The following is a 60948-nucleotide window of genomic DNA, read 5'->3' as shown; positions in this document are numbered from 1 at the left end:
TTAACACGATTCAAGCGTAGCATACACCTTTTAAGAACATAAGTAAAACATGATTACGTATACATATATATTCAGCACATACAAATCTTTTACGTATGCACATTAAAATTTAAAATTAAACCTACCATATCTTATATTAAATAAACACATACATATGTATATATGCAAAATATATTCACTAATTACCCAGAAAAGTTTTGTTTATTGGTGATCATAAAGCTACACAAGAGAGTCTCCCAGGTTTTAGCACCGTAAGCCCACAGACTTCTTCTTCTTCAGCCACAAAAAGAAACAGACACAAATACATTATGTGTAATTCAGGAAATATTTTATCAAAAAAAAATTTGCATGTATACACCACTAATTACATGAATAAATTTATGTATACACCACTAATTACATGAATAAGTTTATGTATACACCACTAATTACATGAATAAGTTTATGTATACACCATTAATTACATGAATAAGTTTATGTATACACCACTAATTACATGAATAAGTTTATGTATACACCACTAATTACATGAATAAATTTATGTATACACCACTAATTACATGAATAAATTTATGTATACACCACTAATTACATGAATAAGTTTATGTATACACCACTAATTACATGAATAAGTTTATGTATACACCACTAATTACATGAATAAATGTATGTATACACCACTAATTACATGAATAAATTTGTGTATACACCACTAATTACATGAATAAGTTTATGTATACACCACTAATTACATGAATAAATTTGTGTATACACCACTAATTACATGGATAAATTTGTGTATACACCACTAATTACATGAATAAGTTTATGTATATATCACTAATTACATGAATAAGTTTATGTATACACCACTAATTACATGAATAAATGTATGTACACACCACTAATTACATGAATAAATTTATGTATACACCACTAATTACATGAATAAGTTTATGTATACACCACTAATTACATGAATAAGTTTATGTATACACCACTAATTACATGAATAAATTTATGTATACACCACTAATTACATGAATAAATTTGTGTATACACCACTAATTACATGAATAAGTTTATGTATACATCACTAATTACATGAATAAGTTTATGTATACATTACTAATTACATGAATAAGTTTATGTATACATCACTAATTACATGAATAAGTTTATGTACACACCACTAATTACATGAATAAATTTAAAAAATATGAACAAATAACTCACTACCATATATATACACAATAATTCACCACAATGTATATAAAAATTAGGTAGAAAAGTTTTAACTAATTATCTAAGGAAGCTCCAATAATAGGCCCTCCATCACAGCTTTGGAATTGTAATGTGCTATGATGGACATCATCCGTCTGGTTACCTACTTTTAGCAATGGTACTTAAAAAATGTGATCTACTTTGGAGTGAAGTGTTCATTAATCTTTGTTGGAGAGTTGGAGGTAGTTCAAAATTTTCAGTCCGCAGTTCTTGAGTTAGCCAATGATGACACCTGAACATTGAGAGATGAAACTTTTAACAATGCTGTTCCCAAATGTTACAGTAACGTGTTGGAATGGTGGACTGTTGAACTTCCTTCTTGCTTGACAACCATTATTTTAAATGTAGCACTGGGAAGGATTGCATGGGATGACGAATACGTTGGCCTATTTGGTTGTGTGTGAATAAACAATGTTGTGATTGTCCTTTATAAAGGCACCCTCCAACAGAACACTTGAAAAATTCATCCTAGCATTTCGATTTTACCTTGATATTCACTTTCAGAGAAGTTGAATCTGGAGCAAGATATACTTGCTAGAAAGCTGGCAAGTTGGCATCAAAGTTTTGGCTGAACCCTCACTCCTTAGTTCAACCTGCAGTGCTGTGATGGTGGTGGATGGCAATTTCTGGCACTACACAGCCTTCAAGACTAGTTCATTCGCAGCCATGAGTAGGACTTGCAAGTCAAACACATCATTCAGCAATGTATCCTCTCCATTTGTAGTGACCAGGTAAAGATGAGATCAGTTCCTGGCACGGTTAGTAGTGTCAAAATCTCTGTTATATTTGAAAAAAAATCACCAAAAACAGTTTTCCTTGTAGATACCTCCCATTTTTTGGCAGTGTAATGAGTAATATTTGCAAATTCTAGAAATGTTAAGAATTTTGTTTTAACTAGCAAATGTTGACATCGAAAATGTAGGGTCAATGTTTGAATCAAAGCTAATGGTCTGGTTACAGAAATCCTTTGCCATAAATTTCTTATTAGTATAAAAAATTATTAGTATGCTGAAGTACAACATTTACAGCCTTGCATGTACTCACTTATATCTGGCCTATAGAATAAAGTTTCTACTACCTGTGAGAAAGTCAGGGAGCGTCCGCGGGTCTCACACTTAAATATTCATTCACACACTGATATGAAAATAATAGGCATCTTTCGCCTTCAAAATAATGTTTCACTGGCTACATTTAACTTAACTATTTCCACATCTCGTGTATCTCAATTTCTACACGTTGTCACATATGTTAATAGCTGTCAATAGGCCACATAAGGTTTGTGCACCATTACCAACTTGGTCTGTTCTCATATACCGATAATCATGATGTGATAACATGCTGTCATTCTTGAATAGCGAAACTCATCAGTCTTTCATTGGTATTATGAAATAACTAATTACTGAGAGCATTTAGCTGAATTTAGACTTTTTAGTTAATATTATCATTTACGAAATAAATATGTGTCTTATTACTACCTTTTATATCAATACACACTCACAACAACTTTGGTTGAATACATTTATGCACAATAAATTTACTTTTACTGTCCAAGACGACTGGCAATCACATACCTTCATGACTCTGTTTAGCCAGGGGCGTAGATCCTGGGGTGATGGGGTATATCCCCCTCATTTTAGGAAAGTGGTATGGGACATACAATCATTCCCCCCTACAATTTGGTCTGTTGAATTGTTTTATTGCATCACAGGCCTACAAATTGTGTGTTTCTTCTTGAGATTCTCGTGTTCTTACCAATCGAATTACATAATTAGGCCTAGATGTAGGCTTTTTCAGTTGCCGAAATGTACGTCTTTCATATAGGCGTCCTTCGAAGTATCAGTCAGTAGGCCTAAGTATACTATACATGCAAGGCTTGCAAGCACTATCACAGAAACCACCTACGTCTTGTACGTAGTGTAAGATTAAGTAAAATTTTCATCACAACAGATTGAACAGAGCATGAAATTCGAAAATATCACTCCCAAGCATAAACTCCTATGATCTAGATCTGGCAGGAAATTTGTAGCTTGTAGCTGCATCAATCTTATGTGTATATTGTGCGGTTTTCCTACGCCATTTGTTCTTATGCATGTCTAGCCGGTTTTATTGTCGAACGCCTTACTCTCCTTAGCTTCCGAAGCAGCTGACCACAGTGAACGTTTAGTGTACAGTTAACGACAGATTCGGGCCGCTCGGATTCAGACGCGCCCTACATCACCCCCTTCCGCTCCCTTTAGTCTGAGCCTCGATTTTACAACAGGGCTCATAAGACCTGTGTTTGTGGCCCTCATTAATCCATGAAATTTCAGATTATCACCGCCCTCTAACAAAGTTCTGGTGCTTTATGGTAAAAGAACAATATATTCTCTTATCATAGATAGTAAAAATATCGTATTTTCTTGAATAATTAGAACCCAAAAGGAGCAATTTCAACGGCCTGAAGTCTCTACTCGAATTGTATTGCTAGTTTCTGTTTAGGTGTTTTTATTTAATAAACGTGCTTATAGACATTATATCACAACGTGTTTGCCTTTTGATGAGCTTTAACAGGAATATAGTATATTTGTGATTGTTTAAGTATTTTTCGAGAAACTTGCAATTACTTGTGTTGTAACTAGCACACATTATTGTCCCAACGATGCCCAGGCAGTCTGTTGGCTCGGTAGTCACTGTGGGGTTCGCGCGTTCGACTTAAATACATTGTACAGTTCAGTCCTACTTCCATTTTGTTCTATCATCGTTCGTTGTACGTTAGAGTTTTTCAATAAAGACTGTATTTTAGCCTGTTGAGTCCCCTGGGAAACAGAGTCCAATTATGACAAGCAAGCGTCTGAAACTTTCCGATATAAGACAGGTCTGCAAGCCAGTTACTAGTACTACAGGTGACAATGCAGATGCAGATAATCCAACAACCTCAAGCAAATGAATAGAAACTTGCCATACAGAGGAAATACCACGTTCATTAGAGAACGAGTCTGAAAATGCTTGTGCAACTCTTGCACATCATGAACCACCAGATAGTTGTGAAACAAGTTTGTGCAGTAATGAAAAATCTGACACTCCACAGATACAGAGTGGAAAGCCATATCATCCAGATGCATAACGCGACAGAAAGCAAAATCTCAAAATATCAACTTCCAGAGCAAGTGGTTTGATGAGTTCCCATGGCTGCACTTTGACAATCAGACTCAAAAAGTCATATGCTTTCATTGTGCCAAGGCGGAAAATAGAGGCCTTTTTACAGGGAAATTAGAGAGGCCAGTGGAGTATACCTTCATATCCACAGGATTTTGCAACTAGAAAAAGGCAAAACAGAAATTCAACGAACACCAATCCTCTTCTCAGCACAGATTCCCTATATCTCCAGAAGGTTCACTGATGTAACTCCAGCGACTGTCCAGCTACAAGAGGGAAAAAAGAAGCAGCAGGAAGAATGCAAAAGAAGTCTAGCCAAAATATTCAGAAGTTTACGTTTTTTACTGCGTCAAGGTTTAGCATTACGTGGACATACTGATACGGAGGGGAACTTCCTGCAGTTATTGAAGCTCCTGGAAGAGGAAGATCCTGAGTTGACGGTCTACTTGTCAAAAAAAACCCCATTCACATCACCCCAGGCTCAGAATGAAATAATGGAGATGTTCAGCCATCAAATACTGAGGAACATAGCACACGAAGTGCAGCAAAGTAAAATCTTTGCATCAATGGTTGATGGCACTCAAGATGTTACAGGTGTCGAACAGGAAGCAATATGTGTACGATACATAAATGAGAACCTTGACGTCCATGAGACATTTCTTGGTTTGTACAGTGTTTCCAATACAACTGGTAAAACAATATCCTCGACTATACTTGATTTACTGACTAGACTCAATTTACCACTGTCAGGATTAAGAGCACAAACTTATGATGGAGCCGCTAACATGAATGGTGCGTACAGTGGATGCCAGGCAAAAGTAAAAAAGAAGCAACCGTCAGCTTTGTTTTTTCACTGCAGAGCACACAAGGCTAATTTAATAATGCAACATGCAGTTGAAGCTTGTGAATGTGTTCGAGATTCTATCCAGTGGGTACATGAACTTGATGTCTTGCTTCAGAGGTCAGGCAAATACAAGACAATCTTTGAAAATATTGTATCGTCAGACAGCCACAATGATCCCGTTAAATACATCCGCCCACTGTGTCCAACACGCTGGTTGTGCCGCCTATCTGCAATTACATATGCTAATGATCACTACAGTGACATTGTTGATTCTTTGTCTGAATTAGCACGTGAAAAATCAGATGTAGCAGTGAAAGCACGAGGTCTGCTGAACAGATTTGACAAAGGAAAGACAGTTTTGGAATTGTTGATGGCTCAGCATCCATTAGCTGCATTAGAGGAATTAAACCGTGCATTCCAAGCAAAATCAGCGACAGTATCTGGCATGATTGAAGCATCTGCAATGACTGTTGAGCAACTGTGGGTATTGCGAACAGAGGAAAATTACAACAAGATATTTGATGAAGCTGAGAAAAAGGTAACTTCCCTAGATCTGGTGCCTATTGAACTACCACGCATTTGCAAACCCCCCAGAAGGATCACAGGTGATGGCTCAGCACACTATTCTACAACAGCTAGAGATTACTACAAAAGCCAATATTTTGAATTTGTGGACACAGTCATAGAACACCTGACCACTAGATTCAATGCAGACAATAATGACCTGAGGCAATATCTGGCACTTGAGAACATGATCACATCTGGCAAGATTGACAACTCGGTTATAAACTTCTATCCAGAAATCTCTGCACAACGGCTCGAGTTTCAGTTGCCCATGTTCAAAGGAACAACAAAAGCAGTATCTCTGAAAGGTGCAAAGAATGGTTAATGTAAAATGCATGAAACAAACAAGCAGATGTTTAGTGAAGTGTTTCTTCTCATGAAAATTTTGCTTGTATGTCTAGTATTCAGCTGCGAATGTGAACGCAGCTTTTCTGCATTAAGACGGTTGAAGACGTGATTAAGGTCAACTATGTCTCAGTGCCGCCTCAACCATGTGGCAGTTTGTAACACTCACAAAGATGAGGTCGAATATAAAATTATAGAAAATATAGAAGAGCTTATGAAAGAATTCATAAACAGATCATCACAAAGGGGTCTACTTTCGGCAACATGCAGACTAGAGGACTAAATGAATCTTACTTCAATAAAAAGTATGAATAATTATGTGCTGCATTGTATTGATGTGTAATTTTTTAAGAGTTCGCAAAGACATTTTAATTATTTTTATCAAACAACATGAAGAGTTTTTCAGTAGATATAAACGTATCAAAGGTAATTACTAATTTTATTAATATTTGAAAACGTAATTCATGCAATGAAATTTATTAGTAACCTTGTCAAGTATAACAGCCATCTTTTATACTGTGCAGTGTGCAGGAATAAATTCATGTGGCAGTTAATTTGTGACACATTTGTCTTTATTTTATTAACATTTTGAAAACAGTTCACAACACCTCACTTATACAAACTTACATGGAAACCTTGAAGAATCGTGGCAACAAGATTACTCTGTGACTGCATGTTTACAGCTTTCAGGTTCACGTAATCAGAGATTACCAATTTGCAAATTGAACAGTCCACGTAAGTAGTTGCAAAAATTATCCCCCCATCGGGTGTAAAAAATTTACGCCCTTGCGTATAACCTTATATGAGTCAATTGTTTTAGATGGCATTACGTAAAAGTAAATACAATCAAGTCCAATGAAATAAGATCCATCCCATGAAGATTCAGAAACACCAAACTACTTTTTATTGTGTCAAAGAAAGCTACTCATTCAATGTACAAAGACGAGACATACAAGTGTGATGGTAATAATATAACAATAGTTTTACAGTATATGCTAAATAATTGCTGCTGCTCCATTTAGGGCAAGCATTTTTTCTGAATTGTTTCACTGTTGAAATTAATTCTCTAGTTATGAAAGCAAAGGCTGCAACAAATTTTCAGCTGAGTTTATGAAGTCCTAGCAAACTCTTGGCATTCTATGCATTACGTCAACCAGTAACAGCCATCCTAAACTATAATAATTGAGTGATAATCACAAGATAATATCTATACTTCCTGTCAGACAAAGCTACCTAATATCTCAAAAAGCAAGAGTTTGTAAGTCCTTTCCGTCATTTGTTTCTGAACCAACCAACTTTCCTAGATGTTTTGATAAAGTACTGATCACAAACTGTAGTTCATACATTATGTTAGAAATACCATTTGATAATTTAGAGAATTAGAATTGCAAAACTTTTTCAATCATTGGTTTCTTAATCAAATGATTGTCCTAACTGTTTGTCTGGCAGAATAAACTAGTCATTATAATCAGAATGTTGTCATCAGTAACTTTTTCTAACAACTAAAACTGTCTAACATCTCTTAAAGTGTTTACATATCTGACTCATTGTGCACTGACAGATAACTATTTTCAGCATCTTTCTCCTCAGTAGCTGAAATGAGATGATCCAAAACAACAACCTAATCTTATCCTGACAGATCAGTCTCAAACTCAAATTTTTCGTAAAACTAAGGCACAAGATGTTTATCTTGTGAGGTTGTAGTTTATCAATGAGCTCTATGCATTTTTGTGTGTCACACAGATGATAGGTTTTGCATGTTATTATACAAATTATCAGAGTTCTATTTGTCGATCTGTTGATCACGATTCTAGCTGCTGCTATGCCACTGAAAGGTACGAAAGTCATGGAGAAGCTTCAGCGCTGGAAAATGTATTCCTAAAGTGTTTTGTTGTAGTACTTTTTCTGCTTTATGGTAAGTTTTCCAAGTGGCTGATGCACAAACTGAGCTTTGTCGGATAATGTGGGGTGGTCCAGAAGCTAATGGTTCCCCTATCTTAACTAGTAGTGAACATTTACTGCCATTAATGCATGTACAATTATTGTGGAAGTTTTACTGTCTTAACAAGTGGATGTTCTTCCATCATCTAGTATGAGCATTAAAAGTCTAAACCCATGGAAATGGAATATTCATAAGTCAGGAAAAATATCACCAACATGAAGAGTCTGGCACCGGGGAGGTGTGATTTAGGAGAAATCCTTTCTTGGATATATGACTTGTGAAAATTCCATTTCAATGGGTTTAGACTTTTAGTGCTCATACTAGATGATGGAAGAACATCCACTTGTTAACACAGTAAAAATTCCACAATAATTGTACATGCATTGATGGCAGTAAATGTTCTTAAATAATATTATTAATTATACTGATCTTCCTTAGAGTAACTGGGGATAATTTGTAACAAACATGTAATTCAGCAAATATTATTCTGTAGTTAGTAACCAAATGATTATAACGACTTGTATTACTTTTTCTTTTTTTCACACCACGAAGACGGTATGGATTGCCTAAAGCACACTTTTAAGACAAGCCAGAGACCTAATACAATATCTCACAGTCCTAGTTTAACTCTTTAGTAATTACTCTCATTTCATTACCTTTCTTCTGCATGGGTATAGCTCATATTTCTTGGCTTATATTTATCGTTATTTTTCTGAGGTATATCTTTAAGTTCTATGACATGGCATCAGTCCGAGAAAAAATTAATTCGGATAACTTACGACTCCTTTATAAGGACGTTAAACTAAATACACATTACTAAAATCCTGCATTATAAAGTTTGAAAAACATTCCTTGATATATTTAACGTAATCTTTTATCTACTCAGAATAAAAGAAGAGTAAATTATGGCAATTTTTCAAAATTAACTTTCGCCAAAAAATACATTTTATGAAAAATCGCCACAATAGAATTTAAAATAAAATTACAATGCAATATTCTCGTTATTAATAAATACAATAATAATGCTTTATTTAATACTTAATTTAAATATGTTTTATTTAGTTTGTATTACTTTCAAGAGAAACTTATTTCTACTAATTTATTATTATTATTTAGCGTTAGCTAGTCTGAAACGAAACTCAGAAAAGCATCAGTTAATACTGATAGGCTTAAGTATAGTGTTAAGGGAGGTTTAGAATTGTTATACGCTTGACGTTTTGATTTCGTTAAATCACAATGGTAAGACTAACCTTAAGTTTCAAGAAACAGAATATCATCCTCTTAAAATATCTATGATTGAATTCATTATTTGTAACTTTATAATTCATCAGTTTGTATCAGTGATTTGGTAATGATGTGATGGTTTGTGTAAGTGTGCACTGAAGCAGGGTAGAGGCGTAAAAATTAAAATTGAAAGTTAGTTTTATAAATTAATAATAGTGCTGCAAATTGTAATACACAAATTTATGTTCATACCCTTATACAGTATTGAACTCAATTCAAGATATTTCTTATTCTTGAAAATACAATGTTATGTTACCAATGCCATGAAATTATAGTTATACAATTAATAACAATTAAAAAAAAGTTACATGATTTACATTTTTTTTTAAGTTCTCGCATTTAGTTTTACTGGTAGGAGTTGTTACAAGTTCAGTTATCAAATGGTACCTCCTAATTACTAGTATTAGTACAAGCTAGATAAAAAATAAGTGTTGTATTTAATAATGGTAATACTGATGAAATGTTGGCAGAAGTAATAATAAACAGTGAATACTGAGCCTTTTGTAATGTACATTCTATAAGACTAAAATCTTTTCTAAGCAGAATTAGGGAAAAATTATGATAAACTATGTAATTGTACAAGCATAACTTAGTGTGGTAACAATCAGGACTTTGTTGGTATGTGTTGTTATTGCTAAAATTATTCAGTAATATGCTGTGGCCTTAAAAAAAAAAATGTTTCTTGATCCAGAGGAATTATCAGTCTGACTTAAAGCATAAAACTTGAATTATAAATAAAATGATTGAAAGATTGAGAAGTGCAAAAAAACTAAATATCACTGGTGTCTATAATTTGTTAGAGAAATGGTATAGATACAAGTTTACTGTATTACTTCATTACATGGACCAATGAGCATATTGTTCACATTTTCAAATAATAAAAACAAAACATTTTGCTGTCAGAATTACAAAAGAAAAAAAAACTAATATTTATAATCACAGGTTTAGTGTTTACTTTTTTTACTTGAGAACTTCAATTGAGAATTTTTTTCAGATTTTATCTTTAGATATGTGTGTTCAGTTTGCTATTTTTCTTTTTCATAGGGAAATGAAACATCACTTCCTATGGAGATGTGTTCCACATGTAAGTAATCTGAGAAAATTGTCATATTCTTTAAACCTTTGTTATAGGTCTTCTTGTTTTTATTGTTCTGGTTGGATGAAAACTTTATCAATGGCATTTAAAATAAATTTATTTTTTAAGATATGTAGTTTAGATTTTTTTTAGATTACATTCATTGTTGCATGGAAGAATAACATTAATTTCCAGGTTATTGTTTTTTTTTGTTTCCTAAATATTTTTAAGCTAATTTTTTTATTGTTAATTTACAGAAATATGTGCACTAATTTGTTTAGTTGCTTTAAGATACATTTGAAATTGTGGTAAGAAAAACAAAGGCTTACCATTAGGGGTTAGCTGTATGATACATTTTGACATGACAATCTTAGAAATATTTACCATTTACTCATATAGCAAGTTTTACACTTTTTCATCACTCTTAACATAGTAGCAGCCAAACACCTAAAATATTGATCATTAACATTTTGTTCGCACATTGATTAATACTTGGGGAAGGAGGATGCACTTTCTCTTTTCACACACTGATTACTTTAGAAAAATTAAATCTTGCCATATTTGAATCAGTGTATTAGCTCCCAAGCATCTATATATTAATTTATTAAGCTTTGCACATGTATTTCTTAGAAACCTCAAGATGTGCATTTTTCACTTGTGTTTCTTTTGCATACAATTTTTTCTAGTTAGGTTGCAGTACTGGATTTATACTACCATGTTATATGCCTAGCAATCCAGTCCATATAAGAGTCAGCTGATCTGCTTACACTGTTCGTAAGAAAGGTAAGGAGCAGCTCCACTCCAGTTCACACTGTCTTCACCTGCATAGTAAATGTCATAGATGTGTATACACAAAACCATAAATATGTATATTACCCTTTATCTCCAACGGTTGTTATTGCTTGAGCATGGGTAACATACAAATATTTTTTAACTTGTACATTTTGGTAATTTAACCTTTCTATAGGTGAAGATTTTTGTCGTTGTGGCCAAGTTGTATGAGCACTAGCTGTCAGAGGAGTTATATCTATCATAACATTTAAGCCATTTATTCTTGAAAATGAATTTTCAAGAGATTTGCAACCTTGTTTAAAATTCGTTAGTGCACTAAATCCTGTCTCACTTACACTTTAGTTGTTTTACATGTGCAGAAATAAACCTAGCAAATGTTATCACCTGCTAGATTTAATGAGAAAATTTAATTGAAAGTTGCTGTGTGTTTGAGTTTGTGGTTACTTCAGGAACACAAATGATATGAAAAGTCAGGATACATTTCCAAGCGTTATAATAGACGTATGTGTTCACGATATGTAATCCAACATGTTATACAGTGTAAATTATCAAAACATCACACATATCAATTAGACACAGTGATATACTGTATAGCTAATGAAGATGGACAAAATACAGTCCTCTACTACTAGTAGGGGGTCTTATTCAAGCTGAGTAAAAATACATTTGAAATAGTCTTAAAATATGAAAGCATATGCAACAATAATAGTAATTTAACACAAGAGTTGTTGGACAATGCATAACTAACTGACTTAAACCTTAGTAGAGGTAAGAGTATGTTTAATATTGCTTCTGTTTGAATTTTATTGGTTTATGATTTCTTAGTCGATGCTGATGAAATCAAAAGACTTGGAAAGAGGTTTCGTAAACTAGACTTGGACAATTCTGGCTCTCTCAGTGTAGATGAGTTTATGTCATTGCCCGAACTTCAACAGAACCCACTAGTGCAAAGAGTTATTGACATATTTGACACTGACCGGAATGGGGAAGTTGACTTTAAAGGTAAGTTATTTAAAATTACTTAATAATTAAGGAAAGGAATGGAGATTAGACTTATATTTATAAATAAAAATATATTTATTATTCTGCTTTTATTTATTATCAGATATTTATTGTTATTGACCATGTTAATGAAAAAGTATATTTTAGTTTACAGAAAAGAAGATATGAATATCATGTTTTTATAAGAACATTCCTAAGAAAGAAGATAGTTAAAAATGCATACAGCTATTCAATATATAATTAAATGTTAATGTAGTGATTGGAGATAGCTGAACAAGAGAGACATGTATTTCAAGATGTCAGGTATGGGTATTAAAACTTTTATTAAAATAAAGACCAACATTTTTACCTTATGTCATCTTCAGGTTAACAAATGTATTTCTAACAAAGAATAGTCCTGATATCAAAATTAAGAAATATAATATTTTTTTCAAGTTTTTTTGGATCTATCTTCTGTACATTAATACTGATTTTGGCATCAGTAGCTACAGCATAATTGAATTTTTACAATTCTTTTATCTTTAGGTAATAATAAAATTAGATCTTGGTTTATATATTGATTTAATTACATTTGAGTAAGGTTATAAAGTATAGGTTAAGGTCATGAATCCTGCATGCTATTCTGTATGTATAAGAACTGATTGGGGTATGAATTTTGCATGTTATTCTTTACCTATAACAACAGATTAGGGGTCATGAATCCTGCATGCTATTCTGTATGTATAAGAACTGATTGGGGTATGAATTTTGCATGTTATTCTTTACCTATAACAACAGATTAGGGGTCATGAATCCTGCATGCTATTCTGTATGTATAAGAACTGATTGGGATATGAATTTTGCATGTTATTCTTTACCTATAACAACAGATTAGGGGTCATGAATCCTGCATGCTATTCTGTATGTATAAGAACTGATTGGGGTATGAATTTTGCATGTTATTCTTTACATATAACAACAGATTAGGGGTCATGAATCCTGCATGCTATTCTGTGTAATTGCTGCATGTTCAGTTTTGTTTTCCTCCTAAGGTATTTAATTAAACTTAATTTGATTTATTCAACTTGATCATGTTTGTTTTTATGAGTTCATTTAAATTGTCTTATCTCTGAATTTGTGTGTGATGTATACTTTCTGTGTTATGAATCTGAAGTTAACATTACCATTCAAGAGGTTACAGGCTAAGGCCTGTTGTGCTGGTGACCCAAGATTTATTTGCCTTTATGCATCAGGAGGTCAAATGTAACATGAATTATCCTTTATTTCAGCCTACACCATTAACACTTCTGAGCCTTTACTGATTAACAAGGAATTTGTCTGTTTTTTGCTGTTTCTAGAAGTTGCCAATCATTATTAATCTTGTGGTGCTTCTTAGGCCTAATTCAATCTTAACAGATTTATGTTTCAGGTTTGTGATATTTTTTTCTAGGTGGCTTATATATTATGTACCTAATTTTTACTGATTACATGACCAAACTTCCTTTAGTTGTAGCTCCTTCCCCTGATATTTGGTTCCATTCTGATCTTTTAGCCTCACAGTTAAGTGAGGGGATTATTGTGTTGTGCCCCTTAGGACTTCATCTTATTTTGCTGGTTAGGTTGTCTACTACTTTTTCAATTGGTATCTCTTAAGTTTCTTGTTACTGGAACCATAAGTCTCTTAGTTTTATATATGTTTTTTTTTCTTCTTGGAACATTAGAGGTCATGATGCTGTATCAGCTTAAGTCTGTTTATCTTTGATTTATCCTAGAGTTTTAAGTAGGACCCTGTTTTGGTGATTTTGTCTTTGATAAAATCTGGGAAATTACTAGGCCTCGAGTGTCATTGACCCTTCAATATTCCACCCTTTAAAATATTGTAACCATTTGTCTCTATTAGAGCATTATATGCCTTAATTTCTCTCACCCTAAAAATTCACCATCTCTAGTTTTCATTTCCCTTTTCCTTGACGTTCTGTAGCCAACTAGCTTAGTTCAGAAGTGGTTCTGTAATTTCTCTTGCATCTGGCAATCATAATTGTGTCCCATCCTTTTTTGGATTTTTGGTTCTGCCTGTTTATTGTCTTCAATATAACTAGGGATTGGCAACCAGTTATTGATTGCTCTAATTTCATTCTCTTTATATCAGTATCTAAGTTCACTTTGGCATCATCCTTTCCCTGAAATAGGTGTTTTCTCTTGGGATATTGACATGATTTATAGATGTTTCTTGCACATTCTCATGTGTGTATATTACCTCTTTCTTATCCGAATTTTCTGTTTTGTCCTCTTGGGTTTGTAAATCAGTTTCAGGCCTTTCCTTTCAGACTTGCTTTGGAACATTACATGTTTGGATGAATTGTCCACATTTTAGCATGCTATCTCCATGCTCAGAGACTGTGATTTCATTATGTGGCTGACTGTCTTCTTTTGGTTCCTTCTTAACTGGAATGAACCACTCATGTTCAGCAGCTATTTTCTGCAGTGGCTCAGATGGACTGTTTTGTCAAAATGCTTAAGTCCTAGCTTCGACCCATTCACCATCTGGTCCAATTGGGAATCTTTCTTTCAAACCTAATATTTTTTAAGCACTGCTTTTTTCTTCACAACTTTATTTAATGAAATTTTAGTTAACCACAACACAGCTGTTTCCTACTCACAAGGTTCATTTGATTTTATGGATTTGGTTTTCCATAATGTTACTCTTCCCCTTAGGTATGCACATTTACAATCCCTTCAGAAGGCATTACACAAACTATAGAACCTTGATAGGAATCCTCTCTCCACCCCCACTTATTTTTTTCCTTTCCTAGGTGATGATCTGCATCGGTCGCTGGACAACACTCGTATGTTGGTATGTCACTTCTTTCCTTGCATCCAGATCTACATCTTTTCCTAGGCCCTTCTGTTTCTGCATGGCGGTATGGATCAATCACAACAATGCTTTGGGCCAGTAGTCTGCAGGCTACAACACTTTGCATATCACTGTTTTTGAACTTCTGTCTCTGTGTTGGATGTTATTTCCATCTTATCCCCTGTCATTGTCTGGGGATGGCTCCTTTGGACAATTAACCAAATCCTTCTTAGCTTGATAATTTGGTTTCACATGTTGAATCACTTCCTTGTTACCTAGCTCCATTCATTAATTTTACCTAGTAGTGTAACAGAGTAAGTGGTAGGTCTTCCATATTTGGTTTACTGTCAGGGAGGTTTCAGCTGTCTGGCTCTACCATGTCTAGTGGGGTGGACATTTTTATCTGGTTCTTCCACTATGGGTCTTTGGTCTCCTCACTTTTTAGATAACAGGCAGTCTTTATATCATTCATATTTTCTTTCTGTATATGTCACTCTCACTGGTGTCATATGCTTCCCAGTTAGGTGGATCATTTATGTGGTTAATTATTCCTTTACTTTATTTCCAGTTAAACCACTTCCTTGTTTTCAGTGTTACATCCTTTACATACTAAATACAATTCTTTAGAAACAGTCAGAGGGTGATGATTATCTGCTGATGTAGATGCAGTATTGCCTTTAGCAGAGTTGAGCTGTCACTTGCTGGTTGACATGGCCTCCTGATTGCATTTATACAACTGGAGTTGAAGTGTCACATTAATAGATGACATGGTCTCCTTGTAACATTTACAAAACTTTCTGGTTATTTAAAATAGTAATGCATAACATACATAATTTTTGATGGGTATTTACCTTCCTCCCAACTTTTCTGGTGCACATACCTTTAGCCATACTTTGAAGTTGAGGTTCAGTATAGGAGTGTGGAGGGAGTCACGTGCATCACAAGCATATCATGTTACTATTGGTTAAGAGATGACACATGATGATTTATGTGAGAAGCATGTTGGAATATAGTAATTCTAGCAAGGGGGGAGCACATGGCTTGTGGAATGTCTGAAGAAAATGTTTGCATATAGAGAAAAAAGCACTGAATAAGAATAGCTAATTTTGTGAGAAATAAGTGCCTATCAGAAAAATAGTTTCAGTATAGGACACTTATAACATTGGGTCATCGGTCATGTCAGCTATTTGGTATGAACTGGTATATTTGGTATAAAGGTAATATTTCAGTTGCTGCCCCTTGGTGTCTCAGCAGTGTCTGAAAGCTTAGAGCCCTAAAAATTTGGTGGTGGGAAAAGCACAGCTTCATGTGTTGCATTATGCTTAACAAAAACGTTCCAGTGAGTTGGATAGTTGGAATAACCTAAAATGGTTATAATCAAAAACTGTAATTTTGGTTGCTTGATTAGTTATTTGAGCCTTGAAACTAATAGATTAAACTGAACATTAATGAAAAAAAATAAACATAATAGAAATATTTCAGTTACTTGTTAGCTGAAGTAATTTGAAAACAGTAATAATTGGAAACGATAATTTTTATTAATGTATTATTTCTGTCAAATTGTGAAACAGTAATAACTGGAAACAATTTTTATTAGTGTATTATTATCATGAAATTGTAAAACAGTAGTAACTGGAAACAATAATTATTAGTGTATTATTTTCATGAAATTGTAATTTCAATTATTGGATGTTTAGAATAATTGGAAACCCTAATTTTGCTAAATAGGTTATTTTATGACATTAACTAATATAATTGTAACTTTAGTCAGTGGATTGTTTCATGTGACACAAATAAGTAATCAGGACTTGTAGGTTATTGCTTATAATGATAAAGAAATTAATCATCCACCTGTAACCAGCATAGTAAATCATAATACTAGTAAGAACTGTAAAAGTATTTTATGAAACTTGACAATAACACAAAGTGGATTAATGTGTTGTTATTTTTTAAGGTAATTTATGTGTACCAACAATCTTGAAAAAAATTTCTTTTCAGTGTCATATTAATTTGTCATTTTAAAATTGGTTTTATTATTTAACAGTCTGGGTAGAATCAAATTCATTTCTGGCTCTTTGTAAGCCATAATTCTCATTAATGATATTTGTTCAAAATATTTTCAAAAACCAATTTCTTCAAGAATGCATTAGCTGGAACTTATTTATTAACCTCTGATAATTCTATTTATTCATATTAATAATTTGATATCTACCATTTAAGAAATAAATGTTTAATTATGGGAATGTTATTTCTGCTATTTTAATTTGATATAATAACCTTGTACCCTGAAATGCAAGCAAAAGTTTTAGTAGTCATTGAATATATTGTGAAAATCTCCGTTCTTTTTATTTCTATGATCAACAAATATTAATTTTTCCAGCTGAGAAAAAAATTTAATGCATTTTCACGTACTTAATGAAAAGAAAAATAAAAGTGCAAGTTTTTTTTAGAACTAAATATCAGATCACAATGTCCATTTATGTCAGATATCAGCATCATCCAACATTGAATAGTACTATGTGCTTGGCATTAAATGATTTGCGTCACAGTGCTTTTCTTGTTAGATTTCCAGATGTTAAAGCCTGAAACAAATACTCTGTACATTATAAAGATGCAATCTTTGCTGAGAAGTTTTTAATGTTTGTGGTAACAGAGTATTTAACTTTGTTGAATTCACAATGTTTTTAAATTCATGTTATAGTTCTGAATTAATAACTGATGAATTACTAATTTGTATTTGTTTCCATTTGGTTGGGCAATGAAATTTTTAATTCAAATGATGAAGAACAGTCTTTATGACAAATAGTGAGAGAGCCCAGTGAGCTGTTGTACAGTGTAGGTTGGGATATAAATTTGATTTATATGTTTTCACTTAACTGTTTTGTAGAATTTAGTTTACACATATTTAAAAAAAATATATGTAATAGTTATAAAATTATTGGGTTAATTACCTGTTTCACCAGTAATTCTTCATGTTATATATTTAGTTCTTTATTTTATAAATTTGTTTGTGAAATATTTGATGTTTATATATTTTTGAGTTATTCTTTGTGATAAAAATACACTTTAAAGTTGCATTTTCATTATTTTGAAAATCATCAAAATTATTTTAAGATGTGGAACTTAAATTGTCTTTTTAATTATTTTTTATTGAACTGTTTTTCAGAGTTCATTCAAGGTGTGTCTCAGTTTAGTGTTAAAGGAGATAAGGAATCAAAACTAAGATGTAAGTATCAATCTTGTTGGTGCTATTTTGTAATTTAACCATTATTTTTAAACTATTATTAATTAATCTGTTAGCCTTCCTAATAGCATAGCTTATTTTGCGAGACTGTAGTTTTAGTTTTTACTATTTGTTATGTAAAAATATTGGAAATACACACACACACACAGTATATATATATATATATATATGTATGTATGTATGTATATTTTTAACATCATAAGAAGTTTTTTAATATCAGTGAAATTGTTAGATAAATCTCGTATGCAAACAAATAGCCTGGAGCTATAGCTTTATCATGAGTGTTAACACCTGGTAAGTAATAAGTTAAACCTGAACACACAATGTACAATTACTTTTCTTGTTTCCTTAATATATTTAGAGCTGTTTTACTTGAGAGTTTTGCTCAGCAGAATAAACTGTCTGTTAAACAAAATTTGACAATATTGTTAACAGAACTTCATATTTTGAATGTTTTGATTGTTAATAAACCTGTACTGTGCATACAGAGATTTTAATAGATTATTAGAATAAAACTAGTCTACAAACCCCCAAAAAATATGCTTCTACAACATTTATAAGATTTAAAACTAATTAAATTACACAATAAATTGTGTTGATTGTAATCAGAGTCAAAACTAATATCCTGACTGGAATGCTCAAACTACACAGTGATATCTATGCTTTGGTAAGTCGGGTAATTCATAAAATAATGAATAAACTTTTACATCACTTAACACCAAAAGTGATAATTGTAGAAAAATTAAAAATTCATTTAAGTTTAATCATTAAAGAGTATATAATTTTATAAGTGTATAATTATTGATATTTTCTATTGTTTGCTAATCTAGTACTTTGTGTTATTCAGTTTTCTTGGCTGTGTACATTGTTATTACTCAAGATAAAGAACAAACAAATGTGTATTTAATGTTGAGCTATGAGTGGATGTATTAAACAGTTTATTGTGCCTTGTATCTACTTTATAATTCTTGATTCTCACTTCATCATGCACATCTCTCAGTAGTGTAAGGTAAAGGTATTCTAAGTGTTGCATAAAAGAGTTATAATATTTTGTTTGATAACTAGTTAAAAAGATTCAGTGATAATTTTGATGCTGCTAGTGGTCTCTTGAAATAAAATCATTGCTGGAAACAATATTGTCCTGTGAGCTGATACATAATGAAAGTACAGTGATTCTGCTGGTATGTTTGTAAAGGTCACTGAGTAATTTTTCTACAGTTATAGAAATAGATGCCTATTGTATTGGGTGGTCTAGGTATGGCATTTCATCACACTAAATCATAGAATTTAATTTTAGAAATGCATGGTTATAGTGTAAAGAAACCGTTTGAATTAGAATACAAATATAGTTTTTGTTTTAAATGCTTGTTTAAAGATTTTTCACATGTTTTGCTACAGTTTTTTCCCTTTGGCTTGTTAGAAACCACAACTAGATATGGCAGACTGTTTTGGAGCTGTTTCTAAAGCATTGTCACTGAAACAAAGTATTCTGACATTTTTAAAGTAAAACATTGTAAATATTGAAAAAATGTAATGAATGTGTTTGAAAATTAACCAGTTTTTTTGTCTTTTGTATTTATTAAGATATTTCATTTTACCCTTAGTTGCCTTCAGGATTTATGACATGAACAATGATGGTTATATTTCCAATGGAGAACTTTTTCAAGTGTTAAAGATGATGGTAGGGAATAACTTGAAAGAAACACAACTTCAACAGATTGTTGACAAAACTATTCTCTTTGCTGATAAAGATAATGATGGAATGATCTCCTTTGAAGAGTTTTGTGCTGTAAGTAGAAATTACAAATATAAATGATATAAATATAACATGCATCAGAGAACAAATAAACAGTACAGTATTTCTATACTTTCACTTATTTGTTAAGCTAATCCTTCTTATTAATTCACTATAATTTATATTTAAAAAATCTGAACATATGTGCTTTTTATTATGATGGGATTAGACACCAATGTATGGGTATTAACACTTTTACTAATAAAGCAGAGAACAATGCATTGACCTTCTTAGGTCATCTTCAACCCCTTTGCTATTTCAACTCTAAATCAGTTCAGTTGCAAAAGATTGGTGTGAAAAGTCACAACATTAGTGTAATAATTTCTGTGCAATCAAAGTGGTTTAACTTGACTACTTAATAAATACATTTCTTCAAGCCACAATTTACATAGTGATATAACAGACCAACATGAAGGCCAAGGAGCTTTCCAAACAAGTCAAGGATAAAATTATAGAGGCACAGATAAGGAGAAAGTTAAAAAGAAAATTGCAGTGTATCTGACTATCTCTTTGATTATGGTGAAATCCATCATTAATAGAGAAATGTGCTTCATACCACCCAGTCACTAACCCATATCATATCACTTTTCCAAACTAAGCAACCAGGCAAGCAGAAAGCTAGTTAGGGATGCATTTGTGAAGTTAGCAGTGACTTTGAAAGATTTGCAATGTTCGATGACTGAGATAAGAGTCAGTGTTCATATATCTACAGTATCTCAGTTCTTACACAAAGCTGACCTGTGTGGGCAAGTGGAAAGAAATTAGCCACTACTAAAAAAGAATCATCTCAAGTCTTGTATGGAGTTTGTGACAAATTGTGTATCTGTATCTCAGAACAGCTTGTATGGGTATTAACACTTTTACTGATAAGGAGAGAACAACATTTCAACCTTCCAAGGTCATCTTCTTAACCTGAAGATGACCTTGGAAGGTTGAAACGTTGTTCTCTCCTTATCAGTAAAAGTGTTAATACCCATAACAGCCATTCTGAGATACGTTTTTATTTCAAGTGAGTTTCTCGTCATCAGGAAATAATGTAACTGATGCTGCAGATGTGGCAGAAGATTATGTGGTCAAACAAAAAACAACTGAGTTTTTTGGTCTAAATTCAGAATGTTATGTCTGGTGCAAATCTAACACAGCATGTAACCTAGTCAACACCATCCTAAGTATGGTGGTGGCATAATCATGTTATGGGGGATGATTCTCATCAACAGGGACTGAGAAGCTTGTCAGGACTGATGGAAACATGGATGGTGCAATGTACAAGCAAGTCTTATAGGAAAGCCTGCTTGAGTTAGCCAAGAATCTAAAACCATCTTGAAAATTCACACTTCATCGTGGATTATGACCCAAAACACAAGGTGTAAGTCACACTGGAGTGGTTTCTAAAGAAGAACGTGAATGTTATGGAATGGTCCAGGCAAACTCCTGACTTAAATCCAATAAAAAAATTCATGGTGAGTCTTTGAAGGTTGCAGCTCATTAAAGGTCTCCAATGAACTTGTCAGAATTGGGGCAATTGTTTCAGGAAGAATGGGCAAAAATTACACCATCCCGTTGTGTAAAGCTGGTATAGACCTGTTGAAAAAGACTCGCAACATAAACTGTTGCCAAACGTGCTTCCACCAAGTACTGATTAGGGGGCTGAACATTTATGCAATCAGCAGATTTCATTTTATATATTTTCAGGTTTTGATAACAATTAATTTTTTTCACATATAAGCGTTAGGTTTAATTATTAGAGTTTTGAATAAAAACTAGTTCATTAAAAAAATTACTACTAATATGGTCCTTACCTCCTCACACAGTATTAAGTGTTCTCATTATATTTGCAAACTTTATACATCTACAAGCTTTGTGCACTCTCCTTATTAGAATTAGTACATTCCAATGTGTGTCTGTTGCAAATCATCATGTGTCATCTGTTAACCAATAGTAGGATAGTGTGCTTACATGATGAATGTGACTTCCTCTACACTTTTCTACTGATCTTTCACTTTTCATTTGTCAACTTTTGATTATAGATGTTTTCTACTGTGTTTTGCGGCTTCACATGATACATTTTTTATTTTTGTTTGAGGTGATTATATATTTGGTTATACATTACCATATTTCTTTCAGTTTATTGTCATCACTTTTCTGCACAAATCTGAAATAAACATTATCATTCCAGTAGTCGCACCAATGACAAATCTTTTGTGTCATACATCAGTTGAGGGAGACTTAGTAATGAATCTTTCTGATTTTGTCTGTCAGGAGATTGAATGACACTTGGCTTATTCTCTGAAGTCACAACATGGTAACAATTTTGATCGTTTTTTATCTCCTTGTGAGTATGCTATTTCTTCCCAGTTCCAGCCTGAAGATTCCAGTCGGCCTTGTTCATTCTTCGTGGATTTTATATCTTAGGTTTTTGATGTTTTGTCTCTCTCTCTCTGATTTCTATTCTCTTTGTTGCATGAGCATTCTTCTCAACATTTTTATGTTTTTCCCTCTCTTGATATATGGGTCTATGTTAATCACTTCCAAGCTTACTGTTGGGCTGAACTTGTGTTTGTAGGTCACCTATTGTTGCATATCTTGTTGTCTTTTGTGGAGGGCAATGGCTTCTGAATCTTATGTTAACCTCAAACATGCCCACCTTTATGTTGCCATTTCTACCCTTTTCTTGTAACTGTCTTCCATGCATCTCTCTCCTCTTGTAGGCTTTCCACAGAAATCTTGAGGTGGAGGAATGTGGAAGGAGTTTTGTTTTGTGTGAGCATACTATGCTACTGTTAGTTAATAGATGATGTATGATGCTTTGCATGAAAGGCATGTTGGAATGTACTAATTCCAACAAGGAGAGCGTGCAAAGCTTGTGGTATGCATAAAGAAAAGGTTTGCATATAGAAAGCAGCACTAAATGAGAATAGCTAATCTTGTGAGAAGTGGTAGGTTGCTATTGGAAATACATTTCTAGCATAGAAAAATTATTATTTGTATTTCATCAGAATGTGATATTATTGGTAAGGACAAATACTTTTGCAAGGCACTATTACTATGAGTTGTGGGAAGAACCTTGAAAGAAGTTTTAAGTTGATAATAACATTATTCTTCTGTGTCATCTCACACATGGAAAAACTTAGGGTAAAAAAATAACTAAAATTGGCATTTTTCAATGTTCATTCAAAGCATGGTTATGTTGCTCATGCTTCATCAACATTTTGAAGTGAGAGAGGAAAATCATTTTTGTCACATTTTGAAGAAATAATGTCAGAGTGTCGTATCGCATTGTACAATAGAAGTACCCATACATTCAGCTTTAATTTGACCCACTTGTAATACCCAGAATATTAACACTTTAGAACTTAACTATGTTTGTCTCAGTTTTTAATTGTGTTTTTCGATGGGGTCATAATCTTTGATTGTTCTCTAATATTCCAAGATTGTTGAGTAATCAGTTTTCCAGGATTTGGTCAGGCAGAAATGGAATTTGTATTTCAAGAAATTATTTATTTTAGATGTTTATTTTTTTCACTTGCTTTTTTTTTTCCTAATTTGGATAAATAATATTTTATTTTTTAAAATGTGAAAATAAAAGATGACATGATGCAACAAGAAATAAAAATCAAGCTCTGCATAAATTTTATTTCTCCCAAGACACAAGAGAGATTAGGAATAACAAATGATAAACAATGATGAACTTAACAAAGTATTATTACAGAAAATATAAAAGAAAGGCAAATAATTTGTAGAGTGAGAAAGTGTTTTGTGTGTGTGAGAAGATCAGCCTTACTCAGAGCATTATCAATTGTTATCTTGCTACATACAGTGTTTAAATGTATTGCTATGGATGTCTTGCATTGTTCCTCACAATATGGGTAAGTTATTTGGTTACCATTTAACATTCTCAGTTTTTATATAAGTCCATAAAGTCTCATTTTGGGATTTTATACTAATCCATTGTTGTGTGTGATCTATCAGCCTGTTTAGTGTCAAGATATTTTCTTCACCACATGCTATATGCAATGGAGTTATGTTCTTTCTTGGTTGTTTTACATTGGGGATGAGAGAGCATTGTTTGGGGTGACAATACACCAACTAAAATAGATTTATTTAAAAACCTAGGTACATAGTAACAAGTAGCTACATAAGTCAACCATCTTGAGGAAATGTACAAGTAAAGCAAAGAATAAATGACACTCTCTCTTCTCTCCAATTCTACATCAAAAGATGTACACTTTATTAACACTTATTAAGATAAAGATATGAAGGCTTGTAATAAATGAAAAACAGTGACATCAGCTACATAAAAGGGTACACTTTCAGTAATTTCTATTACATCCATAGCGTTTAACATACTATCAGCATTATTTAACAACTTTTACATGATATTTCCACCTGACATATAAGTTATATGAGAGTAGCAATTAAAACATGTGGAGTTAGTGTAGTGCAAGTCTTGCATGTATAGATAAACTGCCATCTTCTGTCTGTATGTCTTGTTGGGAACTAAGCTGAAAGAACTGGAAGATCTGGAATCTTCTGCAGCTGGGAACAACCCTGGCATTGGGGACAACCACACTTTAGGTCCAATGACATTAAGTTTTATATGATTTGGCATCATAATCCATTCAAACTTACAGGGATAGAATTTTAGGCGAATGGTCCAGCAGTTAGAGTGGACTCATCTTCCTTTAGTGATTAATGCCCTGTGACCAGGTACTTGATGTCAAATAATGTAAAAGGTTAACTGTATATAACATTTCTCATCCATTTTTGTCTGTCTTGAATAAACATCTTCCATCTGAATGGTATCAAATTATATTTCATGTGCCTTAACAAAATTGTTCAAACTTGCATATCCATCTGGTTAGAATCACTTTAAGTGAGAATCCTCTCCATTATCACTGGTAAGCAGTCAGTGTCAGTTGTTCTTAACAGGTGTATTTGATGTTCATCTTACATTGACATTTCATAACATGTTCTAAGTCCATAGTTTAGCTTGGTAAATGCATGTGTTTTTGTAAAATGGCAGTTTAACTCATGCTAAAAGCAAGTTGAATTCTCATATATTTTACAATGTAGCCATAAGCTCAAAGACTGTAGTTAGCCTGTGAGAAAGTATAGTTGAACTGCTTGGTTATTCTAGGACATTTCAGGTAAATGAATCTCTAACCATTGAATTGTGTTTCTGTGGGAATGACATGATGGGTCATAATCTGTCAGCAGTCAGGATGTCAGCGTTGTGTAAATCACTTGACATCACTGACTGATATAAAGATCCAAACTAAAACTCATCCTTTATCATTTGTCACTGTAGATGTTGTACCTTGACAATAATACTGTTCTATTTGTTACTCTACAGACTATCATTGATTAATGCCAAACAGCTCAAACGTAGATTAGTCTGCAGTATGTAGAGCATACAGTTCCAGCTGTACTTATTCATCTATTTATGGTCTAATATCCATCTCAATGTTTTGATTTGTTTGTCTATTCTCATCAACAGTATTTCAAGGAGCTATATGCTCATTAAGATAACTTTGTGTTACTGTGTGTTTTACTGTTCTCAGTACAATATTCCTTCTTGCATATACAGCAAGGTTGTTGCAAGATTTGTACTTGACCATTGTAGATCTCATAAGGATTGTATCCTGAGATACCAAGCATCGTCTGCAGAGTTTTATTTTTTTTACCTCAACTAGAGTTATTAATAGGACTGCCAGCTGCTATTCATCCAGCATTGAATGAAATTTTGGTTTTTTCAGCTTTAAATAAAAAACTTATTGCAATTTTGTAGTCTGTACTTTCTTATTTCATGCTTTTATTTATTTTACAGAACTAAGCCTGATGTGTTTTTTTTTCTTGTCAGAGTCCTTAAAGGAATTTTTCCTTTGAGTCTTAATATTTTTGTTACATTTTCTTTAAATGATACCCCTTATGTAACATATTTTTTTCCTTAACCCTATATTTTTAATTAATTGATGTACAATATTCGATAACATTAAAAATCTCTTACATTTTGTGTCAGATAAAATTCTGCTGTCAATAATTTCAGTTATTACTAGTGGATCTTTTAAAAATCCTTTAACAATAAAAAACGACTGTTTGCTTTCAGTAAAGAGACAAGGGGATGAAAATCTTAAGAGATTGCTAATTTTTTAATTTAATGGCAGACTGACTGACTCAAATATTCTGAAAATCTAGACTAATTGTTTAACTGATCCCTTAGAATTAATTATTGTTTGTTTGTAAGGTTAATTAAAAATTTATGGTATTAAAAATCAAACCTTTATGTTGAGTATGAAATTTTTGTATGGACACGTAGCAAGAATGTCGTTCATTCTTTTTAGTCTGCATGAAAATAACTATGCATTTGTGCTTAGTTACTACTATAATGTTAACATATAGGTAGGACTTACCAAGATTTCTTTTCTTAAGGTAATATTTTCTTTATACTTTTTTCAGGTTGTTGGGAATACAGACATTCACAAGAAGATGGTTGTTGATGTTTAAAAATGTTGCATTTCTTTCATCTTATTATTGAAATATCTGTAGGCTTAGGAAATTTCTTGTTACTGTGATTTTTCAAATGTCCATACTTAGGATTAAGGAAGATCTGTGTGTTGAAAAATCTTATTTTGGGGATGAATATGTTCATCCATTTAATGTTAATGTATGTTAAAAAGTAACAGTATATCTTCTCTTATTTTTCTTATGTTGTGAAAGGATTTTGTTCATTTATATAGAAATATATGTACACTTAAATTATAAGTGCAGTGAAATATTCTATTCTATAGTTGGACACAACAACCAGAAATTACTCAACATGTATGCATACAACTATGCAACACCAGTTTTTTAGTATGAAGAATATGAATCTTAAAAGCAATCTAGTATCATTGAGGAACACTGATACTCAGTTACAAACCTGTTGTTTAGCACATTGTTTATTTCAGTCAATGCATCAAGAGTGTTAATACTTAAGACTATAAACAGAAGTTTCTAGACTTTGATGTAAGAGTTGTATAGTAGATGACTTGCAGACTAATTAATTTTAACATGCACACATGTTCAAATATGAGTAAAGTTTTAGATTTTTGTTTGGGGAATTGAGGAAAACAGGTTTATGTTTTCTACTAAATTTAACAGAAATGATTTCTGGATAGATTGTAGGTGAACTTTATTCTATTGAACTAAATATTGATTATGTTATTTGCACATAGTTTGTGTACTACTTTGTACATCTTACATTGTCTTCAGTTTTGTTAATTATAAATACAATATATTTGCTCATTTTGAGAGAACTGTAAACTAGAATGAACATCTTTTCAAGTATTTATTTTACAGTTAGCCAAGGTGAAGTGTGTATGTGTTACATGTTCTTCACGTTGCATATATTTGATGTAATCTAATGTCTTTTATTAAAATGCATACTGTAACTTAGAACCAATGTACATATAACTATGACATAAAGACCTTACTGAATCTCTTTTTTTCTTACTACCTTTGTTAATCTCAGTCAATATACAAGTTGGTAAACTTTTGTTATGCATGCTATTTTTATTTATAATGTTGTTATTTTTGGTTTTTATTTTTGTTTGTGCATTTAAAAGTTGATAAAACTCAACACTAAACTTGTAATTTTTTTTTAAATTTCCAGTCACATTAATTCCTCCTTTGAAAAACTTGCAATGTTGAAAATTATTAACTTTAAAGTAACATTATGTTATTTCCATTAAAGAGATGGCATATTTTATCAAGCAGTAGTGAACATTTACTTTAAACATGTATAGAAGGATAAAGATGTAGGTGGTACAATTAGTTGTGCAGTGTTGCCTTCATTTGTAGAATATCAGGCTATGTGTTGAAATATATGTATAATGTATTATATCATAGAAGTTTTGTGATCATAATGGTTGCTGGCTGCAGCTTGTTGTTGAGAATTGGTACATATGTTGTTTATAAAGATAGTTATCTATGTTTTATGCAATAAGATTAACATCAGAATGTTTTAACTTGTGGATTTCAGGTTGTAAGTAGTTTCATTGTGTAAAGCTTAATACAGATTTATTAAATATGCTTACAAGTTTTTGTTACAATTTAGCAATTAGAAGATTAGTGCAAAGACTACAGTATTCAATATGAAACATTCCAGTATGTCCCAACCACAATTATCACATTTGATATTTTTTCCAAATGTGGATTTTTAGTAATGTTTATATGGTTATCTAAACATCCAGTTATAAATAACAAGTCATATCAGTTTAGCCAGTGTACTGTTATTACTAATGAAAGTTATCAAATCCAATTTAGTTTTTCGAGGCACATTTTTTTTATTGAATTTTGTTTTAGATAGTAGAGTGTTTGAGAAAATATCCTGTAATGATAAATATTCCAGTGAGCTTGGCAAGTTTGGTTTATAAAGAGGAAATGTACACAGTTTTTATGTTGGGAGTAGCATATGATACAGGAGAATTTTCTCAAGTTAACAGTTGAAAAACATTAATTAGTGTAAGTGACCAAATCTTCTAATTTACAATTACAAAATGTATATTTTATTTTGCTTGTGTTTGTGTAAATATATTAGTATGATTTATGAAGTGTTACTACTCATTATAAAACACTAAAGTTAACTCAATCTCATATTCAGTATTGTTAAGCAGACAAAATATTTCTAATATCTGTGTGTAGTATAGCGTTTGTTTCATTTTCTTAAATTATCTGTACTTGTTAAATATTTCTGTGTTAATTATCATATATCGTAAAACTTGTTAAACTCAAATGTAATTGTACTTACTGAGTTTGGTCAAAATTGCTTTTCTTAAACATAAATGTTCAAAATATAATGTTATTTTTCATCCAAATAGAACAGCTGTAAGTTTCTTAACTGAGAAAAGAACAGGCTATTGTGTAGCTATCTAAGAAGTTGTGAAGAATTGGTGTTTAAATTTGTTTATTCTTCTTTGGGAAAACAAAATCATGAAGGGTTATTGGTTCATCCTAATACACAATATTTAAAAACATTTGATAAGTTATAAAGATGGAATCAAGTTAAACTAGTGGTACTGAAGTAAGGACTTTAGCTATTTTGTTTCAGGCTTCTCCAAGCAGGTTTTCAGTCAGGCAAGACAAAGATTTGTCTTGCAAACAACAACAAACATAGTTTAAGACCTTTGCTTCCCACCAAGTAAGATAGATCTTAAAGAGAAATGTGTAACCTTAATGATACAACTGGTGCTAGAGTGCTATCTTTTTGGATTTTTTTTAACTTTCTTGTAAGTGCAATATATAGTATTTTACTGTAAGCTTTGTTTTTAAACATTTTGTTCATATTTACCATTTTGATATCTTGCTTGGACTCTTACATAGGGGTTCAAAACCATCTAAAAGAGTCTTATAGAAGTGTTGTAGTGTACTCCAGTTTCTTGGTTGAAAATTTCTCTGAAACTTTAAAGGACTAAACATTTGATTTAAAACAATATATGCTAGTGTTAAAATAACTCTGATGTATTTTGATGTTGCTAAATTCAAGTTTTAAACTTGTTTTATGTACAGAACTAATATAAACAAAATATTAAATGTGGGAGAAGGAAGCTCTGTGTTTACTAACACTGAACACTTTTAGAGATAGACTTCCTTTATATAAAATATGTGAACTGTATATTTTCTTGTTTAATTAATGGTATGCAATAACCCTCTTCCCCTCATAAGCTCCATAATTAATTTTGTTGAATAACTTCTCATGTGTACCTTAGAATTTTATGTAGACTTTCACAGCGCAATTACAAATATTATGACTGTTATGTCTTCATACTGTGTATTCTGTTCAAACAGATTGTTGAATTTTGAGATATTGCAAGACCACTTTTCATTGTTTAAGAATTAAAGTGCTGTGACATTCCTTTTGTTACTCTATCATTTTTCACACTTTGTTTTTGATTCTCAGGTAATATACATTAGTCATATAACATTTCAAATCTTTTGTGCTTCACATTTGAAATATATGTATGATTTTATAAACTTATATGTTACATTGATGCACAGCTCATGTTTTTTTATGGATATCTGGTAACCAACAACAAAAGTATTGCAACTTCTCTTTCAGAAATCCAAGCAGAAGAAATTTGTAGAACAATGATTCAACAGCAGTTTAATACACATTTGACAGAATTGTCTAAGTCTAATAACACTTCATATTTTAGAACATAACATTATGGGACAGCAATAGACCTTTTTGTTTATCTAGGAATGCAATCTTTTCCAGAGGCCAATCACACTGTTTCAAAAATAAAGTATTCTTAACTGAAGATGATTTCTACTCTGCACAAACTTAGATTTTGTGTATCCTCATCCTACTAGTCTTTCTACCAATATGAAAAAAGATGGTACGTCAACACGATCAATTCTCTTAGTAATCTTAAACACCTCAATTACACCTTGTTTAACGTCTTTTTTTGAATAATAACAAGTTCATAAATATTAAATGTTCTCATATGATAATTTTTCCATCCCAGGTATTGTCCTATTTAACCCCTCCTCTAAACCTTTTCCAACAATTCAATGTCCTTTACATGGTTAGAAGCCCAAGCCTGAACTCAATAACCCAAATGAAGCCTAACCAATAACCCATTCAGTGACATTATAACCTCTTTGGACTTGTGTTTGATATTTCTGTAGATATAACCTGAACTTCCTTTTTCCTTACCACTAACAACAGCACACTGCTTTGAATGGCTTATGAAAGTGATCAGCTAGAACACTAAGATATTTTTCTTCCATAACACTTAATGCTATTCCCACCAAAATTATACTCATGATTCAAATTGTGATATCTAATGTGGAGTACCTGGTGTTTATTAAAATTAAAAGCTACCTGCCTTTTTTTTTTTTTTAACCATACTCACTAAATAATTCAAACTCTTTAGTTAGGCAGTAGCATCCTCTTCACAGCTGATAATACACAACTTTATTGCAATCAGCAAATAGAAATTAGTTATTGACCATTCCTTCATTTATGTCATTGATGTAAATCCAGAAGAGCAAAGGTCTTAACACTGGGTTTTCATATACTCCATTTAACTGAACTTTGTTTATAAAAATTCTCTGCTTTTTTTCTCACCTAGCCAGTTTTCTATCCAATGAGCAAATCTGTAAGCCTTTTTAAGAAGCCTTTCGTGTGGCACTATGCCAAATGCTTTTTGAAGCTGTAGATGTGGCACAACAACACCTGCACCCTCATCTACCTCCACAGTATCCTATTAAAATAATGTCCAAAAATTATGAGGCAGTATTTTCTCCTCGTGAACCTATGCTGATTATCCAACAAAATATTAATATTTTTAAATAACCTTGCAAAGCATATTTTTATCTCATTAAAAAAAAACAGAAACGTTTCTTAGCATTGATGTCAGACTAATAGGCCCCTAATTACAAAGTTACTGGGACAATTTTTATCAACACCCTTGAAAAGAGGAGTAACATTAGCCAACATTAACTGTTCTGACACCTGCCTACTATTCAAGATTGTAGGAAAATAACAGCAAGTAGCTCACATATTTCATCCGTGAAATCCTTCAAAACCCCTGTATAAATATTATTTGGCTCATATACTTTATTATTTTTTAAACTTTCCAATTTCTTTTTAAAACTCCCAATTAAAGTTACCAACTTCTTCAACCCATGATCAAAGTTTAAGTTTAGATATAATTCTTGAATCCTCATTACTTAAAACTGGAGGAAAAGTAGAATGTAATAACCAGCCATCCCGTAATCATCATATATTATCCTTATGATATCATTCCTTAAAGGCCCTACCGTTATATATTGCATGAAGAAATACCAGCAATTCGTTTTTATATTTTCAGCTATCCTTATTTTCATATAGAGTATTTTATTTCCTAATGTTGCATTTGACCAAATATCTATCTTAGTCTTTCAAATCTATCATTGTAGTGAATTCAAAGTTCTTATATTAATAATGCTTTTGATTAAATTTGTTCTTTGTGTTTTTCCCTGGTTTTTACTTGCAGTCACCATTTTGTGCGTGTAAGGAACATGCATATCTTGAATACACTGTTAAACAGCAATTTAAAATACACAGAAGGTATATTAAAAACTGATATTGGTTCTGAAAATGAAAAAAGAAAATTCCCATGAAAGGTAAATACGTATGAAGAGATTTTTTCATATACTCTTGAGCTTCAACAAAGTGGTTTAATTTCATAAAATAATTAAGAAGGGTTGCTTCACTATGAAAGTAAATTACTGTAGCTACTTAAGGTTTAAGTGAGATAATTGTGTCATAGTAGAGAGCTTGTGCAATGTTTACCTTTGGTTCTCCACAGCCTATTGAACATTTACCCATCAAGCAGTGTGAGTTTATGCTATAGAAAATACGTGCAGTTTATATTTGGGTAGTTACTGTGGTTAATATTTGTACATTTAAATATATGTATATATATTTATATGCTTAATATATGTAGATATATGCTGAACAAGATAAAGAGTGTCCTAAGATTACTTCCTTAAGCCAAAAGTTAGCACAAGAGCTATCAGATTTATTAGATGTGAAATTCTATTTTTCACTGTTCAAATATCCTCAGTGAAAAGTGGTTTTAAAGGACAAGTGGGTATCCAAAAATCTATTACGTAAAGGGCAGTAATACAAAGTGGTTAAAATATGCGAATAAACATAAATAATAGACTCAAGAGTAATAGAAACAAATCTTATTCAGTGAGTAAATCTGAAGTTTTTTGGTCGAAAGTAAGGCAGTAAGTATAGAAGAAAGTTAGGGTTGAACGATATGTGCTTAAACCAACTGGATTTGGTTTGAATTTCTCGCAAAGCTACACGAGGACTGTTTGCGCTAGCCGTCCCTTGTTTAGCAGTGCGAGACTAGAGGGAAAGCAGTTAGTAAATATCATCTAGTTCCAACTCTTGAGCTACTCTTTGACTAATAAATAGTGGGGTTAACAGTAACAAAATAACGCCCCTTCACGGTTGAAAGGGACGTAGATTCGAACCCGCTATCCTGGGGTGGTAAACCAACTGTTAAGCATGGAGGTTGTCTATCTCGGCAACTGGTGTAGGAGATCTGGTGAAGATTGATTTAAGAATATGTGCAACATAGTGTAAGTAGATAATGATATCTCGCACTATATCTTCTGAAAATAATTGATAGAAGATGGACTCCTTTTCTACCATCATGATGACCCTAAATATACGGACAGTGCAATTAAACTGTACTTAAAATGAGAAAGTGTGGTGCTGGACATCATGGAGTAGTCTTTGCAGACCAGACCTCAACATTATTGAATCAGCACAAGATATTGACAAGCATATGTCATCATCAGGTAGCTGATGATAGCACGAGATTGTCGACACGTTGTACTAAAGTTTCTTTCACTTATATTTCAAACTGTCTTAAAACTTTATTAATCACACTTTATCTGTTGTAGATCGTTGCCGACAAGGCCTTTCATCTCTTACCAAAGTATATAGTGATTGGATTTCAACAAACACAGTTGTAGTTGAAAGTTTCGAAACTACTACTAACGTTTACATTTCAATAATATTTTAAATGCCTTAAAAATTTCAAAATAAAGGCTTTTGGATTGAAGAAAATGCTACTCTTTAAAAGCATTAAAATTTGACGACTAGAAACCCACGTTTTGTGAAATAAAGGTTGGAGATAATTATAACAAATGTACAACGTATCGCTAAGTTTATGTCATTATCGTATACAAATGGTTTATGTAGGCACGTGAATATATACAAGAGATCATATCAGGAGAGACTGCTTAACAAATATCTTGGTATCCTGGGTTATTGGTTTTAAATATTATTGTTTTGTTAAAATAGCTTTTTTTGTTTTCCGTTTGTCGTACTTTGATATGCCGTTTTAAAAGTATTTTGTATGACTATAGTGTGTTTCTGAGTTACAATGGTGAAAAACAAAAATTTTATTATGTTTTGTGAATTTGGTTTCTAATTCTTTCCCGTTTCTCTTATGTAGAATTTTAAAGAGTTGTTGCATATTATTTTATAAACGACGTTTATGTTGCATAATTTTACAAATTTTGTATTTAGTTATGACTTTAGTTTACGGCCAGGTTTTGTGTGAATTTGAAGTCGACAGGAACTTCATGTTTAATGGCAGGTTTTCTCCAAGCGTTGATTATATTTTAATTGGTTTCAGGGGTAAATGGTAAATTGCAGTTTAATGTTTTTGTTTCGTTTATTAGTTTCAGTTTTGATTGTGAGTAGGGTGGTGGAAAAACAAAAAACTGAAACCTACTGATGACATATAAGCTTGTAAAACTTTATACACTTGTAATAAAGTTTCTTTCAAACCGTGTCCATGGTTTACTGTTGCAACGTGTTCTGTCGATGAGTGAGTTAATTTGGATTATTTGATAAAAATAATTTGAAGTACAAATCACGTAAGGATAAAAAATTAATTTGTTGCTTCAATAACGCTTGCTACAGGGCACAGGCTATGTTCACTTGTGAGCCTAACCTCACAAATAATGTTTCAACAGAAGTTCCATAACATTGCACAACAATTTTTTTGAAAAGTTTTTGCTGATTCTGACAGGTACTTGGTGGGTATACACAAATATAGTTTTGGTTTTGCTTCATCACGTAGGAACTCTGAGAAATAGACAGTTAACTGTTTACTGGCAATAATGTATTTAGTTGCTTTTAGGTTTTTAATAGGCTATTAAGTTCAACATAATTAAAAGTGTTTTGCTTCTGATTTTCGTTTGTATTCAATGTCCGATGCATCACATTGCAGTGTCCGACAATAGTCAGCAAGCATTGATGGATTCCAGTTGCCCTGATATCGTTTTTCCATTGTAGCAAAACTGAAGATGTCGATGAAACGGTACGTGATGGGCAAATTTGGATGTGATTTTCGTGATCAGCAGCTCCACAAATCTATAAGGAACACCCAACAGTGTTCAAGAAGCAAAAACGTTGTTGTGCAGTGTAATTAATGTACGCTTAATTCAGAAATATACATACTTGTAGAATATAATGTTCTGGTTAATATATAAGACAGAAATAAACACTTGTAGAATATAATGTTCTGGTTAATATATAAGACAGAAATAAACACTTGTAGAATATAATGTTCTGGTTAATATATAAGACAGAAATAAACACTTGTAGAATATAATGTTCTGGTTAATATATAAGACAGAAATAAACACTTGTAGAATATAATGTTCTGGTTAATATATAAGACAGAAATAAACACTTGTAGAACATAATGTTCTGGTTAATATATAAGACAGAAATAAACACTTGTAGAATATAATGTTCTGGTTAATATATAAAACAGAAATAAACACTTGTAGAATATAATGTTCTGGTTAATTTATAAGACAGAAATAAACACTTGTAGAATATAATGTTCTGGTTAATATATAAGACAACTAGTTTTGTAACTAAATCACAAGGGAATACTTCCAATAACTTTCACTGTTGAACTCGCTAAGTAACACTGAACAAATTAAATTAACTCACTCACTATGATGTCTCTATATTGTACTCGTTTTATTTTTACTGCAGAGAGCTTGTAGATTCCCCAGACGCCGAAACTTTCAGGAAATTTCTAGAATTCAGCAATCCCTCTAGTGAACGAAAACATTTTAAGTTAAAATATTAAGCAAATATTTTACAATAGTATCATTACTAAGTAGGTTTTGATGTGTTATAATTCTACAGAAGAAAATAAAAACGACATTTTGGTCATCATGCAAATGTAAATTATAATTCAACGTTTCGCTTTTAGATCCTTATGAAGAGTTGAGGCTGCTGGGTAGACTCGGTTATTACTGAAAATTCTATATAATAATATTCGCTGTATGTGTGTGCGTCACGTAACTCTGATCACACCAACTTTTAAACGATACCAAATGAATCATCTCTGCCTCGGAGTTTGCACAAAGGTAAGAAAAAACCACCCAATTCCTAGAGGAAACTGGGTATTTTACGAAAACACTTTTATGGGGGATTCTTCGAAAACGGACTCCAAATTTGGCATTAATTTACATTAGAGCATACATATAAGTAAGCATACTAATTACCGTTCGTAAGTTGGTTAAATAAATTAAATTTACATCACAGCGGCATTGATAATTAAACTGAACATAAAATTTGTCTCGAAAGCTGGCGAGACTTCCTACGTCATCATCCACAGTAGCCTGCTGTGCAGGACAATATTCTATCTTTCTGGAACGCCCCCCTTCAATGGCGCAGCTCTATGTCTTCGGATTACAACTTTAGAAACCGTTTTTTGATACCCGTGGTGGTCAGAGCAGAGATAGTCCATTGTGTTGCTTTTTCTTTAAGTATAATAAAAATTTCTGGACTGAGGTATTATTTGGGTGTACAGATACATGAAATATGGGCGGCATTACTATATGAGACTTATTATGTATTTTTAATCTTCCAGAATTTTTTGCTGATTAATATTTTGCGAATTTATTAAAATTACGTAAAGTGTATATACTTTGAAATAAGCTTTGAATAATGTGAAGAACTGTGTTACAGCACACAAGTTCTGGCATAATTAAATCTCAACATTTAATACAGTCCTTAGTATTTTGGTTTCATACAAGAATTAATTAAACAATATATCAGTAGAATCAGACGTTATGAAATTCTAATTAAGATAGATTCGAACAAAACTTGAATTAGCCAGTTTCAAGAATGTACTTGTTTGGAAATGTAGGATTATATTCAGATCAAATTCAACTAGATGGCGTAAGTCGGCGGTGTAGTTATTAAACCTGGAATGAGTTTGTGAATTCATTTGACAGTTTCAATAGATCTGCACGATATACTAAATTACATATGTTTAGCATCTCGAAGTTATTCGTGTTTAATTGGGTGTTCTGGAACTTTATCAAAAATAATTAATAATATGTTTAAAAAATGAAATACGAAATTGGATACTGCAAGATGTTTTTTGCAAAGTTTGTCTCAGCTCACTCACGCATACTTCTAACAATATTCAAGGGAGTATTAATGGAATAATGATTTCTAGAAAACACGAAAAACACAAGACTGTAACACTGAACCCACATCACAATAATTGAATACATTTTGCATATAGCATGATATCAAACTCTACGAAATAATCTTGATCAAGACCAAAAGTAAAATAATAAAACAATATCTGATAAGTGTTTTTATATTTCAAAAGGTTTCATCATGATGGCTATTATTTGTTATTATTTAATAAGTCGATAGTTATTTTTACAATATAGACATGGAGAGTCAAATCATGAGTTACTGAGTCGATTAAATAGAGCAATTTATTATTTCAAAGTATTTTTAGGACATACAATCGTAATTTTACTTTTTAAGGCTCATTACTAATGCTTTCTTATATTTCCTAACAGTATAATAGCAAAATTAACATATATTTCGATTTTATTCGAAGGCATCTTCGATTTTGCTAATGAAAGAAATATTACAGAATATTGTGTTTTCTAATGAAGTGTTTGTCGACTGGGTAAAATGGTTCACCCAGAGGTTAATGACATCAGAATCAGGGCGAATGAAAATGATAGGTGTGAATTGTATGGTGAAAGGGTGTTATAAAATATGCAAAAATTCAAGAGCAAAAAGTTAATTAATTATTACCGTAGTTGCAGTTTAATAAATGAATTTATTTTTTGTTTATTTTATGTTGTATTTATCCTAATTTTAATTTGAATCATATTTAAGACATAATAAATAATTAGCTGTTGTGAAAAACTTAGGGAATGCATATTAGAAAAGGTTGAGAAGGTCTTAATGTATGGTATTATTTTAAAAACTTGTTAACAGACGGCAGCAGCTATGTATCACCAAATCATATGCGGTATGAAATGTTTCTCGAAGTTATTTCAGTATAGGAAGTTCCCATGGGCTACAGTTAACAAAATTCTGTTCAAAGTGTATTTCGGTAATTGGTAACATTTTGTTTGTTCTTGAAATATCAACTCCTAATCTACAATCCAATGTTCTTCGAGCTGTGTGAAATTTGAGAATGTCTAAATAAACTGGTAAAGAATAATTATTGCTTCCTTTTCTGACATATAGGGTGAAAGTAAAGACAAATATGTCAACCATTTTACATCACCTATGTTCTGAACCAACGAGGTTCGTGATGCCGGATGGAATGTAAAAGACATATTAGCTGTGTAGGCGTTATTTACATGAAAAACCTTTAAGTGAGTGAAGCGGAATTATCAAATATCATTTAAGTAAGTTTTCAAGTTGTTATTAAGCACAAAGCTACACACAGGGCTGTCTGTATTCTGCCCACCACGGGTATCGAAACTCAGTTTCCGGTATTGTAAGTCAGCAAACACACTACTGTTTCACAGGGGAGTAGTAATTTTAGACTCCAAATTGGTGTAAGGATAATAATACGTTATTATTTATTTTTTATCCTTATTTACAGTTATTATAACTTGAATCGAAATTTACTGTCAACCAAAATTGACGAATCGGTAAGGGCTATAGCGTCGATATATGAGTACTTCTAATTTATGAGCGAAAGTAAAGAAGAATACGTAAGGAGTTCAACCACACAAAATAACGTTTCCATCCAGACATGTGTACACTATGATTTTGGTAATATTCGAATTTCCGTCGCGCCAAACATGCTCGCCCTTTCAGCCGTGGGGGCGTTATAATGTGACGGTCAATCCCACTATTCGTTGGTAAAAGAGTAGCCCAAGAGTTGGAGGTGAGTAGTGATGACTAGCTGCCTTCTCTCTAGTCTTACATCGCTAAATTAGAGATGGCTAGCGCAGATAGCCTTCGTGTAGCTTTGCGCAAAATTAAAAAAAACAAGCAAACAAACATATGGTAATATTCTTTACTCATCTAAGTTCATGCAGGTGTTGGGAAAACCTTTCTGTCTTCTTATGAAAAACTACAGAACTGTCTGTCCGCATTTTGTTAACCATAGGGAATCGATCCCCAAGCTTTTGGATTACAAGTCCGTAAACTTACCTCTAAACTGATAAAAGAATCCCCCACCAGAGGCTGTAAAAGAAATGTCTTTAGGGGTCTCTGGTCTGTTACAGTAACATTTGGTTAACCAAAAAGAGTAAAACGAAAAGTTCATTATTGAGCACATATAAGCCATTTAACAAAAATTACATACATAAAACGATGTGTTTATTTGTTTTTGGAATGTCACGCGAAGCCGTTTGTGATTTAAAAGTGAGAGACTAGAGGGAAGGCAGCTAGCCAGTACCACCCACAACTAATTTTTGTCTTCTCTTTTACTAACAAAAAGTGTGACCGGCTGTCATATTATAAAGTCTCCACGGCTGAAAGAGAGAGCATGTCAAGTGACTGAATTCTAACTCGTGATCAGCAGTTTGAAAATTGAGCCTTCTGACCACCAAGTCGTGCCAGGCCTACAGGGCTATGTATTATCATAAAACAAAAAAACAAAGTTCAAGTCTTATCATGTCTTTCTATTTATCTTGACAAATACGGTTTTTTTTTTTTTTCAGAGACCATAAATTGTTTGTCTACATTCCTCTAAAGTCTATATGTGTGTAGAATATGTACAAACGTGATATCCACACTTAACAAACGCTTAAAAATCTTAGTTTCACCCATCACACTGTTTTATCAAGATGCAACCATAACTGTTACTTTTACGCTAAATGTCTTTGCTCGGGATATCATTATTAATGGGAAAATGTGAATTTTGAAACGATTTAGAAACAACTTAAAAAACAACAGAAACGATGAGTGCCTAAGTGTCTGGCAGAATCTTGAAACCGTAATCTTTGAATATTTATATAGGAATCGAAAATTTGGAAGTTTGAGAGGAGTCCTGCCAGGTCAGCTAACTGCAGTCATTGTGTGCTATCTCTTCTCAACGAAGATATAATATTAAGACTCTTGAATTTTTATGAGTTGTGTGATATCTTTGTGTGTTATGAAGGGTACGAAATTATGACGTATGTGTATTATGTATTTTTTATAGTGTCCCATTCAAAGTGTACAAGTTAAATGTGAAATATGCACACTTATGTGATATGTGCAGATACAATTAAGTATTTACTGTTTTATATTCATGGAAATGTAATTTCCATATCTAAAAAAAAAAAAGGTTATATTATAGTTATCTTAACATTAAACGCCATCTGAATGTTAAAAATGTTAAGAATAGTGATGAATAGTTAAAATGACTTTTATTCTCTTTTTTAGTAGAAATTTCTTAAACCGCAGGAAGTCGCTGGTATACCAAGCATATAACATGTCAGTCTACATTTCTTTATATCTTTAACATGCAATTTTAGTGAGAGGAATGGTTGAAAAGAACGTTATAAAGGTGAGAAGTTCCCACTAGGCTCTTCTGTGGTATATAAAGGTGAGAAGTTCCCACTAGGCTCTTCTGTGGTATTATATATTATTATTATTATATTATATAACTGAAAGAGAAAATTTTTGTTTGTTATGTCGCCGAGAAAACTGTAGGGACAAGTCAAGCATTCGCCACATGTTAAATCAATGTCTGTCATACCACACACGTTCGTCCCTTCAGCCTTGAGGATACTATGAAGTGACGATCAATCCCATTATTCGTTGGTAAAGGAATAGCCTAAGAATTGCTGGTGGGTGGTAATGACTAGCTGCCATCTCTTTAGTCTTACAATGCTAAATTAAGGACGGCCGGTGCAAATAACCCTTGTGCAGCTTTGCGCGAAATTAAAAACAAACAAACAAATGAATACTGATGTCTAACAAAATTGTATTTACCGGTTACGCATATTTCTAGAGCTTAGAGTCGAATATAAATAAAAAATCTCTTTAAATTCTCTTTTAAACGTGTAACGTCTTTCTTAAGACGTTGTTAAATAAACAAATTATGAAACTAGTTACTCAAATGTGTTATTGTTCGACATTGAATTCAAGTCAAATAGGTTGAAAAGCACTTCATATATTAGCAACATTATTGGTTAAACGTATCAATCCGGTCTTTGAAACAAGGAGTAGACAACAGTAACGAAACCTATTAAAGTGTTTTGATGACAAACAGGCTGTATTATGCCTGCATTCATGGAGTTGGACAGGTAAATGACCTTTTTTGAGCTATGTCTATGATAAAAGACTGCCATACTGTTCATCTACAAAAAACAGAAAATTATTCACACAACTCTAAATAAGATTTTGAACATTAAACGTTGCGACTTGTGGCAAGTCCTGGCTGTGAAATTGGGAGATTGTACAAGATTCATAAGACTTATTTTGAACTACAAAAGTTATATGAACCGACATTATAAGGTGCTCCGTTAGTTTTTTTGTAAATAACATAAATACAGCGTTAGTAATGGGATAGTTGATTAATTTCTAATACACACATAACTCGTGTAAGATCAGGCCTGTGATCACACCAGTCTGTGAAGTATTCTGTTTAGATATATTTATATATACAGTTTGTACGATACTTACTACTAGTTATTCAATACCGAATCAGATATATTTACCAATCATCCAGTTTTTGTTCGTTTTAAACCCAAAGTTACATAATGGGTCATCTGTGCTCTGCCAGCTTCAGTTATCGGAACGTCATTTTTAACGTTATAAGGCTTCAGACTTAGCGTTGAGGAAGACAGTGCTTCATTTTACATTTTGTTTCTTGTCCTTTGTGTACTTAGTTAGTTAACATGTTAGTCTATCCATTGATTTATGTATCTATTAATATTTCATATTATTTCTTCTTTTCAGCTGTGGGGGCGTTTTATGTGCGGTCAATCCCACTATTCGTTGGTAAAAGAGTAGCCCAAGAGTTGGCGGTGGGTGGTGATGACTAGCTGCCTTCCCTCTAGTCTTACACTACTAAATTAGGGACGGCTATCACGCATAGCCCTCTAGTAGCTTTGTGCGAAATTAAAACAAACAAACAAACAAACAAACAAACAAATTATTTTTTCTACTTTTCACTTGCTTCCTTTATATTAGCCCAGCATGGCCACGTGGGTAAGGCACTCGACTCGTAATCTTAGGGTCGTGGGTTCGAATCTCTGTAACACCAAACATGCTCGCCCTTTCAGTCGTGAGGAGCATTATAATGTGACGGTCAATCCTACTATTCGTTGGTAAAAGAGTAGCTCAAGAGTTGGCGGTAGGTGGTGATGGCTAACTGCCTTCCCTCTAGTCTTACACTGCTCTATTAGGAACGGCTAGCACAGATATCCCTCGAGAAGTTTTGCGAGAAATTTAAAACAAACAAACAAACAATCATTTATATTATTAGCCAGCTATTCACCCGCTCAGTCGTTGTTGTTTGAACTCTCCTGACACTCAAAACTAAATTATCTTTCTACTTGTTTTTACTTATTTTATATCTACGTCTGATTATAAATTCATCATGACATTAATCATTAATAGCCATTTAGCATAATTTTGTCGGTTTGTCCATCTACCAACACAAACAGTCGTCTCTGTAGATTTTACTGTATGTTTATTATCACATATTCTGTGCAAAATAACAACCTCTAATTACATTATAACTTTTAAATTGTCACCAGTTCCTCCTCTAGAAATACATCCAAAGGTGAAATTAACCTTTTTAGAGTAAGAGGCCTACATTATTAGTACCTGTAGCATTCTCACAGCTTGTAACATAGAAGAGCAATAACCTTATTAATAGATTTTACAGATGTAGTTAATGGTGCTTTTAGTAATGTAAAGAACAAAATATTGCATTGTTTTTATAGAGTTTAATGAACCTTTTGACATGTTGGTACATAAGTTTTTATTAAATAAACTTTAAATATCTTATATTGGGGACATTTGCTTCAAAATGGATGAAAAAGTACTTGAAAATTAGATTAATAATTTCTACCAGATAAAATGCTTTTGGTACTAATGAAAATATTACGACAGGCGTACTCCAGAGAACTGTTTGGAGTTAAATGTTATGTTTGTTATACATTAATGCCATGTTTAATATAAAACCCAAAAGATCATTGTATTTACATGCAAATTGTGGTGTTTTGTTATCTTGTCATAATGATTTAGAAAACAAATCAGTATGTGAGTTTACAAATTATTTCAACAAAATTATGAGATAACTTAAACATAAAATTAATTTACAGAAATTCAAAAGGAAAATGAATATGATTTGAACACCAATTAAAGGCTAACATTTCTATTTATGCTATTAAATGCCCTCCAGTGGCTCAGCAGGATGTGAGCGGACTTACAACGCTAAAAACCGGGTTTCGATACCCGTGGTGGGCAGAGCACAGATAGCCCATTGTGTAGCTTTGTGCTTAATTCAAAACAACAACAACGTGTTATTAAATTTTGCCAAATGAAATGTTTAGATAAATATCACATTAATGGAATGTTGGAGAATATTCAGACAACAAATTATCTGGAGTTACATTTAGAGACAAAAGTCTACATTAAAATGAAAAGAGATTTGTGAAAAACACAGATATTGTAGACTAAAAATATATCAGCTGTCAGTCTATGCCATATAAGCACAAACATTTCTGTTTATATGGGTCTGCATCTTAATCAAGAGTAGGAAAAAATGTGTGATTTAAAATTGAGTACTAAACACATTAATGCTGTTCCATCTAAAAACATAGAAAGCGATAACAAATATTTGTTATACTTAAAACCATTAACAGTTAGTAAGTTATGTTATTATGATATTATAATATTTTGTGTAAATAATTATATTAGAATGAAATGTCATATAGCATGAATATCAGATATAAAATTGAAACATATTTTACTTCACCATAATAACTTCTTTATTAATGCTAATCGCTACTTATTTTAAATTGTATTCTTATAGAGTGAAATGGTTTATCTTCTAGAAAAGCTTTGATTTAGGCTTATAAGACAGTATAAGTTATTAACTGTTTGAAGTCATTTAATATTGAATAATTACTATAATTAAAATTAACGACACAATAAGCTAAATGAGAATAACGATAAATAAAAATTAAAAACAATGTTGAGATACCCTTGTTTCATATGCCTACTGGGCCTAGCATGGCAAAGTGGTTAGGGTCGAATCGTAATCTGTGGGTCGCAGGTTTGAGTCCCCGTCACACCGAACATGCTCGCCATTTCAGCTGTGGGGGCGTTATAATATTACGATCAATCCCATTATTCGCTGGTAAGAGAGTAGCCCAAGAGTTGGCGAGGAGGTAGTGCTGATATGTTGCTTGCTATCTAGTCTTACACTGCTCAATCAGGGACGGTTAGCGCAGATACGTGTAGCTTTGCGCAAAATTCATATTAAAGAAACAAACGAACTTGCGTGTATTTTTTATATTATCTTGAGTTTACAATTTGTATTTTAAAGTAAATCTTGCCTTCAATGTATTTCTTTTTTAGAGAAACAAGACCAAAACATAAACAGAAATGCTTTTATTTAAAATGAGCAAAATAATTTAATACTTCGTCCCAAAAGTTTTAAACTAGCGTTAAGAGAATATGCTGGGCCTAAATTTAACTGAGATTGCCTTTTATACAAATGCAGTGTACTAAAGATAAACCTACTTTAAATGCATTGGAGATTAAAAGTCCAAGATAAATCATATGTCTTCATTAAAGATCTACAATATTCCTACATCTTAATAGCTAACTAAACCACCAAGGGAACGTCAAGATTCAAGAGAATGATTTCAGTTATGTTACAAAATCATTGTTTTCGACTCAGTGACTGCCTTTGCAACTTATAATCAATCAGGAAGCGTCATCAACGCGTCTAAAATGTACTTCTTTATTCAGTAAACAGTAACTCTATAGATTCAGTATCACACCATACTATACATTTGTGCGCTTATGTTTGTGTACCTCTACAAACAATGATATCAGCACAAAATCTTTCACCGAAACTCTAATTAACAGACTTCTAGTCTTTACATATTTCACGTTTAATAACAAACTCCAAATGGGACGGATAGTTTAGTGAATAACTCGTAAAACACATTCATTAAGAAATTAACAGCAATAAATATTTACTGTAAGTTATTCATGCTTTCTAAATTGTGAAATCCTTTTAAACAATTATTCAAAACGTTAAAATATCAATAAATCAAGTTAACAGCAAAGACCCATTTTTAAGATAGATCTATGAACTACACTTTGCTGTACAACCAACTGGAGACTTTAACATCACTGATTTTGTGTTAGTTACACCTTCAGCTGATAAAAATTAACGTGATCTTTCAAATAGTTTAACTGGTATAGCGGCATTATTATTGCTTCACATTTTGGTAATAAGTAGAAATATGTTTTATAGAACTAGTCTGTATACTACTAGAAATACACTGCTGACTAAAATTTTAAGGCCAATGAACATAAAGAAAAAATATGCATTTTGCGTTGTTAGACTCAACCACTTATTTGAGTAGAGCTTCGAAAGATGAAAATAAGAAAAGGGAAAAAAAATATTTTTTTTTTAGCATTTAATAGGGAAAATGTGAACACTATGAAATTAGCCTAAATACTAGCTGGTCAAAAGTTTAAGACCATACTGAAACTAAGTGTTAATCAGTAAACACGTAATGAAAGTTAGTCATTTGTGTTCAAGCATTAGGGTTGTCAACATCTCCTGTGTTACATTGGTTAAAAACATGGCAAAGGCTAAAAAGTTGACAGAGTTTGAACGTGGCAGAATTGTCGAGCTGCAAAAGCTAAAGGGAAAGCAGCTAGTCATCACCACTCACCACCAACTCTTAGTCTCCTTTTTACCAACAAATAATGGGATTAAACGTCACATTATAACACCTCCACGAGCATGGTTGTTGTGACGGGGATTCAAACCTGCGACCCTCAGATTACGAGTAAAGCGCCTGACCATGCGGGGTATACCTTGAAATGATATTTTTATTTTTTTTCAGTGTGAAATGTTTGTTATTAGACTATTTCGGTTTGATTTGAATTTCGCGCATAGCTACACGAGGGCTATCTGCGCTAGCCGTTTTTAATTTAGTAATATAAGACTAGAGGGAAGGGAGTTAGTCAACACCACCTCTCGCCAACTCTTGGGCTACTCTTTTACCAACGAATATTGGGATTGACCGTCATATTATAACGCTCCCACGGCTGAAAAGGCGAGCATATTTGGTGCGACGGGGATTCAGGTTGCAAGTCGATCATTCTGACCATCAAGCCATCAGGACCAAACAGTTTCAGACTCTGCAACGTTTAGGGTGGCCATCTTAATAATAATAATGGACGTTGATAATAAATAAAACTCAACGCAGGTTTATGAAGCATGTCTGTCACTTTTGTAACCAATAACCAACTACAGCAAAACATTAATAAACACGTCAATGATGTCATATAATAATGATGCTTATGTCATTCAGTGTGAAAAAAGTAAATCTTAATATGATAGACAAACTGCTATGATCGTTTAAACATCTCTCATCAGCACAAAGCTATTTCCAAGTCACTTAATCCATTAACGTACTTGAACATTTCTTTGATGGCATTACCTGTTCCAAATATACAGTTAAAACAGCAGAAAAATGGAATTAGTTTTTTACAATAAAAATCCTGAGAACTGCTCTTCTGGTATCAAGAACATTAAATGTGACATTTTCAACCTGCGTCATGCTCCCCAAATCTTTCAAAATCTGAATTTCCCGAATGTCTATTTTGTTTTCGTGTTTGATTTTCATATTCAAATAACACGATTTCTTTTGAATTTCAATGCCTTTTCAACTGTTTTAATTACATAATATATTACATACATTTGTTTTGCTGTTTACTTTTATTCGATTTTGTTTTCAAACAGTTTTTGCTAGTATTATTTCTTGAGCAATATGACATGCTCGTCCATATTTTTTTGTTATATTCTAATTCCTTGTTCTGGCCCCCGCTAGTACAGCGGGGTTGTGTAACTGAGTGTCGGAATGTAGAGGGCGGTGTTAGGTGTTTGAATATATAACACAATCCCTTTCAAACATGTGGTCAGCTTCCGGTCAGTTACCTCTTTCTTTCTTTGTGAACCTGACGATGACCGAAGAAGGTCGAAACGTTGTTCGCTCTTCCACATAAAATATTTTTTCAACCCAAACGAGCCGTTTTTACATATATAAGTCTAAACTTTGTTTTCAATAATATCTACAATCTTAATATTAGAAAACAAAATATACGAATCTGTCTTTCAAAACTCATTTTTGTTCAATCAATATTCACCAGTACTCTTTCAAATAATCTACATATTTTGTCAGACTCTTTGCTTACCTCGTTATTCGCTCAGCAGGAAGTATGTAGACTTACGATGCTAAAAATCGCGTTTCGATACCCGTGGAGGACAAAGCACAGATAGTCCTTTGTGCGGCGTTACACTTACCAACTACTAAACCAAATGTATGTTTTGATTTGTTAACAAATCTTCCACGTGCACACTACTAAAGTTTTTGGTTTTCTACATTCTGAGAACGTGTGAAAAATATCACTCAAAATGATTCGAATAATAGCTCTGAAAGACAGAAAACAGATGTATTTGGGAAAGTTTTGAATATTGGGCATAATGATCGTTTTTAGTATCTACATAGATAAATAAAATCTATGTACATATAAATAAGAATTATGCATATTTTTGTCTGTAGTCTGATATGACATGTTTTTCAGAAGAACTTGCTGAATAAATTTTGATTAAATTTGGCAGAACATCTTAGCTAAATCCTCCAAATATTGTGCTTAATTGGATAAAGCAATCGAACAAACAGTTCGAAATTGTCAGTCATTTCAATTTTACCACCTTCATATCGCAAGAAAGTCGGTAGAAAAATAAACGTTACCTTTACTGTGACGAGTTGTGTAACCGCCCCGGCATATCCAGGTGGTTAAAGCACTCGACTTATTATCCGAGGGTCGGGGGTTCGAATCCACGTCACACCAAAAACAGGCTCACCCTTTTAGCTGTCAGGACGTTATAATGTGACGCTTAATCTCACTATTCGTTGGTAAAAGAGTAACCCAAGAGTTGGCGATAGGTAGTGATGACTAGCTACCTTCCCTCTAGTCTTACACTGCTAAATTAGGGGGCCCGGCATGGTCAAGCGCGTAAGGCGTGCGACTCGTAATCCGAGGGTCGCGGGTTCGCGCTCGCGTCGCGCTAAACATGCTCGCCCTCCCAGCCGTGGGGGCGTATAATCTGACGGTCAATCCCACTTTTCGTTGGTAAAAGAGTAGCCCAAGAGTTGGCGGTGGGTGGTGATGACTAGCTGCCTTCCCTCTAGTCTTACACTGCTAAATTAGGGACGGCTAGCACAGATAGCCCTCGAGTAGCTTTGTGCGGAATTCCAAAAAAACAAAACAAAACAAAGCTAAATTAGGGACAGCTATCACAGATAGCTCTCGAGTAGCTTTGTGCGAAATTTCAAACAAACCAAAGTTGTTTAATCTTGATAATAATTGTGAAATTATAAATAAGGAAAATAACAAAGTCATTTCTGTCCACCAAAAGAAAAGTTTATAGCTAGACCACTTTTGAACTAGTTTTCTTAAACGCTGGCCCAGGCCTACACGGCAACTACCGGTTCACGTAATTATTCGAAATTTTGAATAATGCTTGAAAGAAATGACCGTTAGAAGTAGAAACGTTGATTTTTCTTATTTCTCTTTTCTACCTTCGGAGAGAAAATGAATTTATTTAGGGTTAGTTTCCAGTTTTTTGTGATCCTAATATAATTTAAGTAAGTTCTAATCCGTAATGATCTTCAGCTGTTTCTAAAAGCGGCCACTTTTATAGACGTTCATATTTAATTATACTAACTGTTAAGATCACTGGATTTGCTTTTTTTGTTTTACAATTCTTCCCAATTCAGTTAATTATCTATATAGAAGAGCGTAATATAAACAGTAGACTGTTACTTGGTTTCCAAAACCAAAACGGAATATATAATTACGCAAGGATATAAAGCTTTGCTCTCTTTAAAGCTAACATGAATACTACGCATGCTCAGTTCACATTAAACAGAACAGAGTTAGTTTTTTTTTTCTTAACCTGAAGATGACCTAGGAAGGTCGAAACGTTGTTCTCTCCTTGTCAATAATAGTGTTAATACCCATAACAGCCGTTCTGAGATACATTTTTATTTCAAATGGGTTTCTCGTCATAAGAGTTAGTTTTAACTGGGCGCCAAATTTCTTACAAATATTCAGATACATAAAAACTCCAATATTAGAACACTATCTTTTGTGGACTTACACTTTGATATAACTAGCAAACAATTCTAACGAACAATATATTTGGTTTTCGTTCTGTACGGAATCTATGTGACGTACTTTATTTTTACTAATCCTGCTATGTGTTTTACATAGGCTGATACACGTCTCTATGTCGCATCGAGAAAGGCCTTTCAACAGCACGTCATAACTGTATCTTTTGCTCTTTGGATCTGACTCTTTTCTAAAAACTTAAACAAATTTCAAAGATTACAATCGTTACGTTCTGTATTTTACCAACACACAATAATTTCATTTTGATGTTCTATTTTCTTAAGTTTACCATATTTATCTCTGTTTTCTTTTATATATATATTTCATTTCAAAGAATATAACAAATAAAGAAGACATATACAGCATTATCAATTTAAATATTCAGGTCTTGATTTTTGTAGTACATCTCGTATATAACAAAATTCTAACATTATTGAAATGGAGTATTTTCTTCAAAAGCTTTCAAGAATCGTAACTTTGATTTCAAGTTGGTGCACTAGTTTCAGTCTTTTTTAGAAATTCTACATATAAAAAATAGTTAAACGTTACTAGTGATGTTAAATATAAAACAAACGTCGTTAATGTGTTTGATGTTTTACATATATAATATTTATTGAATCACTAGACAACCTGCTAAATTATGCAAGGTTCGTAACATTATTCCACTAAAAGTTGATTAAACAAAACATAAAAAATTTACAGTTTTAATCTAAATTAAATTAATAAACTTAAGCATTACATCACTTTTAACAATGTTATTTTATAAGAAAAGTTTATATTGTTTTATAGGCTTATATATAATTCCAAAGTTAATCAAGATTCAGTTATATCTGAAGGTGTGTAATAACACTTATACTAACTTGTACAAGTTTCTGTACGACCCATCCCGAGAGAGCAGAACTTGTAGAAACAGGTTAAAGCAAATATAAGTCTTTCTAAATAATATTTTAATACAACTTTTGTTCAATGTAGGGGATCAATACTAGTTTAGAACCTTTTTGGTCCTGTTTCCGAGGGTATCGACTAACCATACGTAGAATACTTACATAAAAGTTTAAGAAAATTCCAGAAAATATTCATGTAAAAGTGAATTTTTTTATAGTTACGGGAGGATGAAATATGGCTTGTTTTCTTGTACATTTACATAAAAAGTTTTATATTTAGTAAAACGACTTTCTGAAGTATAAGGGAGAATAGTTAATTTAAATGGTTAGAAATATGACAGTTCAAAAAGATTTTTACCCTTGATTTACAGCAAAATTCCGTATTGATGTCAGTTTCACTCACAAACACAGCAGTAAATCTGTGAGCTTGTTACAATATATTTCAATCACCCCTTTCACCACTGACCAAGGACAGGATTTATTTCTTTCACACGACAGTCTTTATCATTGTGCCTGACTTTCTGAAGTCATAGATTGCCATATTACCCTAAAAGCCTTACTAAGTTTTTCTAGCGTTTATGTATGGAATTCCAGGCCTCCTGACTCAACGACTTTTCAGATGGTACAAAATCTCCGTTAAGTCCAAAAGTCTTTTGAGGATAAGAAAGCAGATTTTAATTTTTACTCTCTCGTACTTCTAAATGCCAGCTGTTCTTAACAGCTATGGATATTCAAACTAAATATATTTACACCAATTCAGTCAGTTTCTAGGCTGCCTCTAATCTTGTAGGTTTTGTTTCGAGTATTTTGGAAAACCTACACATGGTGTATAATGAGCTTGATATTTCTGATTTTGGAATGATAGACAAGACAGCAGATAGCTACTCAGCAGCGCCATCTACTAACTCTTCAGCTACTGTAAACACTAAGGTGCCAATGTACAAAGCATATTCATGTTGCAACGTTGTGCGAACCAGATCTGCATTACGTCCTACTAAGTAATAGGCTACGCCCGGCCCAATCTCGCAAAGGTCCTTTTCTGAAAGTGTATGATTCCTTGAATATGGTTAGAGTTGTACGTAAAACACATTTAAGAAACGGTTCAAGTATTACTTTTGGCTATAAATTACTGCTTCTAAAGGACAAATTGTAAGTGATAGTATAAACTCACTTACGACAATTTGTTTCTTTATAACACATAAACTCTACGTATAACAACAATGTCTCTTTATAACACCTAAACTTTACGTATAACAACAATGTTTTTATAACACCTAAACTTTACGTATAACAACAATGTTTTTATAACACCTAAACTCTACGTATAACAACAATGTTTTTATAACACCTAAACTCTACGTATAACAACAATGTTTTTTATAACACCTAAACTCTACGTATAACAACACAAAAAGATTGCTTTACCATCCAGTCAATTATACTGCATAACAAAGTTTTTGCTTCTTGAACACTGTTGGGTGTTCCTTATAGATTTTTGGCTGCTGATCACGAAAATCACATCCACATTTGTCCATCAGGTACCGTTTCATTGAAATCTTCAGTTTCACCAGGACATTGCTACAATGAAAAAACGATATCAGGGCAACTGGAATCCGTCAATGCTTGCTGACTACTATCGGACACTGCAGCGTAATGCACCGGACATTGAATACAAACGAAAATCAGGAGCAAAACACTTTTAATTATGTTGAACTTAATAGCATATTAGAAACATAAACGCAATTAAATACGTTATTGCCGGTAAACAGTTAACTGTCTATTTCTCAGAGTTTCTACGTGATAAAGCAAAACCAAAACTATATTTGTACATACCCACCAAATACCTGTCAGAATCATCAAAAACTTTTCAGGAAGCAAAACTTTTCAAAAAAATTGTTGTGCAGCGTTACAGGAGACAAAACAGAAATATATTAATATGATATTATATGCTTTATATTAGTATACCTTCAAGTCTCTTCTCACTTAGTATAAGTACTAAACAGCCTACTTGTTGGGTATCAATTATTATCACAACTTAAGTTTATATTCTAAATCATTACGCCATAATCGATACAATTACTCCCTCAGAAAACCTATGATTGGTTAGTCACATGATCTGAAATGCTAATAATTGGTCATTTAGCGTACATTACATGAAGTGGTTTCAGACAATCCTGTTTAAATTGTCACCTCTTTGAAGTAAAATAGCTTGGCCTCGGAAAAAAACATTGATTTGTTTGTATGTTTTAAAGCAAAGCCACACTGGGCAATCACTTTGTCCATCACGTGGAATCGAGTCCAGGATTTTAACATCATATTCCTCAAACGTACTGCTATTTACCCGGGTTACAAAGCACTAGACATTTCACTCACTTAGAGAATTAATGAGTATTTAATAGATGACGGCTATTAATCCATGTGTCTCAAAGTATCATCAACATTGTGTGGAACACCTCGAGTGCAGAAAACCACTTGTACAACTGTTACAAGACAGACCAATGTGCACAACACACTTCTATAGCAACAAGGTACAAAGCAGCTCGCCTGACGAGGCATCTATAACAAATGACAGTCTCAACCTTGGCATACAGAATGACTGTCTTTCCAAAAACCAGTCTCGCTTCACACTCACTTCTAGAGAACCTAGAACGAGATCCAACCTCATTTTCAAAAACGTAACATCTAAGGCGATGGTGAAAGTATGTTGTTAACAGGAAAAACAACACTGATTGGTGTGTCATCTGTACATCCGGCGGAATGATGCCATTAATGTCACAAATGAAACTCTTCAGTGCTGTTGAGTTGCGTTTGTCCTAACATAGGTTTCTCAGAACTGGTGTGTGAATAAGACTTCGATAATTAGATGATCTAACCTTACTTTAAGCTCAGAATGCTGGGACACGTGTAATCGAACAACAACGAACAACAATATCTATTCAGACTTGCATGAACCATACGCAAATCGTGCAATGAAAAAAATCCGAAAATGGTTAAAATGTGTTTTAAATTATTTACACGTATTTGCAAAAGTTAAGAAAGGTTAAGAAGGCCAAATCTTTTGTGCTCACGTTGTATGACGTAAATGATCTTGACTTCAGTCCATGGAGGTATAACCTTCCCAACTCATCGAGTATGAGTTTTTTTTTTTTAATTTCGTGCAAAGCTACTCGAAAGCTATCTGCGCTAGCTGTTCCTAATTTAGCAGTGTAAGACTGGAGGGAAGGCAACTAGCCATCACCACCAGCCGCCAACTCTTGTGCTACTTACTCTTTTACCAACGAATAGTAGGATTGAGCGTCACATTATAACGCTCCCACGGCTAAAAGGGCAAACATGTTTGTTGCGATGGGGATTCGAACCTGTGACTCTCAGATTACGAGTCGAATGCCTTAATCCACTTGGCCATGCCGGGCCCATTGAGTATAAGTAGGGCCAATTAGAGAGGAATACAGGAGAGCCATTTGAACCGTTCCTTAAAATCAAAGATGATCTAAATTTAGACACGTTATTATTATTATTTTGCATTTCTTAAGTTTCGCAATTTGTTTTATGTGCCTCCCAATCAGACCAAAATGTGGCACACCACTTTCAGCTCAGAGCTCTAAATCATACATATAGATTAAATATTCAAATTATTTTTCAGTTTTATTTTGCATTATGTTTAATTTTGTATTCATGTGTCATTTTTCGTTTTTCAAATTTTTATAATTGTCAGAGACCTCAAAAGATAGAAGTAGCCTGGGCCTCTTTGAATCTCTGCCCTCCCACATATATGTATGCGATCTTACAATGCTAGAAACTGAGTCCAATACACCACATGTCCCTTTGACAACGTATATTACTTTTGTATCTTGTATCTACAGAATATGAAAAATTTGCCTTGGTAAAAAACAAACAAGAAACAATCCCAAAACTTTGGGCATAAACTGATGACATCATCACTGAATTCCTCTCAAAATATAGTTAAATATAGCCAGTCATTCATTTTTTTCGTATCAACACTTATTTTAAACGGTCGGTCTATAATAGCTATAATAATAAATTGTAGGGAAGTATAACCAAAGTACATATAACTTATATTCAGATATGTTTCGAATCTTCAAGATATTAACCTTTTTATTGTAATAACGTATATTTTTAACTTCACTTGATAAATGTACATAATTATTCTTGTATAAGTATTTGTTTGTTTGTTTGTTTTGAATTTCGCACAAAGCAACTCAAAGGCTATCTGTGCTAGCTGTCCCTAATTTAGCAGTGTAAGATTAGAGGGAAGGCAGCTAGTCATTACCACCCACCGCCAACTCTTGGGCTACTCTTTTACCAACGAATAGTGGGATTGACCGTAAAATTATAACACCTTCACGGCTGAAAGGACGAGCATGTTTGGCGCGACGGGGATGATAAGTGTTTGTTATAACATAACAAATAAATACATTTATTATGTATTTATATAAATACATAATAAATAAATACATATAATACATATGTATTATAATACATAATATTAATAAATATTAATTTATAAATATAAATAAATAATATTTATATTATATTATATAATAAATAATAAATAAATACATAAAACATACATAATAAATACATAATAAATAAATACATAAATACATAAACATAATACATGTTTAAATAAATACATAAATACATAATAAATACATAACAGTATTTATGTATAATAATTTTATGTAATACATTTGCGCTTGTAAAATTTAGAAATATATATATATATAAATACGTATTTCTTTACCTCAAATAATCAGTATTTTTAATATGGCTTAATCTCTTGCTGCAGTGCGTATAATTTTAGTTTCGTTATTAGTTTAACAGAAAAAGATGGCTGCTATAATTTAGAGTTTTACCGTATTTAGCCCCCCACAACAAAATACACGTTTTAAAAAGATATTTACATGGTATTTAAAACAAATTACGAGGTCAGTTAATTTCTTCATGTTGCTTTTGTTACGAGAATATTATTAATACATAGCTCTCTAGGTAATGCAAATGTACAGCCTTTTCTTGGATACTAAAAAACATGCTAAAACTGTACTCACATATGATTTTCTCAACCTAAATTGTTGTTATAACGATAAGATATCGGTTGTTTTTGTTCTTTAATGGACGGTAATTTGTAACTGTCTTCTGATGATACTTTTTTAGCAAGTTACGTTTCATTATGACTGTAGTTTTACATTGTCTGTTGGCCCGGTATAACTCGTAATCTGATGGTCGCGAGTTCGAATTCCCGTCGCTTCAAACATGCTCGCCCTTTCAGCCGTGGGAGCGTTATAATGTGACAGTGAATCCCACTATTAGTTAGTAAAAGAGTAGCCCAAGAGTTGGCTGTGGGTGGTGATAACTAACTTCTTTCCCTGGATTTAGCAGTCTTACACTGCTAAATTAGGGACGGGTAATGCAGATAGCCCTCAAGTAGCTTTGCGCGAAATTATTAAAAAAAACAAACTTTGTTCGTGGTTATGGCAGAAAGACTAACGCCCGTTGAATAATACTACAACAACAGAAACGTGGCAAAGTAACGTCGTAAAACTCCTAGGTAGTACTGCCATTAAATAAAAGACTTTCACAATAAAATAATGAGATTGAGACGACGAACGTCTTTACCTACGCTGAAAACCTAGTTCTATCCAGAATTTACCCAAGGGAGATAAATATTTAATAAACTACCGTGCATTAGTTTACTATCTTCAGCGATTAGATCTTCTCTTGTCCTCTAGACAAAACTCCAACTCTTCAACAACCAATCGTGTTTGAAGAAGGTTTAACCTTCCCATTTACAATTTATATCTTGATCTTATTTCGATGTTTGCAAAAGACGAAGGACGCGATGGATGGTGTAGGAGGTGGTCGGGCACCGCTCATGTAGCCGCTTCGTGCTGAAGGAACAGAAAGATACGGCGGACTTCAGTTTATTTTCTAGAAAATATCGTTCGTGTAGAAACTCTAGTGCTGTTGTTATTTTTTATCAACTGAGTGAACGTCAAAATAATAAAATGCCCTCTTCTGTTTCTCGAAGTTTACAAACAAACATTAATGATCCTCTATATACTAGTCTAAAACATAGAAGACATAATGGTTGTCTTGTATTTTATTGTCTATGGGAGAACATAGGAGTAAACCACGGTAAGTAAGACAGATTTGTAAAAAAACAAAAAACAATTAAAGGTAGCAAGTTTTCCTTCGATTTCGGCAACTTAGCACCAACAGTTTGTTTTTATATTTTGTTGCCTGTTAAAAATAACAACTGAAGAGCAAAACTCACATGTGTAGTGCACTTCGGAGACTTCTTTCTTTTATTTCACCTACGAATTTTGCTCGTTCACGAGTTCTCTCGTTTGTCTTGGAGTTTGCTTTTTCAAATATTCAATTGAAGTCGTTCTTAATTTAAAAGGAATAATTTTCCCATGTTGCTAATTCCAGCTGCCTAATCAAATCACCTGTTTTCTCTCATTAGCAGTGTATTTGTGTTTGTCATTTTAAAGCGGTAGTGTTTAGAATATATACATCCAGTTAGCGACATCTGGTTCTGGGGATAGACTGTGGATCCGAGAATGATGATTCACGACATGTAAGAATGACAGTCAGTTCTCACTATTTGATTAAAGTGGTTTAAGAATTGCCAGAGAGGGCTATTTACTACCTTTCTTCTCTCCGTTTTATCAGTGGAAATATAGAGGTCGCTAGTTTAGATAGCCCTTGTGCAGCTTTTGGCAAATTGTTTGTTTGTTTGTTTTTTGAATTTCGCACAAAGCTACTCGAGGGCTATCTGTGCTAGTCGTCCCTAATTTAGCAGTGTAAGAGTAGAGGGAAGGCACCTAGTCATCACCACCCACCGCCAACTTTTGGGCTACTCTTTTACCAACGAATAGTGGAATTGACCGTCACATTATAACGGCTGAAAGGGCGAGCATGATTTGGCGCGACGGGGATGCGAACCCACGATCCTCGGATTACGAGTCAAGTGCCCTAACCACCCGGCCGTGCCGGGCCCTTGCATAAAGCTACTCGAGAGCTAATTGCGTTAACATCCCTAATTTTGAAGTGGTGGATAGACTGAAGGAAAGACAGCTAGTCAACATGACCCACCATCAACTCTTGAGCAACTCTTTAACAATGAATAGTGGTAACGATATAACGTTCCCACGGATGAAAGGCGAAAACGGAATTCGAACTCGTGACACGCAGATTGCAAGTCAAGTGTCCTAACCACCAGGTCATGCAAAGTCCAAAGTTTTCACAGAGAATTATGTTGCTAAGTCTTTAAGTAAGGATTTTGGTCTTCCTAACAAAACAGAAAGCATGATATAATTATCTCTTTATAATTATTATTGATATACATTATAAGCACTTATAGGTGCGAGTAAAGAGGGGTATACAGATACATACCAGCCATACGATATTTTCTACATCAGGTGCCGACAAGGCATTTCTTCTTGTACCAAAACTCATCAGGCCGGCTGGAATACGACAGACACAAATGCAACACAAGAGTAAATCACTGAAATTCTTTTTCCATAGTTCGTTCTGTAAGTGTATAAGTTTGATATTGAACCTAAATCATGTTAACTTACATTTAGTCGTAAAAACTGTCAGTATAATGTTTAGAACTATCAAGATGTATGTCCATGTAACTACTTCGCAGGGTTTAAATGGATCTTTACCAAAGTTGGTATGGAAGTTCATTGGTTCCATGGAGAGACACAAACAAATTTTTCAGTTGTGCATTTTGCAGATTTTATGGGCGTTTTTGTTTCTGTTTTTGGTTATTGAAGTTTTCTTTTACCTCACAATTTCACTTTAGGAAGCAGCTTTTCATGTCCTGAGATAACCTTTTAACAATCGTGAATTTACGTTACTTCTGTCCAGGGCAGGGGTACTTCGGGTAGTGTTTACTAATTTTTTGTTGATATTTCATATGTCGTTTAACGCATCAAATAGGTTTTACAGCTGTAGTTAGTGTTGTTGGAAATACATTGTATACCAATTAGATAGAAACAAAATTATCACAGAAACCTAGGCTCACATTATTGCAACGTATATTGTTAAATGTATATTGCAAAAGTTTTGCCTGTTATTTACACTTGTAGAAGACAAGCGTAAGAATTAACAATGTATATAATACTAGTAACTGCCAATATTGTTGCCAAGTGAATGTTCGAGAACGTCGCCTTAAAGTTTATGAACTGATACGCGAGGAGACAGTATGATATTGCTGGGTCGCTACTGTCAGTATACTATAAGCTATAACTGTGATAAACGCTTATTAATCGGAAAACTACAGATATCTGACTAGAGATATTTATAGGTTATAGGATTACGAACCGTTCACCTTCAGAGAATTAACTTTGGACGTTAATATTTCCACAAAGGCATTGTATAACTTCAGTTCCGAGAGACTAACATAAGCCTCGACAAGAAGAGAGCTAGCTAGCATTCCCGCCAAGGAGGTACCTATGCGTCAACATAAAATTACTTCGTTCTGTGTGAACCATCATTAAAATATTCAGTTCTAGACCGGATATAAGACTCGGTACTGTCTGTAACTTTGTGAAACTGTTGTATATAAATCACTATTTGTAATGACTATTGTAATTACTGTTGTTATAAATTGTATTGTTGTTTGTATATTAAAATACATTTGTGTGAAGAAAGAAAACTCCATAGTTTAATTAATTCGTTTTTTTTTAATTCTCTAGAGTACAGGAATCTTCACTTTCTTCTCTGGTATAGCTTGAATATTCTTTATGATTTTATGAAAGAAGAAACTATTAAAAGCGTTCTATAGAAAGACAGATTTTCTCTTTGTTTGCCTTTGTAGTGAAGAGTGACATATAAGATGCTGAATAGGATTCAGAAGTCGATAAGTTTTAAAAAATAGCTATTTGTTTAGAGACGAACGAACGTTCCTTGAAATCCTTCTTAACTCAGTTACATCTGTTCACTTTACGGAGGTCGTGTGTGGCCTATATATACAAACAACTCAGATATCTATACATACAATGTATAGATTTTTACTGGTATATGGAGTACATAAGTTCATTAAAAATATATTTAATAAGTTTAACGTTCCTAGTCTGTAATAAATAATGGGTTCGAATTATGAAGGCTGGTTTAACTTCTGGACTGTCGAGAGTCGTGTGACACGAAGATATTTTAAATCGCATGTTTCATTGCTTATATTTTCTCGGGAACACACAAGCTCATTTCGTTTAATTTGATACACATGGATTATCCGTCACAGCGTGGATGTAATTTATATATCTAAAAAAGTCAAAATATCAAATAATAGGTACACGCTTCATTTGTAAGAGTCAAATAACAAAATCTGACTGTAATATATAAAATTATATTGTTGGGATTAAGAGTGCATAGATAAGGATATGAAAACATGCAATTTTCTGTTGCTTAAGGTATGGGTTTATAATTGTAGGGACTGTCAACTATATTTATGATACTTGTATTTAGTTTTATCTTTTTTTTTCTGCTGTTGTTAAAGCAAAAACATACACAATTCGTGCTCTGTCCGTCGCGGATTTGGAAACTAAATTTTTAGAATTACTAGCCAGTGGATTTCCCATTTTTATTTTCATTTCGTCTCATATTACAAAAATTAGGTCCAAGTTCATGTATAGTCTTTTTCCTTGTTTATCACTTGGAAACAAAATTGTGACGGTTTTCAACCCGACGCTACTGTTATTAAAGCATTATTTTATAGACTCAAGCTATCTAGTTATCACTATATAAGAAACAGACACACGTCAAACTACCTAGTTATCACAATATAAGAAACAGACACACGTCAAACTACCTAGTTATCACAATATAAGAAACAGACACACGTCAAACAACCTAGTTATCACAATATAAGAAACAGACACACGTCAAACTACCTAGTTATCACGGTATAAGAAACAGACACACGTCAAACTATCTTGTTATCACGGTATAAGAAACAGACACACGTCAAACTATCTTGTTATCACGGTATAAGAAACATACACACGTTAAACTACCTAGTTATCACAATATAAGAAACAGACACACCTTTCAGTTTCAGTCTTAGTATATCAAAAAGTATTACAATCATTGCTGCATAAGACATTATGATTTTATATATATACATGTATATCTCATTCAAAGTAACAATTCCACTTGTGGAATCTCTTTTTGAAGATTTTAATTAGTAAGAGCAATTCTAATTAATCAATCAATTTTATTATGCATCATAAAAATGAGGTAATATGAATTCGTTTTATTTTCCCGTTTTTCGTTTCAAACCACACATCTACTAGAAAAGTTCCATTAGGAGTTCCACTATAATAACTGAAGAAATATTTAATACAAACTCGTCGTGACAAGATTAATATATGATGTGTATTCATAGTGACAAAACGTACATTATTGGGATTTAATCTCAACTTTGTAATATCATTACCTGCATGTATGATTTTACTAGATATGAAGACACCATTTTTTTATAAAAACGGAAGTATAGTTTAATAGTTAACGCGTAAGACTGTAAATTTGAAAGTCACGTCGCCACATAATCACGTTCCACATTATCAAAGCTGTTTGTTTGTTAGTTTTGAATTTGGCGCAAAGCAACTCGAGGGCTATCTGTGCTATCCGTCCCTAATTTAGCAGTGTAAGACTAGAGGA

The 60948-nt window shown here is 32.9% G+C and overlaps 1 protein-coding gene across 1 annotated transcript; it reads left to right on the top strand.

Moving 5' to 3' along the window:
* Nucleotides 1-9238: 9238 nt before the first annotated feature.
* LOC143252291 (calcineurin subunit B type 2-like) lies at nt 9239-30045 on the top strand. The gene is made up of 6 exons (XM_076504203.1): nt 9239-9353; nt 10443-10482; nt 12091-12267; nt 18267-18326; nt 19949-20133; nt 26596-30045. Exons 1-6 carry the CDS (start codon nt 9351-9353, stop codon nt 26641-26643), a joined length of 513 nt encoding a protein of 170 aa, XP_076360318.1. The 5' UTR covers nt 9239-9350; the 3' UTR covers nt 26644-30045.
* The last annotated feature ends 30903 nt before the right edge of the window (nt 30046-60948 follow it).

This window comes from Tachypleus tridentatus, chromosome 6 (genome assembly GCF_004210375.1).
Source record: "Tachypleus tridentatus isolate NWPU-2018 chromosome 6, ASM421037v1, whole genome shotgun sequence".
Classification (NCBI taxonomy): domain Eukaryota; kingdom Metazoa; phylum Arthropoda; class Merostomata; order Xiphosura; family Limulidae; genus Tachypleus; species Tachypleus tridentatus.
The sequence above is the reverse complement of the archived record's forward strand: the minus strand, read 5'-3'. Positions and strand labels throughout refer to the sequence as shown.

Excerpts from the sequence above, each read along its gene's own strand:
- LOC143252291 (XM_076504203.1), top strand. Across the intron at positions 10,483-12,090 it reads TATGGAGATGTGTTCCACAT|TCGATGCTGATGAAATCAAA; the intron begins GTAAGTAATCTG and ends ATGATTTCTTAG. Across the intron at positions 20,134-26,595 it reads CCTTTGAAGAGTTTTGTGCT|GTTGTTGGGAATACAGACAT; the intron begins GTAAGTAGAAAT and ends TACTTTTTTCAG.